This window comes from Homo sapiens, chromosome 14, assembly GCF_000001405.40.
Source record: "Homo sapiens chromosome 14, GRCh38.p14 Primary Assembly".
Lineage (NCBI taxonomy): Eukaryota > Metazoa > Chordata > Mammalia > Primates > Hominidae > Homo > Homo sapiens.
Window position 1 is genome coordinate 38,369,426 of NC_000014.9, and position 72,089 is coordinate 38,441,514.

The 72,089-nt window shown below is 36.3% G+C and overlaps 1 long non-coding RNA gene across 1 annotated transcript; it reads left to right on the plus strand.

The window, feature by feature from the left end:
- The first annotated feature begins 1,792 nt into the window (after window positions 1–1,792).
- On the plus strand, window positions 1,793–17,209 carry LOC124903304 (uncharacterized). The gene is made up of 3 exons (XR_007064118.1): window positions 1,793–1,993; window positions 2,344–2,539; window positions 15,936–17,209. It is a non-coding gene; the product is annotated as an uncharacterized LOC124903304 (long non-coding RNA).
- Window positions 17,210–72,089: the final 54,880 nt, after the last annotated feature.

Consider the following 72,089-nt stretch of genomic DNA (forward strand, 5'->3'; position numbering starts at 1 on the left):
ACTCTATATAAAATGATGCTTGCTAATCACTCATCATTTTTTTATTATGTAAACTGCCAGACAACTGATTTGACAAAAATCTTATGAATTAGTTTAAATGCATTCCTGACGTGTAATCAATATCTCCAGCAGACTTCAAGAATGCATTGCAGTGTGTTACATCCTTATTAGACATATCAAAATGAGCCTTACCTGAAGCTAATATCATTAAATCACTCAAGAACTTAATTTTAGTTCAGTAATCGACTTCCATAAAATTGTCACTGGAAATGCTGAAGGGACAGCCCATTAGAGTATAAAATTGTAGGTTTGCTTTCTTCATCTTTCTTAAAATGCACTAAAGCAAATCTAGTTAGAAACATGAAAAATACCATGAGTATTACATACCTTCTCTAATAAATTTCATATTCTGAAATCAGAAAGTGTTGAGAGATGGTTAAGATGAGAAATTATGTAATATTTGACCCACTTTTCTTGAAATCCTTCAGTTTGTAGCTTGTTGGTATTTGCCCCTGGCTCCCTATGATGATGTTTTTTGTTTGTTTCAGCTCTCATACTACTAAAGTGTCATAATTTTCCAACACTTTAACACTTTGGTAGTCCATTTACTGCCATATTCTTTGCATTTTTGCATAGGATTTTTTGTCGATAATTTTGCTATTTAAAATGGCCCCAAACTGTAGTGTTGGAAGTGCTATCTAGTGTTCTGAAACACAAGAAAGCTGTCATGGCCTTATGGAAAATATATATTAGCTAAGCTTTGTTCAGGCATGAGTTACAGACCTATTCTCCATAAGTTCAATGTTAATGAATCAACAACATGTTAAATAAGGTGTCTTTATATCACAACACACATAAAACAAGGTTACACGGTTTTGTTTGGGGGGTTTTATGGCTTTAAATAGTGGAAGGGAGAAATGGGGAGAAGTTGGTCAAAGTGTACAAAATTTCAATTATGCAAAAATGAATTAAGCTCTAGAGATCTAATGTATAGCATGATGATCATAGTTAACAATACTATAATGCATACTTGAAACTTGCTAAGAGGTAGATCTTAAGTTTTCTCACCTAAAGAATAAAAGAAAGAAAATGGTAACAGGGTTATATATTGATTGATTAATAAAAATTTTGTGACCAGAGGGCTCGCAGGAACCTAGCTCCATATTTCCTCTAAGACCAATTATCCAGTATTTGCTAAATCAGTGTTCAAAGAAACATTATAGAACATAAGTATCACAAATAAAAATTATGTCTAGAGAATATATATATACATACACAAATATATGTATACAGAAAATATATATACACATATGTATGTATACAGTTTTAAATGTTACTATTTGGTTAAAAAAAAGTCAATAATGGGCCAGGCGTAGTGGTTCAAGTCTGTAATCCCAGCATTTTGGGAGGCCGAGGTGAGTGGATCACCTGAGGTCAGGAGTTTGAGACCAGCCTGGCAAAAATGGCAAAACCCCATCTCTATTAAAAATACAAAAATATCCAGGTGTGGTGCCATGTGTCTGTAATTCCAGCTACTAGGGAGGCTGAGGCAGGAAAATAGCTTGAACCTGGGAGGCAGAGGTTGCAGTGAGCTGAGATCATGCCACTGCACTTGAGCCTAGGCGACAGAGTGGGACTCTGTCTCAAAAAAAAAAAAAAAAGTCAATAATGTTATGAACATCCTAACAAATTTCTGTCTTAAATATCACATCCATGAAAATGTCAAAGTTTGAGAACTCACCTTTATTCATTCAAAAATTATATGTTGATTATCTTTTATTCTCTACTAGGTTTTGCTGTGGGAATAATAGTGAAGAAGATGGTAACAGTACCTATTTTTTTTGGAACACATATTTTATGGGAAGACACAGTACCCATCCCCCAAAAAAAGACAAATAAATATATGCATAAAATGACTTTACATGGAATTTTGTTACAAAAAGACCAAAGAAGACACTAAGATGAAGAATGAGAATGGGGGAACATAATCTAGGTAGTTTTGTCAAGATTAGATCTCTATAGGGAGGTGACATTTAAGATTGACACCCAAAAGGATAGAAGGAATTAGTCACATGACATGTAGGGAGAACATTCCATTTAGAGGGGGAGCTTAGGCCGCGACCATGAGGTGGCAATGTGCTTGGCTCATTTAAAGGACTGAAAAATGAGCAGTGTGACTACAAGATGGTGGGTTAGGAACAAAGTAGAAGTGGAGACATAAATCGGGGCCAAAGGATGCAGAAATTATACTCTGCTCTAGTGTATGGATTTTATTTCATTGCTATGAGAAGCCACAGAAGGATTTTAAGCAAAGCGTTGACATGATTCCATTTGAATTTTAAGGTCACTTTTGCTCCTTGTGGAGAGTGGATTGAAGAGGAGCATTGAACTGACGAGACCCAGTGAAAATTCTGTTCCAATAATGTGGATGTATGATCATGATGATTTAATAAACGTGAAGCAAAGAGGTCAAAGCCAAGAAATCACTGGAGTTAAAACCACCAGGGATGCTACCAAATTGGATGTAGGGTGAGGAAAAGTAAGTTTTCAAGGGTGGCCCTATATTTCTGCCTTGAGTAACTGAATAAATAGTGGTATCATTTACTGAGATAGGGAAATCTTGGCAGGTACCTCTGTAAGTTTCAGTTTTCTCACCTATAAAATGGAAAGAATAATGTCCATTTCACAGGGTTGTTCTGAGGATTAAGTAAGGTGTTCCATGTAAAACATTTATAGTGTTTAACACATTAGCTATTACTATTAGATATGGTGTAGAAAAGATGCTGCCATGTTTTCATAAGCAATATTTCTCAAGTAGTTAAACATCCACCTCGATCTGTTATTATAGGGAATGATGGTGAGCTTAAGGTGACTATAATGCTATTTGGCCAAGGGATATTGAAATCTTGACTTGGTTGCATAATACTGCCTTCCTATGAAGTCAACAAATTAAAATAACAAAAATAATACCTTGTTTACATCTGGAATTTTGGCCCCAAAGCCCAATATAATGTAAACTTGACCATGATTATAGACTTTTTACTTTCCCAAGTAAGCCTAGACTATTATACCTTCTAACTAAAGCAGACTCTCATTGATATAACCTGTGACACCTCCCCTTGAATGAAGTTTGTATCAAAGTTTGGGTTATGTGATTAGTAGCCACAATGAATCTCTTTGAAAACTCCACCTGCTGTAGTGAAGCACAATTAGGGCCTTGGACTCCTCTTAGGGATATCAAAGGGGCTGGAGCAAGGTGGTACAGAAAGGAAGATTCCTTCAGTTCCCCTGAGAGGACAAGAGGTACACTTTAAGTTGACTTAGAAAATGCTTCTTCTCGTAGTTCAAGCTAAAATGGGCTTATCTTATTCCCTGATCAAATGAACATACATCCTAAAATTATTAGGGAGAGATATGACATACCATTTAAGTTGGCTGCAGTAAAAACCACTTCCCTTAGAGAACATAAGTAAGTTGAGGGCATTGTGAGTTTGGCACCTTTAAGAAACCCCTAGCAATGGCTCAATAAGCCTGGAGGCTACTACAGTTGTGCTCATTCTTCCAACAAGCATTTATTGAGCACTTGTTTATTAGGTTCTTCCCATGATAATCATTACTTTGAGTCTTCATAATTTTCATCATAAAGATAAAACTAGACAATATTACTCCTTCCTGGTAAGGGTGGGTGTGTCTTTTTTTTTAAATCAAGCAAGTTTGTTTTAATAAAATACAGCTAAATCTATGAAATTTTGAGAAAAGTGTAACAGAAGAGACAGTCCTTTTTCCCCCCTCTCTAAAAAACGTTTTTGTTTGTCTAATCAAGTCAGCATAAAATTATTTGCCACTGGCCGGGCGCGGTGGCTCACGCCTGTAATCCCAGCACTTTGGGAGGCCGAGGCAGGTGGATCATGAGGTCAGGAGATCGAGACCATCCTGGCTAACAAGGTGAAACCCCGTCTCTACTAAAAATACAAAAAATTAGCCGGGCGCGGTGGTGGGCGCCTGTAGTCCCAGCTACTCGGGAGGCTGAGGCAGGAGAATGGCGTGAACCCGGGAAGCGGAGCTTGCAGTGAGCCGAGATTGCGCCACTGCAGTCCGCAGTCCGGCCTGGGCGACAGAGCGAGACTCCGTCTCAAAAAAAAAAAAAAAAAATTATTTGCCACTGAGGCTAAAGCTTTTGAATGAATAAATTTTTTGCTGCCTGCATCTGGTTAACATGTCACTTCCTGATAAGGAAGCCACTTTTTTACTGCAGTTGCACACTATTTTATTGTTTATTCATTAGATATTTTTGAAATTATTCCTGTTTTAAGACAGATTTCATAATACAAATAATATATTTGTAAAAGCCTCTTGTCATATTAAGGCACCACCTCAAATACACACAGGCACACTTACATACATACACACACACACATGCATGCACACACATATGTACATACACATATATTTAAACTTGGACTGTCATCTTGTCACTCCAGAATGGTAGCTAGTCAACAGAAGAAACGTACTGAAAATAGAAAAGAAGTCTGAAAATATAGGCCTCTCCTATGTAGCTAGCTGATTTCAGCTGCTTATGACTGCAGAGTATAAGTTAATCGAATCAATGCTCACAATACAAGTTAGTCATCAGAAAGGACCAGAAACTGATTATGTATGAATAAGAGTACAGAAAACAATGTATCTGGACATACACTATAACTCTGGGATATTTCTATTCTAAGAACCAATTATTGCAAAGTCAATGAGTCCCCTACTATTTTAATGAGTTCAGTTGATATTCATCAGAACTTAAAATACATAGTAATAGTAATGATTAATTGTTACGGTTATTGAGGCATAAGTGTATAATAAACCAGAACTCACTTAGGTGCCATCTGCGATAGTACAAACTTCAGTAGAACATTTAGTACAACATAGACTAATTTTAGACTCATTTAGATTACAGACATATTCATTATAGCAAACTAATTTGTCCCAAGTGACTGAAAAATAATCAACATCATTTAAGAATTAATATATAGAATATACTGTTACACATGTATTTATCAATCTAAAGTATGATTCTAAGAATTTGAATGTAATAAAACATAACTATTTAAAATTTCATGCAAATTAATTGAGTCTTTGCTATTTCCTAGAACTTTCTAATTGTTTCAAGGTTATTCTTTCAAACATCAATTATCTATATACCATACAGCCACAAAGGTCTACACTAGTTTTGTGATTATCAGATAAATGGTTCTTTTTTTTGTATTCTGGGACAACCCAATCCCACAACCTAGACCTTGAATACTCTTCTGTTAGCCCTATGGTATGGCACTGCTATTTCCAATCTCCCTGAAATTTTACAAGTTCATTTACCAGCTGTCTCAGAGTTCTAGAACAGCTTTTTCCTCATGGTAGAACAGCTTAGATCTAGTATTTTTACCCACACAAAAAGGGACAAAATGAAAACATTACAAGTTACATTAAAATGTATACGCTACACTGTAAAATAACCAGGAATACAATTTCCACCCAATTAAGTAGCACAGAATACATTCTAATGACTGCATTTATGGAAGATACCAGCAACACTTAGTAAACAAACTGCATGTTAATTCACCAGGTGACTGGGAACACCAGGGTGATAAAGTTTCTTTAAGTGCACTGAATATGAAAACAAACAAAAAACAAAAGTGGGCAGCAAACAAAGCCTGTATTCTTTGTAATGAACCTTATAATTACCAAAAAGGCTAATTGTTAATGGAGTTTAAACAGTCTGCTATCTAAAATCCTTATGGAGTGAAATCCAGTTAAGTTTTGTTAAGACAATAATGCTATGTAAATCAAGCAGAAATAAAAAAGAATAACATTATAACATTTTCTACCTCCTGGGAGGAAAACACAATGTGCTGACAGTGGGCAAAGAGGTGGTTTAATTGAGTGGGGGAAGAAAGCAACAAACAGTAATTGAGTCAACCATCCAGCATTCTGATTGTTTGAAACCAGTTCCATCTAGTCTAATTAAAGGAGTAATGATAATTAAAAAATGTATTTTGAAATGGTCCCTCCATCTCCCCTGCTGTAATAAAATGTCATGGTATTTATTTAAAAAGGCAAACCTAGGCATATAACTTCATATTGAGGGACATTTTCTTGTCAAAGTGTTCTCATGTAATAGCTTCATCCCATAAAATAATTAAACAAAAATGAGCATCAGGCAAGGTAGTCAGCTGGTCACATAGGTGCTTATTTCAGCATTCGTGCAGAAATAATGATGCCAGCAGCATGCCTAACAACGTAGCCTTCCCTGAAATGGACCCCTCTCAGTGATAGTGAGCTACATATGAGTTGAATGTGCCATAAAAAACTTCTTAAACATATAGTTAGGTGTGTTTATCATTAGATCAGCAATCTGTTGGTTGAACTGGATGTTACTTTTGTGTATAGTGCATTTAGAATACTAGGTATCTTCACATAGTGAACAAATACATTATGATAGCCAAGATGCACTTACTCTGTCTTCCACCAAAGATGAAATATGAAAGGGAAAATAACACTGTGGTTGATTCAGGGCTACCACTGCAACAACAATCTGAAAAAAAAGGACCCCGCAAACTCAAATCTAGTTTCCCTTCTCTCAATCTCCTTCCCTAAAGAAGAAGAGATCTCACTAAGAGGGTAGGAGGCCAGACTGGTCTCATTATAAAGAGATCAAGAAGAAGGTTATGGGACTGGAGGAGCAGGAGAGAAATACTCCTGGGGGTTGGGGTTTTCACCTGCACGGAGCTCTAAGACTCCTCCTGTGCTCAAGAAAATTGAGGAATGGAAGGATCTAGGATGAAAAGTGCTAGTATAGGTTTTGACTTGGCTCTTTCTTAATTGCCAGTAAGAAATGAGATACTTTTATAATTATCTGTTGATCTGAGTCTCTTCAAACAAAATTCCACCTAGAATTGCCTTGATAATTCATTTGGATTATTTATGTCATGGCTCCATTATCTGAGGCCATGATCTATAGAACTAATTCTAAAAATAAGAAAAGGCTATATACCTTTTGAAGTATGTGATAGACTATAAAGTCAAGTAGACAAGATGGCAACATTTGAAAAAAATCACTAACATTACCAAACAGGATGAAAAAAGCTTAAAATGTTATGCTATCTTTTAAAAAATGATTCAATAACACAATTGAGTGAAGAATAAGTGGGATTGTATTGTTTTCTGATTGTAGTGGTAATATTCTTAAGAACGTAATTAAGAGGCATATAATTATTTGGTTTAAGTCCCAAATAAACCAAATTATTTGGTTTAAGCTTTGGAGCTACATGTAATCAAATATGCAAAAGCATCTTCCAGATTAAGAGAACTGTGTGTTCCTATTTATTTTTACCATTGTTTAGGAATGGCCATGAGTGGTACCTTTATGTTGATGATTTGAATTTTAAATTTGTTTAGAAAGTCAATTCAAAGATTTTTGGAAACACGCAGAGATCTTATACATTTTGTGCTTTCTCAACAGAACGATGACAATCAATTTTTTCACTCTCCTATGGCATTGATCATGAATTGCAATTTCCTTTTATCAGATTTTTATATTCATATGAAGATTCAAAGGAAATTCCTTAGATATTTTAGATATGGCTGAATATTTCTCATTTTTTAATCTTCTCAAGGGGACCATGACAATTCATTTATCTCACAAAATGAATCATCTGAATGAATCTGTCACTGTTAAAGTACCATTTCCTTTTAACAAAAAAGAAGTACCTACTTATGTTTAAAAGTATCACTATTTAGCTAGGAGTTACCTGTACTAAAAGATGTTTAAGTATTTGGATAGAAGTAGACAAAGAAAGATGCGATGTCTTCAGACACCAACTGGCCAGAGTTGGGCCAAACTTCACAGGTTAAGGGCACAGTCCACCTCAAGGCCACTCTCACTTCAGATTTCAGCTGCAAATTAAGAGAATCCCAGGCTATTCTCATCTCACTTCTGACCAGCTGGTTCAAATTTGGGGGTTCCCATTGCCCTCTCAGTTTTGATAATTTACTAGAATGACCTATAGACCACAGGGAAGTGCTATGCTTATTACAGTTTTATTATAGCAAAAGGATACAAATAAGAGGCAGGCAAAGGAAGAGAAGCATCGAGTACAGTGGGAAGGTTCCAAACATGCAGTTCACATTGTTTTTTCCCCACGAGAGGTCCTGTTATCCTCCTGCCACAGGAATGTGCAGCCATACCCAGAGTATGGCCAACAATGGAAACCCACCTGAACTTTGGTGTCCAGGGTTTTTATTGGGGTTTCATTATGTACGCATGACTGATTGAATCATTGACTTTGAGGTTGAACTCTTTTTTTTTTTTTTTTTTTTTTAGATGGAGTTTCGCTCTTGTTGCCCAGGCTGGAGTGCAATGGTGCAATCTCGGCTCACCACAACCTCCGCCTCCCAGGTTCAAGCAATTCTCCTGCCTCAGCCTCCTGAGTAGCTGGAATTACAGGCATGAACCACCACACCCGGCTAACTTTTTTGTATTTTTAGCAGAGACAGGGTTTCTCCATGTTGGTCAGGCTGGTCTCGAACTTCCAACCTCAAGTGATCCGCCCACCTTGGCCTCCCAAAGTGCTGGGATTACAGGCATGAGCCACTGTGCCCAGCCAGAGGTTGAACTCAATCTCTAGCTTCCCTTGCCTCCCTGGAGACCAGGCTAATATCATGTGGCTGAATACTCTAACTCTCTAATCACATAACTGGCCTTTCTGGCACAGCCAGGCCCCAACCTGATCATCTTGTTAACATAAACTATCAAGGGTCTCACATTGAATAACAAAGAAATATCTATTACTCAGGAAATTCCACAGGTTTAGAAGTTACCTCTTGGGAATGAGGGACAAAGGCCAGCCAAACTCCCCATTACACAAAAGCCTTGTGAGATCCCATGTCTTACTAAATTATTTCACAATAAATTTTGGACATTTGGGGGAAGTAGTAATGTAGTATTAAAGCAAACCTATAATTGGCCCTCATCTATTGGCTTGAACTCAAATTAGGCAAGAAACAGTTAATAGTTTTCAGAAATAAGTACAAACCTTTCTATTAACTCTCACTATAAAATTATTACTTCCTAGGAATTTCATTTCAAATAATGATTAACATATTATATATTTACTAAGGGAATATCTATATCACCAACTAGATGGTACATCACAGTAATGATAAGAACCAGGTTTTAAATTTAGTTCTAGATATAGATTCCAAACCTGTACATAGATCCCAGATCTGTCATTCATTTCCAAAATAAACAGTTTTGCATGATCAGATAAAATAGTGAAATCCTTAAATATATTATATTTAGTAAACAAATTCTATTATTATTATTGGTATTTATACATGTGAGGTGAAATCTACCCCTTAACCCTTTTTAGTATATGTACATTGTGGTTTGTTTTATTGGTATTAGACATCAAAAGGAGGCATTTTATCTAAGATAATGTTTCTATTCATTTATTCAACATATTTATTGAACACATATCACATGCCAGTTATTGGGGATGTTCCAAACACAAGCAATGTGTTAGTTAACACAAGGTACAAAAGTCCTTTCCCTCAATGAACTTATATTCAAGTGAGAAAAGATAGGTAATTAGCAAGAGTTTTTAAAACTATAATATTTGTAATGACAAATATATGAAAAAACAATCTAAGAAGATGAAGTTAAAGACAGTTTTGTAAAAGTTGTAAATTCAAATAGGGTTCCCAAAGAAACTGAAATTTGAGAGTGGTGAAAGGGAGAAACATGGAGTTTTCTAGTAGAAAAACATTCCAGGCAGAGGAAACAGCAAGTGAATGGCTCTGAGGCAGGAGCCTGCCTGGTGTGTTCAAAAAGCAGCTAACAAGGTCGATGTTGCCCAAGTGAAGTGATTTGAAAGGGAGAAGAAGTAGGAAATGAGGTCAGATAAGTAATGTAGGGTATGAGGGTGTGCAAATGACATGGTACCTAGTAGGTCATTGTAAGTTTGGTTGGTTCATACTTTGAGAAACTATTAAAGATTTTGGGCAGAGGAGTGACATATATTTTAAAAGGATTCTGGTTGTCATGTTCAGAACAAACCGAAGGGGAGAAAGCAAAGAACGAGGACGACTATTTAAGATGCTATTGAAATAAGCCAAGTGAGAGAAGAGAGTAGTTTGGACTGTGGTGGTTTTGGGGGTTGGGGGGGATAAAAGGTGGTTGTTTTCCAGATATATTTTGAAGGCAGACGTATCAGGATTGAAAAAGAACACTCAAGGATAATATCAAGACTTTCAGACTGAGGAACAGAAAGGATGGAGTTGCAATTAACTGAGATGGAAAGACTGTGAGAGCAGCAGGCTTTGGGGAAAGGGAGAGAAGGAGGAAGGTAAAGCAGCCCAAACTCTAATCTAGACTTCCTAAATCCAAACCTTGTGTTCTTTACTACAGCAAGTCAGCACACTATTTTTAGTTTATTGAACACCTGTACTCTTGCAAGGACTATGCTTTACATAATTTGCCTTATTAAATTCTTTTAAGAAGCCTATGATGATGAAAAAAACAAAAAGGTAAACACTTACACAATACTTATCATGTGTCCTGAGTGTTATATCTCTCTCTCTCACACACACACACACACACACACTCATATAATCTTCACAAGAATCATAGGTACTATTATTATCCATATTTTACCAACGGGAAAAGAGAGGTGGAGTAACTTGCCATTGGTTACACAGCAAGTAAATGGGCAGAGGAGAGATTTGAACCTAGGTAAGACAGCTCCTACATCTGTTATGTTGTCATCTGAGAGAGATGTAGGGAGAAGACTAAGGATCAGAGGGCTTGTCACCTCCTGGGGATTACATGGTAAGAACAGGCATTTTAACTTTTGTTTTTACTGCAGACCTTTGACCAATGGATTATAGAGAATAGCACCTTTCAATTTCAGGTGGGGGAGCCAGAGAAGTAATAATAGAGTTAGGGACAGTGGTCTATTTCTGGGAACTCTGCTGTGGTCACTAAAGTAATCTGAGACAGAGAGAGAGAGAGAGTGTGTGTGTGTTTAGTTTTACTGTATCAGTTTTCCAGGGCTTCTATAACAGAGTACCACAGACTAGGTAACTTAAACCACAAAAAAAGAATATTTTATCACAGTTCCACAGGCTAGAAATCCAAGATTAAAGTGTCAGCAGGGTTGGCTTCTCCTAAGGATTCTTTCCTTAGACTATAGTTGGCCACCTTCTCCCTGTGTCTTCACATGATCTTCCTTCTGTCCCTGTGTCTGAATCTCTTCTTCTTATAAGGGTACCAGTCATTTTGGGTTAGGAACCATTGTAATGACCTCATTTTACTTTATTATTTCTTTTAAAACCCTGTCTCTAAATGCAGTCACATTTTGGAGAACTCAGGGGTAAAACTTCAATACATGAATAGTGGGTGACACAATTTAGCTTGTAACAGTTACCTAGAATTGTTATTTAAAATCTCCTTTCCAACTTAAAATTCATATGGAACCAAAAAAAAGCCTGTATAGCCCAGACAATCCTAAGCAAAAAGAACAAAGCTGGAAGCATCACGCTACCTAACTTCAAACCATACTACAAGGCTACAGTAACCAAAACAGCATGGTAATGGTATGAAAACAGACACATAGACCAATGGAACAGAACAGAGATCTTGGAAATAAGACCACACATCTACAACCATCTGATCTTCAACAAACCTGACAAAAACAAGCAATGGGGAAAGGATTCTCTGTTTAATAAATGGTGCTGGGAAAACTGGCTAGCCATATGCAGAATATTGAAACTGGATCACTTCCTTACATCTTTTACGAAAATTAACTCAAGATGAATTAAAGACTTAAATGTAAAACCCAAAACTATAAAAACCCTAGAAGAAAATCTAGGCAATACCATTCAGGACATAGGCATGGGTAAAGGTTTCATGACAAAAACAGCAATAGCATTTGCAACAAAAGCAAAAATCGACAATTGGGATCTAATTAAACTAAAGAGCTTCTGCACAGCAAAAGAAACTATCATCAGAGTGAACAGACAACCTACAGAATGGGGGAAAATGTTTGCAATCTATCCATCTGACAAAGGGCTAATATCCAGAATCTACAAGGTACTTAAACAAATTTATAAGAAGAAAAACAAACAACCCCATTAAAAAGTGGTCAAAGGACATGAACAGATACTTCTTAAAAGAAGACACTTATGCAGCCAACAAACATATGAAAAAAAGCTTAACATCACTGATCATTAGAGAAATGCAAATCAAAACCGCAATGAGATACCATCTCATGCCAGTCAGAATGGCGATTATTAAAAAGTCAAGAAACAACAGATGCTGGTGAGGCTGTGGAGAAACAGGAATGCTTTTACACTGTTGGTGGGAAAGTAAATTAGTTAAACCATTGTGTAAGACAGTGTGGTGATTCCTCAAGGATCTAGAACCAAAAATACCATTTGACCCAGCAATCCCATTACTGGGTATATACCCAAAGGAATGTAAATTATTCTATTATAATAATTTACATGGGCACACATATGTTCATTGCAGCACTATTTGCAATAGCAAAGACATGGAATCAACCCAAATGCCCATCAATGATAGAGTAGATAAAGAAAATGTGGCACTTATACACCATGGAATACTATGCAGCCATACAAAGGAAAGAGATCATGTCCTTTGCAGGGACATGGATGGAGCTGTAAGTCATTATCCTCAGCAAACTAACACAGGAATAGAAAACCAAACACTGCCTGTCCTCGCTTATAAGTGGAAGCTGAGCAATGAGAAGACGTGGACACAGGGAGGGGAACAATACACACTGCGGCCTGTCAGAGAACAGGGGGAGGGAGGGCATCAGGATAAATAGCTAATGCATACAGGGTTTAATACCTAGGTGATGGGTTGATAGGTGCAGCAAACCACCATGGCACACATTTCCCTATGTAACAAACCTGCACATCCTGTGTATCCTAGAACTTAAAATAAAATTAAATTTAAAAATAAATAAAAATAAAAATCTCCTTTCTGTAAAAGTTGGAAAACCTTGTTCCCATTGAACATCACAGGTAGATTCTAAACTTATATATGATGACACTTGGCTGTCTTTTACTCTGATGACTTGCATTCCTCCACTTATACTCTGTGTCTCAGACATAAGAAGAGAAAAAGCAGGAAGCAACAGCCCCTGTTTTGCTCTTGGACATTGCAATGGGTGTGAGGGTGGAAAAAGTTTAGTCAGAAGATAGCGAAATAGTTCAGTCAGCAAGTCAGGAAAACTTCCATCATCCACCCTCTATAACATGATGGAAGAGGGGAAAAAAGTGCTTTTAAAACCATAGAGGTAGCTCCTTTTATGTTTTTGAAGCTAAGACTAATTTGATAGACATCTATCAATGTTGAGCTTTTATGTCTTTAGGTTGGTTTCATAAGTTTTTTGAAATTGAATACTTCAATTTTGTCTGTAAAAATATATTGAGAATTATTTGGAGTGCCTATTGATGGAAAGATACCAGATATTTTTATTAAGTATCTATACATTAATGTATTCCCCTGAGATTGTATTTTATCTTGTGAAATGCAAAGCTGGTTAAACCCCCACAAAAATAATCTAGATTTTTTCCATAAATGAAATGAGTACACTTTTAGCTAAAGGGGAAACAGACATTGTATAATTTCCAGGAATTCTATAGAAAGAGTAGACTTACAATAGTTTACTAAAACAACAATGTGAAAGAGACATGCAAATTGCACTCAAATCCTTTCATGCTGAATAGTAACTGGTGACAGTAACCCTGGAGATAGAGACACTGGGTCAATCTGAATAGTGGAAGGGCTATGAATGTGTAGGAAGATGTGTCTAACACATAGCTGAAAGTAGTACAATAGGGGAGTGGCATCATAATTGTAAGGTCATATTTATTGTAATAATAAAAATTGTAAGGTCCTTAAATTCCATTCTGAGTAGGAGGCATTAGATGAAGGCACCTTGTGATCCACATGATTCCAGTATCTAATTCTGTATTTGCAACCAAAGTTTATAATGGGTTATATGGGTTTTCTGTTTGCAAAGCTTTTAGCTGATTCCTATCAGCGACCTAGTCCTGGGTAACCCGCTGCCTCAAGACATTTAGAAGGCCTTGAAGACTGTGTCTCTTCTAACCCTCACCTAATTTCACAGACCTAGAGGAAATGCAGATCCTTAGTTTACAATAAGAACCAAGATTAAGGTCGTCTGAGAAGAGCTCAACCTTCTGGAGATTTTGGTAGTAGAATTAAATGCTTTGGTTTTAACTATAAAAGATAAACTTTTGAGTTCTAGAATTTATTAGATTGTCTACTCCAAGATAAGAACAATCACAATAGCTACTTATATTTTCACAACATTTTATGGCTTAAGAAGCTTTTTTAAATTCATTATTTTATTTAATCAAATTTTTACAACATAGAGGGGAAAGCCCAGGATTCAGGGTTGTTCACATGTGTGAGCCTCGTTTCCTCACCCGTGCTAGGGGTAATCACAGGAAGTCTACTTATCTCAAGGGTCAGTTGTGAATGTCAAAGAATACAGTGTTATATAAAAACAATTTTAATTCCATTGTTAGATGTTATTTTATAATAGATTCTATTAAACCACAACCTCTGAATTAATTATCTTGCACTTTTTGATGGTGGTTGATGCTGAGAATGGCTTCTTCGCTCTTACATTGCAACTGTCAAAGCCTTTAAAAACAATGACTTAATTATTTTATTACATTGACAGAATAAAATTCGTACAGTCATTTTATCTATGAAGACTGAGAATTTATTTAATGATTACCTTGGAATATATCTATTCATTAGTGGTGGAAAAAGATGAAACGTTGCCAGCAGACAAAGATAGTTATTTCTTCTTTCTAGAGATGTGAAAATAACAATTACTACTTACTGAGTCCCTACTTAGTGCCAAACACTGCTCTAGGTGTTTTGTATATTTCATCTTTTGATCCTTACACAATGGCATGTGTGTTACTGCTCATTGCCACTTAGCAGAGATTTACTCAATTAGGACATGATGAAGCTGGGATTTGAGCCCAGAGATGTTCAACTTTAAAGACACTTGCTCTTTCTAATCAATATTTTATTACATAAACATTAACTTGCTCAATTATAAAGTGTTCTTGTATCTGAATGAATGGAGGTCTGGTAGGACTAAATGGAATATATATATATCTAGGCATGTTGGAATGGCTGTTAGAAAGCAATGTTAGAACGGACACCTCTGCATGGGCTGCAATTATATTTGACTTTCTCTCAACTTCTTTATTCAGTCCTTCCCCTCTCATGTGCTTCCTAAGAGCTCTCTCATACTAATATATCAAGAAGAGGACTAAAGAGACTATTCATCAAAATACGTCTTAGGGAAACCATTATTTGTGTTAGGAAGAAATACTTTGAGAAGTTATTAGAGGATAAAGCTCCAAGGGTGGGAAACTGTTGCAAACATGGATTGCTAACATACCATGCATAAGTCAAAAAGAGGAAATTTGCCAACTTCCACATTATGTAGTCCTCTGACATTCATAGTACTCAGTAATAAGAAGAAATGAAGTAGCAGTATATGCTACAACATTGGTGTTTCTTAAAAACATTAGGCTAAGTGAAAGAAGCCAGTCACAACAGACCCCAGAAAGCCAATCTATAAAGATGGAAAATACATTAGTGGTTTCCTGGGGCTGGAGTGAGAACAGGGAATGATTGCAAATGGTCACCAGGGATCTTTTTGGAATAGTATAAATGTTTTAAAATTGGACTTTGGAAATGGTCACATGACTCTGTAAGCTTACACAACCATTGGATATTCACTTAAAAATGGGTGAATTGTATAGTGTGCAAATTATGCCTCAATAAATATGTTTTTTTTTTTAAAAAGGTGCTGCACAGTAGTCGTGTTTGCAATGCTACCACTCATGGAAAACAGCAGAGTACCTCTCGAAGCACACCCAAGAAATCGACAGCAGAGGTTGCCTCTGAGGAGGGAAATGGGGCACAGGAGCTGAGAAGAGGAGGAGAGTTCCTCTGAATGTATAATGTTTGGTGCTCTTTGAATTTTACACTATGTGCATGTAACCACTATTCAAAAATAACATTAAACCCTTTACATATTTTAGTTACTAGGAGATACTTGGCTGCTGTTCATAGTGAGGAGGTCATTAATGGTAATGGGGTCAGAAGAAACGACGGTCTAAGGGGAAAATGCTGCATTATCTATTTTCAGAAATGATCATTTTGATCTATTATTCAGAATAATATTGATTTGAACAGCAATACCCTATAACCAAGGGACCTGAAGGGAACAGTATGCAGAGCCTAAGATAAAGAAACCTGTATATTTTGTTGTGGTGAGAGTGCTGAAAGTGGAGAGTGGAAAGTCTGAGCCTTTACGTTTTTGATGCCAGAGTAATCATTCAGAAGGCTTTTGAAGAGTAACGTATTGACTACACTCTGTTACATTTCAGTCATTTTGCTATCATCCTTTTTTCCAGTACATGCCATAGAATGTAGCAATTCAAGAGCAAACTGTTGGAAAACATGCTCAACTCATCTTCCTCAGCTTGTTATTTCTTCAAATTATCTAATTCACTGTGCTTTTTGGATTTCTTTTTGCTATAGATGGTTTTCCATACAAGTGAAATTGCTAAATAATTGTCAAGCTTCTGCTCCACTTAGAAAATATTCACCAGTTATAACAGATTACATCCTAGTACTCTTAATTCCATAATAATGTATATCTTTGGAATCTTGACGATTTTCAACTCTTAATCCATAGCTCAAGTCTTCTGTCTGATGTTGAATGCAGTGATCTTCCAAGCAAATGACAGTATTTGAACCTTCCCTTAAAATGGTAGTAATAAAATTCCAAAGTACTTGTTAAGTGAAGGCATATTATAAATTACTGATATTTGGAAATTTCTAAGAGTATGTCACTTAGAAATGAATATGTAGTGGTTAATGTGACTGTCTTCTATTACTGAGAATATGTGAATCAAAGCAGGATGCTAAGATTTCCTTTCTTTGTTATGAATACCTGTTTATACTAATGTTCCATTATGACAAACTCTCCTCACTGGCTTGGAAGAGTATGATATCATAATCTGAGAAAATGTTAAATGATGCTTTCTAAATTAAATGCTTCATTAAACCTCAGAGATCCACTCTAAATTTTATTTCCCACATGATAATTTTTAGTTAAGGCTAAAGATGAAAGGTAAAGTGGACAGATAATGTTTGCATAGGTAACCGAGGGGAAGCAATATGAGCATAGCTAGGCTTAGCCCCTAAAAACATTGTGATGCACAGTGAGTTAGTTAAGAGTATGGTCTCTGACTTAGACAACCTGAGTTTAAATTCAGTTAGGTTGGCCACTAACTATTAGGTTGGTGCAAAAGTAATTGTGGTTTTTGCCATTGAAAGTAACAGTAAAAGCCATGATTACTTTTGCACCAACCAAATAGTTTGTGTAATTAGATTGGGCAGCTTACTAAAACGCTTTAAAATTGAATTTCTTATATGTTTAATGGGTATAATAGTATCTACTGCAAAGGGTTATTATCTATATGCAGTATATAGTAAACCACTCATTATTGTTCAAAGTCATGGTTTTGCTGGAAGCTTTGAAATTTATAGCAAGAGGATAATAAATTTACCCACAATCCAGGCTGCTTTCATTCAAACATGATCAAGACTTCAAATGCTATCCAGAAAGCCAAAGAGATGCTAGAGAGATGGCTCAAGATTCAGCTGAATGATGATAAAAGAACCCAGAATTACAGGGGAAGTTAAGAAAAAATGACTTTGGAATTTTAAAATTAACTTGAAAGTTAGTTAACCTTCTGAGCCTGTTTTCCATTATAAAATGGATACAATAACACAGCATGTTGTGAGGCTTCAGTAAGTCTATGAATATGATGTAGATAGCACAGCACTCAGCACAGTCTGGGTGCTCAATAAATGAGAGGAACGTTTACTAGGAAGACTATCATAATGATTGTTTATGTGCTTTACAGTATGGAAGACAAGAACATAAGTGTCACATAAAGTAAATTGTGTATAAGCTGTTTCTTTTTTTTTTTTTTTAAAGGTGGTGTTTCTGAAACTTTAAAAAGTAAATTAAGAGAGAGTGAGGCAAAGGTGCACAGGGGCCAGGTCACCATGAGGAAAGGGGATGTCAAGCAATAGAACAGCAATTGAACGTCTGCCCACATGGATTCACCGAGCCCCCTTGGGGTGCCAAGAAAAGAGAAAGAAGGAGAGAATAAATACACTGATTTCCAGATGGTAGAGTGGGTGGTAAAGAGAAGGAAAATAGAGGAGTTAGAGATAAACAACAGCTGTAGTAAAAGAAAAAAGAAAAAGCAGCATGACGATGCTAGGTGAGCTTAGTCAGAAGACAGTATTCTGTCTGGGACTAAAATCCTCTGATTAGGAACAAGTAAAGGGGAGTATTTACAGAATTTGTGCTGGTAAAGAGATTAGCGACAGTGAATGGAGACAGAAACAGCCTCCTAATGTGGCACAGCTTAGGCATTTGACTGAGGCTTGAGAATAGTGGAAGAGATTAGTCAAAAGGCAAGTCAATTGAGTCCAGGGAAGCTTTGAAGCACTAATTAAAAACATACACAGAGTAAGTACCATTATCAGGAAGAAAACAACACAAATAAGAACACACAAAAAAAACTGGAGATGTGGCCTAAGGAACTCTCAGAGAAGAGAAATTGGATGTATTCTTAGGGAAAAAAAAACAAAGGCTGATGGGGCAGAAGAGACAAATTTTTATGATAAAAGAATACTAAATAACTATGTAGATACTCTCCATTCCAGGAGGAGGATCACTATTCCTAGCCCTTCTTCTACAAGAGTGAGCTGTAATTAGTGACTTGCTTCCATAGAATAGGGTAAGAGAAATCTGACAAACGCTATCCTAACCAAGTAATGAAGGTTAACATCACCAGTGACTTCACATGGATATCACGTACCCCTTGACATAATGTGGTGAGATAGGCACTTTGGCTCTATGGGATACTTTCCAAGAACTCATAACCTAATTCTAATTATGAGAAAAACATCAGACACATCCAGAGTTGGGGAAATTCTACAAGATACCTAGTCAATACTCTTCAAGACTGTTAAGGTCACGAAAAACACAGAAAGACTAAGAAATGGTCACAGACCAGAAGAGACTGGAGGGGCATGAAAATTAAAAGTAATGTGATACATTAGACTGGATCCTGAAACAGAGAGAAGAGATTGGTGGAGTAACTGGTGAAATCCAAAAGTGTGGAGTTAGTTAACAGTACTGTGCCAAAGTTGATTTCTTAGTTTTGATGACTGTACCATGGTAATGTAAGATGCTAACAATAGGGAAAAGGAGCAAAGGGTGTCTATTAGGGGACTTGCTGTACTATCTCTACATTGTTTCTATAAATCTAAAATTATTCAAATTTAAAGCAGCTTTTCAAAAAAGATGATAGCATGTTAAAAGGACACAGGAGCCAACTGAAATAGCTCCTCGTGGATCAATGGTGATAGAATTGGATTATAACCCAAGGAATAAAATAAATATCCATGATTTTATATTAATATGAGTAAATAAATAAATTAATTATTGGGGAAGAGGACAACTGTTTCTTACAGAAGAATTCCAATTAATAAATGCAGAAGAAATGAAGGAGATAGAAAACACCATTAGAACACTAGAGTAGTAATCACTACAGCCATGATCAACCAATAAATGCTAAAATTAGTGAGAGAAAGTTTATGGAGCAACAAGATAGCTTCCAATTACCTTACTGAAAATATTTATTAATTACAAAAGGGAAAGCAGTAACTTTTCATGGAGAAGCCTGGCAGACACCATCTTAAACAAGAGATCAAGGTTAACATCACTTCATTTTATAAGATATGAGCAAACATAAGACAAATCCAAAATGCAAGACATTTTACAAACCCCTGAACATTAGTTTTCAAAAGTGTCAAGGTCGAAAGACAAGGAAAGACAGAGAAACTGTCACAGATCAAAAGCAGCTAAGGAGACATGACAACTAAATACAATATAGGATCCTGGATTGATTACTGGAACAGAATAAGGACCCAAGTGAACTAAGTTGATAGTTTAGTTAATAGTATTGTACCAATGTTAGTTTCTAGGTTTTATGAGTATATCACTGTATGGCAATATGTTAACATTAAGCGAAATTGGAGAAATGAAACATTGCAAGTCTTTGTACTGTCTCTGCAACTTTTCTGTAAGTCTAAAATTATTTCAAAATTTAGAATTAGAAAACATATGAAACACACACACACACACACACACACACATACACATAAACAAAGGCCAAACAAAGAAAGCTCACTTGAGGTTTTGTGCCAAAGTACTACCAGATGCTCCACTTCCACTTCAGAATTCTGACTAATAGCATATGTTCACAAACAACGGAGATAACTGGTTGATCCATATGCTTTACTCCAAGACAACTTTGTTAGTATGTCTAGAGAACACAGGGGGTCTCCCATGACCCTCACTAAACCTAGGCTCTGGGAATCACATCTCCCACACTTCAGTGCCCAATCCCATCAGACAAGCTAGAGAATGACACGCCTCCCACCACACTGGGGAAAATCTGTCCTCTTTTGTTCACCAAGAGGGAAAAGGTAAAGAAGCAGCAGTAACATATGATTTGAAAGCAACAAGTCCAAGGAGATGTTTAAAAGGTGAACTGAGACATAATAACATTCTTTAAGAGTTTATTTGCACAAACAGCAATTCAGGCATCTGGCAGCTCCAAACCAGAAGTAGCTTGGGAGCTCCATAAAGGAAACATATAGATGAATAGGAAAGTAAAGCAAAGGAAATATTTGATGGGTTACCTACACACAGTTGGCTTATTTGGTCTATCCCATTGGAAAGTCTCTAGTTGTATCATTATAAGTTAGTTGGCTACTTTTGATTGGTTGAGACTAAGTTCTGTTGTTCTTCAAGATAGACATTTACAAGAAATAGCTCAAGTTAAGTTTTGCTTATGTTTGGAAATCAAGCAAGGTTAAGGTCATGTATGAAGCTTAACTGACTTTGTCTGCTCAGTGATTCGTCAAGCCTGGTCTCTATTTTCATTTACTTTAACAAGCATGAGAGGAACAAGCTGAGGCCCCTGCTTTCAGTGTTGTCACAGCCCCCTGTTACCAGGGCCAGTGGATGCCAAGCTCTCCCTCATTCCTTGTCTCATCAATCAGATGGATTGCTCCTTTACCCAGGGTGAGACTGCATGAAATAAGTATCCATAGGTGTTTTTCCAATATGATCGTCTCTTGATGTGTGCATTGAAAATCCTTTCATAGAAACATAAGAATGAAGGGAATAAGGGTTTTGTCTAAAATTTAATAAAACAAAAACTTTCTCAAAGGATGAATCATGAAAATATTTATTTTTTGCTTTACTCTCCATGGTATGGTTAAAAGATATGCTATATTTTTCAGAAAATACAGGATCGAGGATAAAAAGGAGATTAGGGAAAATGAAACTTATAAAACTTTATACTTCCCAAAGGAAATATATAAAGGGAAACTTGTTTAAGAATATGGCAACATCTCTGCATTTAATAAGATCGCTAATGTTGATTGGGGAATTCCAGCCTATTTATAGAAATAAATGATAGGTTGGTAAGTAATTTAAAAAACTGCTCTATAAATACAAATATGTAGAACCTGGCCATACTAATACAATACTAACTGACAACACTGAGTGTAGAATATCCCCTTAGAAATGAGCAACATTTAAAATATGAGAGATAATGAAGGATGGGTGAGTTTTCATCTACTTTCAAGATGTCAGAGGCCTCTGGGGTAGCTTATAAAAGCTGGAGCTTTATAAAGGTATAAAAAGCAAAATAGATGTTCCCAATGTAGATATAATTAATGTATAATTAAGAGAAAAAGTTGAGAAGTTAAAGCAGAGAGTAAAGATGCATCAGCAAATGGGTGGCACCAAATATAGACATGATCAGAATCACAAACACAGGAAAATAAAACAGAAAGAGAAACAGATGTGTCATAGTCTTGGCAAGGAGACAAGATACAAAGGTGAATGTTGGTTGGGCAGCAAAACTGACCATAATAAGCAACTATGGGAAAATGAGGTGTTTTTTACAGCAATTTAAAGAAAGGCTTAGAGGGGAGTGTTAGCAATATTAAGTCTGAAAAAGGGAAAAAAAAAGGATTTAACTGCAGACATTACAGTGAACACAATTAATTTGCTGATCTGAAGAATAAACATTTGAGTGGGTTGAATGATCTCAGAATTGATTTCAGCAAAGCTTCTGAGTATAGCCTGGGCAAACACTTGGTGGTCCTTAGTCTACCTAGAAGAAAGAGTGACCAGTGCTGTGAAACGAAGCTTGCCACCCATGATGTGCTAAAGAGGAGAAACGGAGGATACTAGGAAGTAGAGGAAATGCTCTACTGCACAGGCTGAGGAACAAGGGCCCAAAGACAAGACACAGAGAGGAAGGAATTAGCTAAGACACGGAGGAAGTGGAGGAAGGGTTCTTATAATTTGAGAATAAAAGGTTTCAATGGACAATGACCCTTTCCACAAAAATATACAAAGATATTCCAGATGAGCTTTGAGAACATTATATACCAAGGTGACCAGCAGAGACAGAAAAACATTAAAGTGCATGGGGCTATTTAATATATGTGGCTTGAAGATCTGTCAGGGAAAGCCCATCTCCAATTTAAGGGGAAGTTCAGTGTAGAGGTGAAAGCAAAAATGGTGACACAGAACCAGAGGTAGCTCTAAATGAGGGAGATTCTGGTGAAAATTACACGAGGAAAGGTGAATTTTTCTAAAGTCACCTGTTTTTATCATTTTGCAAAACCTGACTCACATATTTTGCCTTTTTTACCTTCTTTTCCACTCATTTTTGTAAGGTTGTAGTCTTATTAATTTATTAGTAATTAACAATAATTACTTCTTAACCATGGGTAAATTGTCTTTTTAATTGATTAATGTGCATATAAAGTGCCTCATAAATTATTACTACAGCATATTTGGAGTTTCCATAGTTATCAAGGACAATCAAGCTGTGTTTACATATACTTAGATTGACCTAAACTTTGCAGAATTCCTATTGGTTGAATTTTCTCGACTTAATTATCCCAAATGTGACTCAAGGACTCTCAATCACAAGAATACAAGTCACAGTGAATAATTTTGTAGTGAATTAATATTAATAGCTAATGATTTTTGAGTACTTACCAGGTGCCACAAACTCTGCTAAGTGCAAAAATGTATCATCTGAATGTCTCTTCAATGAGAATCCATGACATAGTACAGTACTAATTTTACAATTAAGAAATAAGGTTCAGAAAAGTTAAACAATCCACTGAAGGTCACAATGTTAGCCTACTCGGGCTGCCATACAAGATACCACAGACTGGGTGGCTTAATCAACAGAAACGTATTTTCTCACAGCTCTGGAGGCTAAAAGGGGCCAGGAGGGTTGGTTTCTGGTGAGATCTTTCTTCTTGGCTTGCCAACAACTACCTTCTTGCTGTGGCCTTTCCTCTGTGTCAGTATGGAGAGGGAGAGAGCTCAGTGTCTCTTCCTCTTCTTACAAGGACACCAGTCCTATCAGATTAGGATCCTACCCTTATGACATCATTTAACCTTAATTACTTCCTTAAAGGCCCTATCTCCAATATATAGTCACATTGGGGGTGAGGACTTTAAAATATGAATTTTGGGGGAAACCAATTCAGTTCATAATAGTTAATAAAGGAAGGAGTGAGGATTGAAACCCAGAAGTTCAATTCCAGATCCTGTCCTATTGTACTTTTCTGCCTTCATATGCCATATAGATGAAAGTACGTACGCAGCACGTAACTGTTTTTATATAATTTTAAGTAAAATACCTAGCCATTTATTTTCCTATCACAGATCAAACATGTATAACCTGTCTCTCATGAAAAAAAATGGGTAAATTCATAGTTTATAGTTTGTGGAAGTTAAACTCTTGAATTAATGGTAGTATGACTGTTATCTGCACGTAGAGTTTTCTGCTTCAGAAAATTAGGCTAGATGACATTCACTGAGGCTGAGTATACCATGATTGGGGTAGAAAGTATTAGGTGTTTGTCTGAATTAACTTAAGGTAAATTTGAATCTATATGCAAGCCAAGCCCAGTTGAGGATAAGAACATTTATCTATCTATTTACTAAGCCTACATTATAATCAGGTGCTAGACACTGTGCCCTCAGGTAGTCATGAGTATAGGAAAGTCAATGAGAATGATGCTTACTCCCATAGGAAAGCATAATAGGTTCTGGGGGTCTGTGCTGTGTGAAATGGGAATATAAAAGAGGGTGTGGCAATTCATACATAACATGTATGAATATCGACCAAGGGGCAAGTGCAGGCTAGGGAAGCAGATGAAAGGCAATCAAATAAGTGCAAATTCAGGAAAGGGAGAAACCAAGAGAAGTTCAATTGTATTGATAATTTTAAAATAGGAGATAAAGTGATCAGATGTCTTTGGTATCCTTTAATAGGGAAGAAGATAAAATTAGAATGGGAAATTAAGCCCCCCCAAATTATGTAAAATAAACCAAGCTGGTAGTGTTTTCTACCAGTTTTTCTTATATATCTCAATTATGAGTATATAATCAGGGATCAAGGCAAAGACTCCTATGCATGCACACACACACACACACACACACACACACAGATGCAAAGTTGAAACATCAAAGGAGTTCCTCTCAGTAGAATGTGCCTAAGAAGACAGAAGAATGTGGAGAATACGCCTCTAAAAGAAATGCACAGAGGCAGGATATAGCACGCTTGAGGAGAAAGATTTTTTTTTAAGTTCTTAAGAGGTCATCAAAATATAAGAATCAGGGAAAAGCAGAGTCACTGCATGTGTACTTTACTTAACAAAGGGCCAGCTACAATGAATATAAACTCCAGGTTCAAGAATGCCTGGTGACACTAACACCAGAGGACAGTGGAGAGAAGAGGTGGCAGGGCTACAATGGGTCTGTGACCTGCTGTTGAGATGGCAAAGGTACATAAAAATTATTCCCTGCAGATTCATGGAAAGCCTCCCTGGAAAAGGATAGGTTGTTCACATCTGACTCTCTTATTTGTGAGCTGATTACAGAAAGAGAGCTTCAATTTCAAAGCTTAAGTATTTTTGTCTATACTCTTCTTCTAACAGGTGTTCAGTCAGGAGAAAAAAGACCTAACACTGGTCCAGGATGTTTGCCCACTTTCTTGAGATTTAAAATTCAGAGAGGGAGATGAAACATCCATATCCACACACAAGATTTTAAAAAATACCATTAGAAAAACTAAGTCATTGTAAATGCCAAGTATACAACAGTTATTAAGAGGAGAGTGAAATTGCAGGAAATCTCTGAAGGAGATATGCACCCTTGGGAAGAATCAAATATGCAAAGAAGGTAATAAATTTCTGAAGCCTTCTTTGAATTTCCATATTTCATTTGAATAAAACTTTTGGGCACTCCCTTAGGTTATGTGGCAGTGGAAGCCAGATTCATTCTAAATCTCCTGAAGTGGTTAAATTATCATCTAATTCATTTTGGTTTTACTTGATTGCCACAAAACCTGGAAAATGTTAATAAATCAAGATGTCTTGGTGATGACTTATTTTTGGAAATACATAGTACTTAAAGAATTTAGTATAATAGTCCATGTTGAAAATTGTTCCAAGTTTTCTTTGTTATGCTTCCTTCTAAAGATTTTCCCATCATTCATTATTTAAAAAATTAACTGGGTTTAACAGAGAACTGGCTAGCCTATAATCTTGTCAGCTGAGCACAATGGCCTATAGAAAAGACACTTGGGGAATTTATTTTTACCTTGGGGTGGATTTGTTGCCGTAATGGACCTAGTTCTTGTTGTTACCTAATTTTAAATGTGTAAGCCTTCTTAGAGGCAGGACTTAGGTGTTGTTTAAGATTGATACTTTGACATCCTTCCAGATGATTCTCCGTTTTTGACAGGTAAGTTCACTCTCCTCTACTACCTGAAATGTTTCCCTTGCAGTTTTGTATTTTTAGACTTTGTAGTTGGAAGTCATTTTTCTTTTCCTTGTTTTTCCACTTCTCTTCATTATCTTTTCCTTCTCCCCTCCCTTATTGACCTGCACAACAGCACCAAGCATGAGTAAATAACATAGTTCTTTGGCTGGAGGACCGTGTCTAACTCACAAAGGGGCTGACTGATGTGAATCTGGAGTGAGTTCTCCATAGCAGTTTGCTGGGTGCCCTCCATCCAAAAACCTGCCCAGCATCATTCTCACTATTTCTTCCTTATATCCCACATTATATGATAGCCCTATTGAACTAATTCACAATTCCTTACATTTCATCCTCCTCCCTGCTCTCTTCACTGTGTACAGGCTGCTCCTCTGCCTGGAGCACTCCTTCCCCAACTTCTACGTGCATCTCAAGATGGAGCCAATAAGTCTTCCCTCATTCGTCCCATCTCCATTCCCCAGCCTCTGTCGGTCACCACCTTCTCTGTGCATCTTTTCATCATGGCCTGGACCATGAAGCTCTGTGCTTTTTCATTAACTGATCTGAGAGTCCCTCCCCTACCTGCCTTGGCATGGCACCTGGCCCAGAGCAAATGCTTAATAGATTCCTTTGGATGAATGAGGACAAAGAGGGTGTGCAGATAGCATTTACAGAAGACACAGGTTGTACTTGAGAGTCATCATGCTGGATGATAAAAGCAGGTTCCGAAAAAACAGCAAACCACATTTGACAGGAAGGAATTTCATAAGAGAAAAATGTCAAGTTTTGTGCTTAGCTTCTAAACAACCAACTGAAGATGTGTAGAGTTGTGGAATATTAGTTTAGGTAAATAATACTTCATGGTTTATTTGACTCTAGCTCAAGCTCATAGAATCCAAAAGTTCAAAAGCACACTACAGGCCACTTCGTTTAACCCTCTCCTTGGTTTATGATCATTGAGTTCCCTCAACAATGTGCCTTCTAAGGAACATTTTTTTTTCTTCTGTGTGAACACTTCCACAACTTTGTCAGCCATGTGCTAGTTGACAAAATGAAATAACATAAAATAAAAATTTTTAGGTGTGTCAGTGAAAATAGCATGCCCAAAGGGGTAATTGTGTGGTTGTTCTCACTTCTATTATGACAGTTATCATACTGCATTATTGACAAGCATTTGTGTCCTTATGTAACTTCTCTATTGTAATGTGAGTTCTTTGAAAACAGAATCTCTGCCCTGTCAGCCTTCCTATTCCTAGTATCCAGTATGAGGTACTCAATAAACAAATGCCGACTGCAAGAATAAATGACGACTCCATGACTGTGACATGCACGGGTTAGCACAGTGGACTGGGAGTGCAGGGCTCTGATGTCAGCCTTGAGTTAGAACAGCAGCCCTACCATGTACTAGCTTTGTGACCTGTGGCATCTCATCTCACCTCTCTAAGCCTCAGGGGCTTTTTTTGGCTAAAATAATAATAAATGTTTTGAGGGTTAAATGAGAAAATAAATGTAAGCATCCAGCATTGTCATCCTTCTTGAAATCACATTAATAGAAATACTGACAAAGAAAATCCAGAATGATGAAGAAACCTAAATCCATATCATATAGTGAATAGTTCGGGGTACTTAGAATGTTTTCCCCTAAAGAAGGGAAGGCTTGGAGGGAACCATGACAGTTGAATTATTAATGCAAATAATAATAACCTATGTGCTTGATGTTTTATTTAAGAAAGAGCTTCTACTTGTTATGTTTATTGGGTTTTCACAATAGCTGCATAACATAGGGAAGGAGAGCAGGCATGCATCACTATTCTTAGGCATTAAATGAAGAAACTAAGGCACACAGTTGCTGCATGCCTAATACCACACAGCTGAGCATAATGAAATTTGGGCTGACCCCAGGTGTGCTGGTTTGTGGACCATTTCTCTTTCTTCCACAGCACCTATCCTCTAGATGCGCATGGAAGGTGAATCTTACTTACGTGGAAGTCAAAGTACAGATTAATGGATAAAAAATCATAAATAAGTGGATAATGCCTCATTATAGAGAGGAGTTTTTGAAATAATGACAGTGATCCCAAATCACAACTGAATGAAGAGCCTTATGAAGTAGTAAACTCCCTGATTCTTTGTATTTAAGCAGAGAATGAATGCCCACCCATTGGAGATGTTGGGAAATAGTGGACACGAAGATGTCTAAGCTTCTTTTGAACACTAGCTATGACTCTAAGTCACTTATTCACAAAATATAGAATTCTACTCATTAAAAAATTCCCTGTTTACTCCTCACAAAAATATTACGAAGTGACAACAATGGGGACTCTGAGGTCTTGAAAAGAAAATTGTTTTAATTCAAAGAGGTTTTACATTTATCAGTGAAAAAAGGGGGAAAAAAGTCTTTCACATCAGTGTATCTAACAGGTGATTCTTTGCTAATGATTCAGGAAAATTTCTTGACTCTTACATTGTTTGTGGAAATTCTAATATATGTCCTCTCCAAACAAGGCTAGTTTGTAAACATGGTCTATGTAACAAGAACTATCATAGCCTAAACTTTTTGAAATTATGGATATTACTTTAAATCTGTAACTCTATCCCAGTTGAGATCATCTCAACAGTGTTTATAGGCAACATACAAATTAGACATAATTAAAGATGATGCATTCACATGTTTTAATTACTGCTCTCCTATGCAGTAGTTTGACTAAATGTAAAAATTATCTCAGGGCACAATATTCCAAGGGATGCACAGAAATAAAAAAGTTTTGCAATTTTAATTTGCTCTACCACTCCACTCTGAATTTTTTTCTGAATAATTTTAAGTATGATTAGATTTTTCCCAAATCCATTTCACACAGTTATCAGAAGGAAAATCCATAAAGTATATGGATAAACTAGATGAGAGTTTGACTCCTAATAGAGTAAAATCTTAATTAACCCACAATGGAGAAGTTTATCATTTTTTTCTATAGAATTTTAGAAATCATCCATTAATTTTCCTTCAATTACATTTTTAAACTAAGAAAAAGACTCTAATAAGAAAATATTACATTAACTTAATTAAAATATAATAGTATAAGCACATAAGAGAGTAGTAGATTTTCTAATATTTTATATGTATTTTAACAGAAGGGTTGCAGAACTAATAAGAGATTATTTAAATTACTTCCTAAAATTAATCTAAAATTGTTCCCAAAAGGATATTTAAAAATTCAATTTAATTTTTTTAAAAGACATATTTCCATATATTTAGAAATATGGAAAAACTTGGTTACTGGTGGAAATTGATCACTAAATATTTAAATAGTGAAAGCCAAGTCATTTGAATTCAAGATAAGTTAAATAAAGTTGAAGATCAACTTTTATTTAACCTTTAATAGGTGAGTGTTCTCATAAAAGGAAATAGATCTTTTCATTTCAAACTATATTTCATTCAATTATGTGCTGAATATAGAATGAAAAGCTGAGATGATGACACATTCTGACAAATGAAACAAAAAAGGTAGCAGTATCCTTTGTCAGTTTTCACTGATTATCTGGCAAAACTCAATCACAGATTTTGTGCTTTTGAGATGGAACAGCTATTTAAATGGTAATTATTATATTTATGGATTTTCATAATGCTTTGAAAGCATGAAAGCAAATAATAAAGACTTTTCTCCTGAATTATATTAGCTCAAATATAAGATCAAGAGCCGATTTTTTGGTATTTTATTGATTGTATAACTTAATGTATTCTGTAATTGCCTTTTGTAAAGTTTAAGATACTTTAGGTTACTGTTGGATGATATGGAGCATCATTGAGAAAGAAAGTAATTGAACACATTTTTAAAATAACAATGACTTGAAAATTCTGCAATCTGATGAAATAAGAGATTCGTAGAAGCCATGGGAAATTTCAGGAGGTGAGGAGGGAACATAGCTGTCTGTTAAGAACATCTTAGAGGCAAAGATGAGAAATTACTACCTTGGCAGTGGTTGAAACAGACACATTTGAGGAAGCAGTTTTGATTTTTAAAAATCAGCTGAAATATAGCCATGAGAATCAGAACCTGTGCCACATTCAGCGAGGCAGTACTGTGAGGCATTCTAAGTTCTGGGAGTTGTTAGAAAATGTTGTTCTGTTTGCGACATTGTGATAGCTGTGGGATATCTAGCCCTATTCACTGCATATTTCACAGTCTATTTCACATTTACTACATTTTCACTAACAAAGTTTCACCAACTGTGTTTCCATAAAACGTTTTTAAAAGACTTGAAAGTTTCTTATCACTGAGAGCATCTTTTTTTCAGTAAGATTATTTCTAATGATGCAGGACGAAAAATATGCTGAGTTAACATTTAAGAGTTGACTAGAATAGTCATCTGTGGAATTTCCAAAAAAATATTTAGTCAGAGCAGTGCATTTTGGTGCATTTTATTTCTATTATGCATATAAAAGAATAATTATAATTTTAGCATTTCTAAACATCTTCATAGTCATTATGTAATTTGACCCTTTCTAAGGAAAACACTAATTGTAGTTATTTGTTACGCACATTCTCTGTTCTGAGCTGAAAACGAGGTTGGCATAGTGTCATGGGCAATAATTAATAGGTAAGTATGGGGGATACCTGTTGTGTCTTTTAGAGATTTAATATCACTTTTTTAAAAACAACATTGCATTGTAAAATTAATATTTTATAATTATTATGTACTTTTATATATCATATAAAATTTTATTTCTGCTTTAAATATAGATGGGATCATTTGATCAGTTGTGAAGCACTGAGAAAAATATAAACATAAAATGTTTTACAAGAAAATGGAGAAAGGAGACACAATTTTATTTTGCTTAAGAAGAATGAGTCAGACAAATTGGAAACCTTGACATTGCACAAAGTAGGTAGCATCATAAGAATCAACTGAATTGAGAAGCAGAACAATTTACTATGAAATATAACACAGGCTCTCTTGTGCGCTCACTTTCTCTCTCTTTCTTTTCAAATTTTCTTTTTTTCTTTACATAAGTTTTTAAGGAAGTTCTTTCCTAGCTCTATACTGGGACTGTTTTGCTAGTCATTTAATATTTAAAAACAACTTAAGTCCAAGAAATTAGAAATAGTGATGGCTTTAAATGCAAGTATCTGTAAATCTTACAAAGTACATGTGGATGCAGCAGGCACAAACCAAAGAAGCTATGGATTTGTTTGTACTTATACGCATGATTGTAAATGTGTTGCAGGAAGTAACAAAACATTCTTTTTTAAATTATATACCCCATTTAACAGCCTCGATCTTGCTTTGATTATGAAATATCTTAACTCCCTGGGTAATACAGGGATGAAATCTTACCTGCAGCGTTCCCACATTAGCAAATAGACCACCTGGAAAGTGGACTCAGTTTGTGTTAAGGTCAGTAGAGGAGCCAAGCCAATAACCATGCTGACATTCCAGGGGACAGAGCAGGGAGGGGAGTTAGACCACGGGAAAGGGGCTGGTTAAGAAATGTGAAAATATTGAATTAACTCTTGGATTTTATTCTTCTCTGATAAGTTTAACAAGAAAAGCAAGTTTTAGAATGTAACCAACTCAACTTGATAGAGAAATCCTAGAACTTGGTAAAAATCTCATTGGGAACATGTTGCACAGAAAAGTAATGTGAAAATCTAAGACAAAGGCTATGTGTGAGAGGGAGTCAGAGAGAAGGGAAAAGAGTACAGCACACTGGTAGATACATAATTCTTGTCACATTCTGGTACTTAGGTCTGGGTGGTGTACCTTTGGATATTCATTTTATTAGTGTACTTCATAATTCACATATCAGTGATATGCATGTGTAGACACACAAATTCTTTTGCTTGTGACAATTATTGCATTTTAAAAGATAATGTGAAAAAAAACCAAAGTCAATTATCACTTGGAGAGAGTATCATATATGTTCCCTAAAGATCTAATAACTTAACTTATTTCTAGGGGAAAAAAGATCAAACTTGCCACAATTGTTAATATTTTATTGTTTCTATTAATAACAAAGTTCTGTGTTGTGTTTTTGCTTTTTGCCTTTTTCATTCATATTTATTCTGCATTCTTACTAGCTTTGAATAGCTATTTGCATCTTGCTGCTTTCTTCCATCACTCCTCACCTCAGTCCACTAAGCCCTTTGCTCTTTTTTCCTGGCCTGCAGAACTGTATGGTCTTCCCTGCCTTTGTAAACACTGCTTTATAAACACTACTGTCTGTCCTTGTTGCTAAACGGAGAACACAACTTACATCCTGTCTTTCCCTCCCTCCCCATCAATGTACCTTCTTTGTGGTTCTCTAAGTCTTTGTCTCTGTAATGCTCCATCCTGTTCTTTTTTCACTTATTCTCTAAATGACCATAGAGCACATTTTGACCTTTTTTATGTTTTCCTTCTGCACAGATAAGTTGTTTTGCCTTCGGTCTTGAGAGAATGAAAGCTCATGGGCTGTCTCTACCCTGGCCTGGAAGTCAGATACTTTTCTTTCTTTTTTGTCTACATATTATTGATTGTCAATGGTTGCTTTTCAATTTGTTCTATATTCCTTTTTGCCTCTGCCACCAGCATTCTCCAGGACTGTTCCTTAAACTGTGCTAAATATTGTGTACATCCTCTTGTTAAAAGTCAGCCTATCTATACCCTTCCTTTCTCTCTCTCATACACATATTATCCTAGAGTGTCCAAATGATAGGAAAGTCCTTTCAGGTATTATTTGTTGCACTTACATGTGTCTTCTTTGAAGATTGTGTCTGCCCTGCAACTGGAATGGTCAGATGACTCATGAGGATTTCTCTGAGCCTGGGACATGCTTTTGTAGTCTACAAAGGTGGACCATGTGGCTTTTTATCTTCATTGGGAGATACAATAGAATGCATATATCTTAAACACGAGCACAGATGCTTTTTCAATGTTTTCAAATGTACTAAACAACTAGGAGATCTCAGAAGGTGTCAAGTAACCACTTGCTCTTTAATGAAAATGAATACTTAACACGATGGCAGTGTGAAAATGCCTTTATCACCTACTAAAAATCTCTTCATCTGCTTGATCTGTGAACTATACCTGAGAAGGATTTCTGTTATCATCTTCAGGAAGACAGTCTTATTTTCTGTGTCCTTGCCTGAATAAGTCGGTTATTGTCATAAAACACTGTTCCCACGACTTCAGTGGGATGGGGATATATCCCCCACCCCTCATTGAAGGAATCTCCAAGTCATGGGGCAAAGGGCAAGAATATGGGAAGGAATGAAGGATTGGAAACAAACATGCAATTATTTTACTGTTATTGTCTTCAATCCAAGTAGGGCTTAACACTAATTATTTCAGACATGAAATTCTATATTCTTACTTAAATATTTCCCAGAAAGGTACTTATAATATTTTCTTTATTTTGAGAAAAATCTTTAAGAAAGGGGTTAATTAAAGTTTATGTTTACAGGAAACACAGTAGTTAGCAGGAAATGTCGGTTAACCAAGTAATTAATGGCTACCTGTGGTATACAAGCCACTGGGTAGGATCTATAGGAAATGCCGAGTATAAGATAAGGTCTCCATCCATAGGAAACAGCCACCTGTTACAGGACATCCAGCAGGTGCGGATGAAATTTCACATGAGTATAGTAAGTCACCCCTAGCTGTAGCCAAAGCTGCAGAGCAGATGCCCAAATGTCACAGCGTGTACTTTTGTTAGACAAAAAGGCTCCCACCAAAAGGCTTTTGAATATTTTGTAAAGGATTTAGAGATCAGCTCTGAAAAATTAGTCCACTCCAGGAATGGAGAACTCTGATACTCTCATTTTACCTCACAATTGCCTTCACTGGGAATAAAGAGGACCCTCCTATAACCCTTAAACAGGTCCTAGACAGGTTAATAAACAATGCCCTCATGATCAGAGTTAAAATCATTTATAAACTTCTCTGTTGGACTAGCTTGAGATTTGGGATGGTGATTTCTATTTCTTGCCTTATGTGAGGTTTAGTTTCTAGAGTCTGACAAACATAGAATGTTGGGATTGCTGTTGTCTAACTAGCAGTGAAAAAAAAAAAACAAAATTCAACTATATATCTAAGTTTTTTAGAGAATGGCAGCAGCACTAAAATCTAGGATTTTTTAGACCAACTAGACTACACTGGAATACTATTGGAATCAAACAAATGTACTTTTCTAAGTAGCCGTAAATTATACCTAAATTAGAGCTTTAAATAGTACTTTTTTAAGGCCTAGAAATAATTAAAATTGTTAGGGATAGTTGCTACTCTCTTTTCTTTCCTTGAAGAGCTACATCTTTCGTGAGTCCCAATTTTGTTTATGAACAGAGACCTCACTGGAGAAAAGAAAACCTCAGCAAGTGGAGAAAACATATTAATCAGAAGTTACTTTAAGTTAATTTTTAAAGAGAGAATGAAACCTTTCAATTTGTTTTATTGTATTAAGGAAAGAAAAACACCCAAACATAATAGTCAATTCCCTAACCAATAATAAAACAAATTTATGGACCTGCATACAGTTCTAAGATAGACATTCAATACATACTTGATGAATTAATAAGAAAAACTTGACCATTAGTAGAGAAGAGGAAATGATATATAAGCAATGAGTAATGAAATAGATTAGTAAATCTGATATAACTTGATCTTATTCACTCAGGCCTGCATTCTTCATTTTTAGGGTATGTAGCAATTCCTCACAATGTTTTAGAAACCATTGTGTTAAAACTGGAAGGTTATTAGAGATTACAACTCATACACTTTAAGGGATGGAACGCTTGATTAATGTTCTTTTATGTGAATTTCAAAGTTCTTAGCTGTGTTACTGCAGACTATAAATGACTAATGTCTCTGGATTTTAGAACCCTAAGAAAGCTGGAAATAATTTCATCTAAACTTCTCCTTTTTTAGATGCAAAGTCAAAGCCTAGAAAGGCTTGAGTTTCACAAGTTACATTTCTAGCTGGTTACACACTAGGGCTTAGTGCAGTATTCTTCCTGCAGGAAAATATCAAAACCTATGTTTGACCACTGTTATATCTGCCTTCTCTTGCTCCATATGCTGTCTACAAAATTCATTCATGTTGACATGTGTGTCAGTGGTTTCTTTTAATTGCTCAGTAATATTCTATTGTATAAATACACCATGACCTATTCATCCATTTTCCTTCTGATATGAATTTGAATTATCACCAGCCTTTGGCTGTTGTGAATATAGCTTTTATGAACACTCATATTCAAATATTTCTATGGGAATATGTTGGTATTTTTCCTGGCCAAATATCTAGGGGTGGAATTTCTGGGTCAATTGCTGGATAAGTGTATCCTGATACTTAAAAGAATTTGCTAACAGTTCCCAAAATAGCAAAGCAATGACTATAAAGTTTTCAAAGAATGAGTGTAAACTGAGATTTACGTACCCAGCCACAAAATACAGATCATGTATAAAATCCGAAGACAAACTTTTAAAAACATGCAATGAATATACATTTCCTCAGTTCCTTAAAAAGTGGAAGAGAACAAGCTTTAGCTTTCCAAGGTAAAAGGCATGGGTGTGATCATTAAATCCATTTAACTTTAGGATTTGAAATAAAAATAGTAATTTTTTATTGTAGACCAGAATGTAAATGTCTTCATCCCCCACCATATAGAAATGATTATAATCATAATTTTTGGCAAAGAAGGGAGCGGTAAGGGCAGATTTTGTAAACAGGCTGATCTCTCGTAGCCAAGGGATCCAAAGACATTTAAAATGGAAAAGCAAGAAATAAAGCTGTGAAATGTAAAGATAAACACTAAAAAAGCATAATTAACTTAAATTTAGGTAGTAGAGGCGAAGGAGTGAGGAGGGTTAAAATGGACATGTCTTAAATTCACCTCTAGCTCATAATAGGGAGTCAGTATACGTACTTTAAAAAAGAGAGGATTCAGTTTATTGGACAAAGTTAATCATTAGGAAAAAATACACACTAAAATATTTTTGACATAACAAAAACAGAAGTCATAACATAAAATATGGTGATGGAACTAAAAGCAAACATTTCTGTCATGTCAATAAAGGTCTGAATTTTCCTATGAAAAGAAACAGACTCCTATTGAGCCACAAAGCCAATTCTAACTACACACTGTCGTCAAGAGAAACACACTTAGAACAAAACACCTATACCCAGAGAGAACCATACTCAGTAATGAGGTGCCAAATGAATTCAGTTTATTTCCCATACCTTCCCAATCTGAATGAAGTGAGGGAAGGGGCAAAGCTAGACTATAATTAGCTGGGTAGAGGAGACTTAATGAGCTGTACTCTGTAAGTAAATCTACTGATGCTTGTGTTCTATTTGTTTTCTGCTAAAGATCTTTTTGGAAATTTAGACCTCCCTTTTGCTGACAATAGGGCCAGCCTGTCTGTGTGCCAAGCCCTGTCTGCCCTGCATTCTCCCTCCCCAGGCCTCTGAGCTGCCTCTAGATTAAAGAGACACAGGATGCTTATGGCTGACTGAGAAAAATAAGACTAGTGGTGATCTGATACAACAACAGTCAATTTCCCCCTTCTCCAGAGCAGCAGCTGTGCTCCATTTGTCTTAGCCCTTTCCCAGGGGGCTGCCTGTGTTCTTGTTTATAAGAGGAGGGTTGGGCAGGGTGAGTGGAGTAGACTAGAAACAGAAGTGGTTCAACTTGGCCTTTCATGGAAGGGCATGATTAAAAGAACAGTTGCATGAATATGAATAAAATATATGGCGTTTAATTTGTCTGATTGCATCTTTCATTAAACACATGATAAGCTCCAGCAGAAAGTTCTACCTCCAGGGCAGTATTACTGATATGACTCTGCATTTATCTTAGTATTACTATGGGGAACACTTATGTTTTACAGCCTCATGGTGGTTAGATTTATTCTCAGCTACTGATATTAGAAGAGTGATGACACATTCAGTGGTATTCAAGGACACTGCAAGCAGGAAGGGGTGCTTTACTGCAAACACATTTTAGATATTTGGATTATCCTTGAAATGCAGAGCATAAGGCAATAAAATGCAAAACACTCATCCCTCCTCTGCGCTCATTTTAAATATTCCATGGCCAGGAAAAGAGCCGCACAAGATTCAGTGTGGAGTCTCTACTTTCCCAAGGTGAACATTTTTTCTAAGGAGACTTATGGGCTTTGAAAAGAATGAACCATCTGAAATAAAAAATGCCCTAGGGAAATAATGAAGAATGAATGTTAAAATAAAAATGGTCTCAGTTTCTTCCTCCTATTGCATAGAGATAGAATTCTATGAGACTTGGTGTCTGCACATTATAAATTATTACACAAAGACACATGCATATGCACATGCAGATTAGAATTATTTTTTTCAGATTCCTGGTCTGTCTCATCTCCTAACACAGACATATATGTGAAATCAAGTAACCATTTAATTTTTAAAATTCAAGAATTACCTATTACTTTTGTGGATGGCAATAATTAAATTTTCGCAGAATTCTTGCCATCCACTTTTCTGAGTTTCACTTTTATCTCCTTCCTGTTCTATTAACAGAGTATGCTTTAAAAATTTACATGTGTGGAATAACGTCAGGGAACAACAGAATGAAAATTTATGAATCTCTCCCAACCCTCTTGAGGGAGCTATGACTACCTTTCAGATAGACTACATTTCAGGACCAGATCTCAGGCAAACACTGAACTTCACTCTGCTGACAATTCGAAATCTTATTGTGGGTGACTTATGGCCCAGGATCTTATTATATTCAGAAGATGTCACAGGCAAGAGTGTCAGTCCTGCTACAGGCAGATTATCTGCCAGGTACCAATCCCTACAGAAGGCCAATCCCATGACCCTGAGGCCCATCGGAAGCAAGATTCATTGTAGGTGTTGAGTAATGGGCAAATTGGCACCCTTTCTTGATAGTGGCTAGGGCAGGCTCCTAAGCTATAGGACACTTGCCTTAATTCCACTGCCTGCTGGGGCCCAAGGAAGCCCACAGATCAAGAATGGTCTCTTTCCTATTTACTCTGGCCTAATTCTCATGTCTTCTGTTCACATTCTTTTTTTTTTTTTGAGACAGAATCTCTCTCTGTTGCCCAGGCTGGAGTGCAGTAGCACAATTTCGGCTTGCCACAACCTCCACCACCTGGGTTCAAGAGATTCTCATGCCTCAGTCTCCCGAGTAGCTGGGACTACAGGCGTGTGCCACCGCACTCGGCTATTTTTTTATATTTTTAGTAGAGACAGGGTTTCACCACGTTGTCCAGGCTGGTCTCGAACTCCTGACCTCAAGTGATCTGCCCGTCTCAGCCTCCCAAAATGCTGGGATTACAGGCATGAGCCACCGCACCCGGCCTGTTCGCATTCTTAATTTCAGCGTATTGTCAGTCTCTGAGTCTCTGTCTGAGCCATGGAAACCTCAATGCCTGATTTCAGTATGCCTCCTGCCTAGTCCCTCACCAAATGCTGCAAGCCCCAGCCTCACTGCAACCTCTACTCCCAGTAGCAGAGGTCCAGACACCAACCCTAGGCAACACACAAGCATCCAGGACTGCTTGGTTCTGGAAGCAATGGCCCCAAAGTGTCTCAAATGTTTACAAAGAGAAAATCTAGCCAGGAAGATTCACACCCAATGCTTTGTGCTCATTGCACAGAACACAGAAGAGGAGCTCCTCTTCTCCATGTCCACACAATGACAGCACTTTGTTATGGAGCTATTATTTGTGAAATAAGTGACAAAGGAGAAAAAAAGGCAGGAAAGAAATCATTTAGAGGAAGAAGGAAGAATGTAAGGATTAAAGATGAAAGAGCTAGACAGGCTATAAGAGGAACCATGATGGTGATGACTAAAATGCAGATGAGGAAAAAAAATCGCTCTAAGTGGAAGTCAACTCTATATATAGAAGTGTGGAAAGCCAATGATCAGCTAAAGAGAAAATGGACATCTATGCAACTGGATAGGGCTGGTCATGGGAAAGTTTTAGCAGATAATCACAATGTTCTTCCCTGATACAAAATATCAGGAAGCAGGATGGGTGATATTGAAACATGTAATGTATTTCTAGTCTTTCAAAGTATGGATGGAGCAGTGCCCCATGATGCACTTGCATAAATAAATTAGGGAAACTATATGGTGTTCTCAGTGACTGCTTCTCAGTGAAAAGACAGAAAGGCGTCCTTGTCTTCGACCCTGTGCTCTTTAAAAAGGCAAAAGAGTTTTATGAGGAAATGCAAATGACTGATTCATGTGTATTTTTGGAGGGGTATCTTTGGCATTTTAAAGAGAGTCCTGGTATTAAGAAGGCCAGACACAATGTGAAAAATAGTCAGCAAATGACCATGCTGCAGTAGAATGTGGTGACATTTTCAGAGAGTACATTTCTTAGAACAATTTCTCTCTGTGCACTTCTATGGAGCTGCTGGTACTGCTGAAATCAAGCTCCTCTGGGATACAGTAGGACTATTTTTACATGTGCAAATTGTACAGGCTCTCTGAAATAAAACTACTGAGCTAGAAACTCCATTATCCTGCAACTTCCAAAACTGAAAAACACCTTTACTTACTACTCACATTTCACCAGCCATTGTGAGGATGAATAAATACGTTTATATTGCTTTAATTTTCAGAGTAGTCCATACATACATTTATAGCTCTAAGAAGAAAAGCATTTCCAAATGGTTGGTTGTCCAGGATTGTGAAGTTATTCTACCCACTCAGAGGCAGCAGGATCAGTGTGGAGAATATTTTTAGTACATTCCTTTTCAAAATATACCTCATTGGTTTGACTCATTGTTTTGGAAATCATTCAGAATATCAAATTAATTCTAAGAACAGCTAACATTTACTCCATGCCAGGCCCAGTTTTAAGTGTTTTACATGTGCTCACTCATTTATTCCTCAGTAGGGTAATTCTGCATGGCACCATCGAGATGAGTTCTTCAACTTTGACAACCAATTAGGATTTTGACAGAGCTTCCTGCTATTATGATCAGAAACAGTGAGAAATTAAGCTCATCTCTCAAGTCAGGAGGTCAGAGCATATCCAGCATTAAGCCTTGGAGAACTCATGAGGCTGAGTAATTAAGATGCTTGAAACTGCCAAGTGGCTCCTACTGAGCTTGGGAAGAGTGATATGGACTGTAAGAGCTGTAATATTTCTCTCAACACAGGGGTAAAATATGATCCACACATGAAGAAATTGAAACTGTAGATATTTTAGTAACTAAATACATATCCATGTTTTATTCCAACGTATTAAGAATCTTTTATCAAATGTGCTATGATAATTTTATAGGTAAGTTCTGCCCCAGGGTCAGTCATTTGTGAAGGCAGTCATTGGCCTCACCCTACTAAGTATTATTTACAGTAAATATTACAATAAATAAATTAATTTTTCATCACACTGGGGGTCTAATAAACAGATCAATGAATTTGTAACTAGTTTGCATTTCGGAGGGTGTGGGTGACATCCAGAACCTTATTTTTTAGTTCTCAACAAACTATTTTTGAAATTTTAATAAATTGTGTTGTGTATATTTAAGGCACACAACATGAGGTTCTGAGATACATCTATAGTAAAATGTTTACTATAGTGTAGGAAACTAACATATCCATCATCTCACAAAGTTGCTCATTTTTCCCCTATGACAAGAGAAGCTATAATCTATTCATTTAGCAAAAATACTAAATATGATACACATTATTAACTACGCTATTATCATCAGATTTTTAGGCTTGGTCATATCCGCTACTTTGCATCCTTTGACCTGTCTCTTCCTATTTCCTCCTCCCTCCCCAGCCCTAGTAACCACTTTATTCTCGTTCTTTTTCTAGATTCTACATGGAAGTTAGATCATATAAAGTTTTTATTTTGTGACTGGCTTATTTCACGTAGCATAATGTCCTCCACATCCATGTTGTGGTCAATGGCAGAATCTTTCTTTTTTAAAGGCTGAAAAATATTTATATCTGTATGTGTGTGTGTGTGTGTGGTGTGTGTGGGTGTGTGTGTGTGTATGTGTGTTGCAGTTTTTTAATCCATCAGTCCATTGATAGACACTTAAGTTGTTTCCATATCTTGGCTATTATGAATAATGCTGCAATGAACATGAGAGTGCAGATATCTTGATGAGGTGGTGATTTTATATCCTTTGGGCATATACCCACAAGAGGGATTGTTGAGTCATATGGTAATTCTATTTTTAATTTCTTTAGGGACCTTTACACAGAACATTTTTAAAGATCCCTTACGCCCTAGGTATACTCTAGGAAACAACAGATGTAATCCCCAAGAGGGTCTTCTTTCCTATAATTACTAAAATCTAAAACCACAGTTAATTCAGTAGTTACAGTTACTCAAGGACAGAGGAAAATGCCCATTGGTGCCTCTGTATCAGGGGACTCACCAGTCCCCCTCCTTCCTTCCTCATGGGGTATGTTTTGAGCCACAGGACTTCTTAGCCCATCTGGGTTATATACACCACAGCTTAAAGAATATCTTTCCATATGGTAGAAGTAATTGCCTTTAATTAAAAGTTTGTCTTTAAAAAATTATGTTTCCAGATTGGATTCCAATCATCAATGCCTTTCTACTGTTTACATAATGAGGATAAATTCTGGAATGTGCTCCTCTTCCCACTCTCCTTAAAAATATATCCTGAATTTCAGTGAACAAGATAGAGTGTATCTAGCAGATTCACAGGATAATGAAAGGTGGTTAGAATTTAACTTGAAGTCGAATGGTGAGCCAGTTACTTCCTTTAAACATTTCCCATATTATCCACTAAGAGGCCAGATTTCTGGGGAGAAATATTCATTAAGGCTAACTCTCGAAACTTTTGGCAGCTGCACTTCATTCACAGCTTTCACAATGGCCAGAGGCTAGCAGGAAAAAACAGCCACAGTCCACTGACCTCCCAGGACCATGCTTTCATGGGGCCTAGATAACTGGGTACAGAGCTGTCCTTTCTGCAAATCAGAGGCATCACTTCTCATACCATTACCAGCTAGCCAGTGTGATGGTCATTTGGAATGCATTTGTAATGCTCTAATGTATGAGAATGTAGTTGGATTCAATATATTTTAAATGTATCCAATGAAAATTTGTTTAGTTAGGTTAATTCTTGTTTTTATTAGTGATGTCAACAATAATCAAATGGTATAAAATCACCTCAAGTTAACTTGCTTTTCCATATCCTTTAAATGAGCTTCACTAAGAAATAGCTTTTTCTCTTTCAAGTAAATTATGTAACTCCTTTGCTTTTTCACAGACCTTAATGGGCACAAATTGTACTGGTGCAATATATTGAAAAATCACACAACCAAAATAGAAAAATAGAAAAATGTTTCCTTCTCTCCAATGCTAAAAGTCAAAAAGTAAGCAAAATAGAGGATACATACATAAAAATACAGAATACCTAAAGTAGTGGACTTAACTTAGTAGGAAATATCTTCCTGCAGTGCTATAAAGCGTTACATTTTAGAAGATGCATTTTTTATGGTTATCATTCTAACCAGTTAGAAGAGCAGGATAGCACTTAATTGAAAAATGGATGGCCCTCATCTCAAATGGACAAAGTTTATTATGAACATAACTAAGATACACAAGGAATGAAATTCAAATAGGAGATTCAAGCAGAAACAGGTGTGCAGGTAATTGTGTTGAATGATTCTCCTGTCGATAGCACAGTCTCTTTAAGTGAAGTCTCCTATCCCTGATATTCTGAATTTCTCTAAACCAGACTTGAGCAAAGCTGTTCAGAGAAGTACCAAAAAGTAAAATAAAATAAAATAAATATAACCCACGTATAAGGGGATGGATACACTAGAGTTTATTCACACCTTGGAATACTATATGGTAGTTAAAAATATGTCAGCATGGATAAATTTCAAAAACATAATGTTGGAAGCAGTGGTGATTGAAGGCTCCCATCAAAAAGATCCAAAATAGCGTGCAAATCCTGCACTGGCAACCGAGGTATCCAGATTCTGTCGTTAGGACTGACTAGGCAGCTGGCATGACCCATGGAGAGAAAAGAAGTACAGTGTGGTGCGGTGGCCCACCTGAGAGCCACATGGGGCAGGAGAGCCCCTACCCCCAACCAAGGGAGGCAGCGAGTGAGCATGTTAACCAGTCTGGGAAACCGAGCTTTTTCCAAGGAACTGTGCAACCCATGGTTTGGAAGATCCCACGCAGAAGCCCATGCCACCGAGGTCTTAGCTCTCAACCATGGAGCCGTGCAGATTCTCAACAGCCACTGGGCTAGAATCAGCCTAAGCCTACCGAGTTCCCAGGGAGAAGGGCGGCAATCACTACTGCGGCAGCTGCCTGTGGTCTAAGCCATCTGAGGTCCTTGGGGGAGTGCAGGCAGCCAACACTGCAGCTGCAGGGCCTCCCGGCAAAAATTTCAACGCCAGCCAGGGCTCAGGGACAGAACTATGATCTCCCTGGGCCTGAGCCCCTAGCCAGAGGGGTGGCCATAGCCTCCATGGATGAGCAGGCTTAGTCTTTCCTCCTTCTAGCTCTGAGGAATCTAGGCAGCCCAGGTGACTGGGTTTCCCCCCAGCACAGCACACCCCCTCCACCAAGGGACAGCCAAAGTGCCTTGTTAAATGGGTCTTGCTTCCCGTGCCACCCAAAGGGGTGAGATCCCCCCCAACAGGGGCTGTCAGATATCCTATACAGAAATGTTCCTACTGGCATCAGGCTGCTGCCCCTCGAGGTCAGAGATCCCAGAGGAAGGAGCAGGCACCCATCTTTGCTGTTCTCCAGCCTTTTCAAGTGACATCTCTAGGCACAGGTGTGAACCAGATGAAAAGGGCCTGAAGTGAACTCCCAGCCCTATAGTGAACTGCAACAGCCCTACAGAACAGGGACCTGATTATTGGAAGAAAAACAAACAGAAAGCAAAAACAACATCATCATCAACAACAACAACAAAAAATCCCCACAAAGACCTCATCCAAAGGTCTGCATCCTCAAAGACTGAAACTAGACAAACTCATGAAGATGAGAAAGAATCAATGAAAAAATGCTGAAAACCCAAAAGGCCAGAGTGCCTCTTCTCCTCCAAATGATTGCAATGCCTCTCCAGCAAGGGTGCAGAACTGGATGGAGGATGAGATGGACGAATTGACAGAAGTAGGCTTCAGAAAGTGGTTAAAAACAAACATTACTGAGGTAAAGGAGCATGTTCTAATGCAATGCAAAGAAGCTAAGAACCCGATAAAAGGTTAGAGGAGCTGCTAACTAGAATAACCAGTTTAGAGAGAAACACAAATGACCTGATGGAGCTGAAAAATGTGGCACAAGAACTTTGTGAAGCATACACAAGTATCAATAGCCAAATCAATCAAGTGAAAGAAAGGATATCAGAGATGGAAGACTATCTTGCTGAAATAAGGCAGGTAGACAAGTTTAGAAAAGAAAGAATGAGAAAAAAACAAAAAAAAAAAACCCTGAGAAATATGGGACTATGTCAAAAGACCGAACCTGTGACTGATTGGAGTACCTGTAAGAGATGAGGAGAATGGAAACAAATTGGAAAACACACTTCAGGATATTATCTAGGAGAACTTCCCCAACCTAGCAAGAGAGGCCAATATTCAAATTCAGGAAATACAGAGGACACCACTAAAATACTCCATGAGAAGATCAACTCTAAGACACATAATTATCAGATTCTCTAAGATTGAAATCAAGGAAAAAACGTTAAGCACAGCTGGAGAAAAAGGCCAGGTCACCCACAAAGGGAAGCCCATTGGACTAAGAGTGGATCTCTCAGCAGAAACATTTCAAGCCAGAAGAAAGTGGAAGCCAATATTCAGTATTCTTAAAGAAAAGAATTTTCAACCGAGAATTTCATATCTGGCCAAACTAAGTTTCATAAATGAAGAAATAAAATCCTTTTCAGACAAGCAAATGTTGAGGAAATTCATCACCATCAGGCCTGCCTTGCAAGAGCTCCTGAAGGAAGCACTAAATAGGGAAAGGAAAAACTGGTACCAGCCACAGCAAAACACATGAAAATGTAAAGACCAATGACACTATGAAGAAAAGGCATGAACTAGTGTGCAAAATAACCAGCTAGCATCATAATGACAGGATCAAATTCACATATAAAAATACTAACCTTAAATGTAGATGTGCTAAATGCCTCAATTAAAATACACAGACTGGCAAATTGGATAAAGCATCAAGACCCATCCATGTGCTATATTCAAGAGGCTCATCACACATGCAAAGACATACATAGGCTCAAAATAAAGGGATGAAGGAAAATTTACCAAGCAAATGATAAGCAGAAAAAAGCAGGGGTTGCAATCCTATTTTCTGACAAAACAGACTTTAAACCAACAAACATCAGAAAAGATAAAGAAGGGTGTTACATAATGGTAAAGGGATCAATTCAACAAGGTGTGCTAACTATCCTAAATATATATGCACCAAATACAGGAGGACCCATGTTCATAAAACAAGTTCATAGAGACCTACAAAGGGACATAGACTCCCATACAATAATAGCAGGAGACTTTAACAGCCTACTGGTCAATATTAGACAGATCAGTAACACAGAAAATTACAAGGATTATTCAGGACTTGAATTCAGCTCTGGATCAAGTGGACTTGATAGATATCTGCAGAACAACCCCCCACACCAAAAACAATAGAATATACATTCTTCTCAGTGCCACCTGGCACTTATTCTAAAATTGACCACATAATTGGAAGTAAAACACTCCTCAGTAAATGCAAAAGAACTGAAGTCATAACAAATAGTCTCTCAGATCACAGTGCAATCAAATTAGAACTCAGGATTATGAAACTCACCCAAAACCACACAACATGGAAATCAAACAACCTACTCCTGAATGACTACTGGGTAAATAATGAAATTAAGGCAGATATCAAGAAGTTCTTTGAAACCAATGAGAACGAGGAGACAACACAAGAATTTCTGGGATGGAGCTAAAGCAGTGTTAAGAATGAAATTTAAAGCACTAAATGCCCACATTAGAAAGGTAGAAAGATCTCAAATTGACACATTGACATCACAATTAAAAGAATGAGAGAAGCAACAGCAAACAAATTAAAAAGCAAGCAGAAGACAAGCAATAACTCAAATCAGAATGGAACTGAAGAAGATAGACACACACACACACACACAAAAACCCTTCAAAAATCAATGAATCCAGGAGGTGGTTTTTTGAAAAAAATTAATAAAATAGATACACAACTAGCTAGACTAATAAAAAAGAAAAGAGAGAAGAATCAAACAGACACAATAAGAAATGATAAAGGGGATATCACCACTGACCCCACAGAAATACAAACTACACTCAGAGAATATTATAAACACCCCTACACAAATAAACTAGAAACTCTAGAAGAAATTGATAAATTCCTGGACACATACACTCTCCCAAAACTAAACCAGGAAGAAGTATAATCTCTGAATAACAAGTTCTGAAATTGAGGCAGTAATAAATAGCCTGCCAACCAAAAAAAGCCCAGGACCAGATGGATTCACAGCAGAATTCTACCAGAGGTACAAAGAGAAGCTGGTACCATTCCTTCACAGAAACCATTCCAAACAACTGAAATGGAAGGACTCCTCCCTAATTCATTTTATGAGGCCAGCATCATCCTGCTACCAAAACCTGGCAGAGACATAACAAAAAAAGAAAACTTCAGGCCAATATCTCTGATGAACATCAATGCAAAAATCCTCAATAAAATACTGGCAAACAAAATCCAGCAGCACATCAAAAAGTTTATCCACCACAATAAAGTTGGTTTCATCCCTGGGATTCAAGGCTGGTTCAACATATGCAAATCAATAAACATAATTCATCACATAAACAGAATCAATGACAAAAACCACATGATTATCTCAATAGATGCAGAAAAGGCCTTCAAGAAAATTCAACATCCCTTCATGTTAAAAACTGTCAATAAACTAGGTATCGATGGAACATATCTCAAAATAATAAAAGCTATTTATGACAAACCCACAGCCAATATCATACTGAATGGGCAAAAGCTGGAAGCATACCCTTTGAAAACCAGCAAAAGACAAAGATGTCCTCTCTCACCACTCCTATTCAACATAGTATTGGAAGTTCTGACCAGGGCAATCAGGTAAGAGAAAGAAATAAAGAGTATTCAAATGGGAAAAGAGGACATCAAATTGTCTGTTTGCAGATGACATAATCCTATATTTGGAAAACTCCATGATCTCAGCCCAAAAACTTCTTAAGCTGAAAAGCAACTTCAGCAGTCTTGAGATGCAAAATCAATGTGCAAAAATCACAAGCATTTTAATACACCAATGGACAAGCAGAGAGCCAAATCGTGAATGAACTCCCATTCACAATTGCTATAAAGAGAATAAAATACCTAGGAATACAGCTAACAAGGGATGTGAAGGACCTCTTCAAGGAGAACTACAAGCCACTGCTCAAGGAAATAAGAGAGGACAGAAACAAATGGAAAAACATTCCATGCTCATGAATAGGAAGAATCAATATTGTGAAAATGGCCATACTGGCCAAAGTAACTTATAGATTCAATGCTATTTTCATCAAACTACCATTAACATTCTTCACAGAATTAGAAAAAACTACTTTAACATTCATACGGAACCAAAAGAGCCAGCATAGCCAAGACAATTCTAAACAAAAAGAACAAAGCTGGAGGCATCACACTATCCAACTTCAAACTATACTACAAGGCCACAGTAACCAAAACAGCATGGTACTGGTACCAAAACAGACATATAGACCAATGGAACAGAATAGAGACCTCAGAAATAAGACCACACATCTACAACCATCTGATTTTCAACAAACCTGACAAAAACAAGCAATGGGAAAAGGTTTCCCTATTTAATAAATGGTGCTGGGAAAGCTGTCTAGCCATATGCACAAAACTGAAACTGGACCCCTTCCTTACACCTTATACAAAAATTAACTCAAGATGGATTAAAGACTTAACTGTAAAACTCAAAACCAAACAAACCCTAGAAGAAAACCTAGGCAATACCATTCAAGACATAGGCATGGACAAAGATTTTATGATGAAATCTCCAAAAGCAATTGCAACAAAAGCTAAAATTGACAAGTGGCATCTAATTAAACTAAAAAGCCTCTGCACAGCAAAATAAACTATCATCAGAGCAAACAGTCAACCTACAGAATGGGAGAAAATTTTTGCAATCTACCCATCTGACAAAGGTCTAATATCCAGTATTTACAAGGAACTTAAACAAATTTACAAGAAGAAAACAAACCACCCCATTAAAAAGTGGGCAAAGGATATGACAGACACTTATCAAAAGAAGACATTTATGAAGCCAACAAACATACGAATAAAAGCTCAACATCACTGATCATTAGAGAAATGCAAATCAAAACCACAATGAGATACCATCTCACATCAGTCAGAATGGCTATTATTAAAAAGTCAAGAAACAACGGATGCTGGTGAGGCTATGGAGAAATAGGAATATAAACTGTGTGGCAATTACTCAAGGATCTAGAACCAGGAATACCATTTGACCCAGCAATCCCATTACTGGGTATACACCCAAAGGAATATAAATCATTCTAAAAAAGATTAAAGTTTTAAATATTGATTGGGAACTTCAGACATTTGTAAATGAAATGGTCCATGAACTATTATATCACTATTATTTCTGTCTAGTAAAATAACCATTTGAAAATAAAAAAACATAATGTTGAGTAAAAAAAATTGATAAGCAAAAAGATAAATATATAATAATATATACATAACACATAGATATACACTCACATTTAAAACACACTGCAATAGTATATAGTCCTTATGGATACAACCATCAATAGAAGAAATATTTACAAATATATGGGGATAACCCACTGCAACTCCAGAATAGTGATTATCTTTGGAGAGGAATAAAAAGGATGAAAGGGTTAGAATCTAGATGTCACTATAAAATTTTATTTTGACAGAAAAAGATAAGTTACAAGCATGACAAAATGTTAAAATTTGTTAAATCTGGAAATCAGATAAATGGATGGATATTATTTTATGTTTTGCCAGATTGAAAGATTCTATTAAAAATTAAATCAAATACTCTACATATGTTTTACTATAGTCATCTGAGTATATTAGCCTATTATGACTAGAACTGAACTGTATCTTGTTTTCACACATTAACTACATAGTTAGAACATTATAAACACATATGTTCTCTCATTTTCCCACCCAAACCAAGGTAGGATAAAGTTCTCAGCTTTCCTTTACCATGACACGCCCCCAACCAAAACACTACTCTCAAACATTGCTACTTTAGCTTAGGCTATTTGTGAAATTCTCAGCCCCATCTAAAAAAGTAAGGAGCAATCTCCTATTGAATATCAGATTTTCCCAGTGTCTTAATGACAGCACAAGTGTCATGAGTTATATCCTCACGGTCTAAAATAAATTTTAAAAGATGTTTAACATTCAGCTGGAAGGAAACTTAAACATCACTAAAACATAGCTCATAATTATAGCAATTTAACATAGGAAAATTCATAATTAAATGCGTCCTAAGCAAAATTGTTTTTAAAATGAATTAACCGTATACTAGTATAATACATTTATATGAGGTTGTAGCTTACCCAACAGAATGATCAATTTTAAAAGTAGTTGAAAATTATATTAATGTATAGAAGTGGAAAAATGGTTATTATTACACTAAGAAAAACTATATTTTTGATACTATATGGTACAATGTTAAAATTTACACATCCAAAGAACAGAAGTTTTATTTGCCATTGTTTCATAGGATTTAACAAACCCTAGAGAGACCATAATTCTGGAAATAATATGAAATCATGATTTACTTATTCTAAAAACCAAATCTTTGATTTCAAACAAATAGAGTAGAAGTGAGTGTCATGACTTATGAGAAAGATTCTGTGATGTTTAGAATTCAAACATTCCTGGACAATCGATAAGGAACAAATAAATTAGAGGGAAGTGTAGGATGGGTTATGGTTTCGATTCTTATTTCTGGGTAAGAAAGATAATAAAAAATTTGACATGAGCTCATAAGCACCTCATTATGTTATTTGAACCTATTGGACATACTGAATGTTTAAAAGGTACAGATACATTGTCTGCTTTCCACTTATTTGTGCCATGTTTCAAAACATAATGAAACAAAGAAAGCTTTGTGCGAGCTGTTTAAATAGATTCAGCCTTGTGGAGGTGTTAAACAGCGAAATTCCTCAGGAAACTCAACCATGCGTTTTGTGCCTTATCAGCTCTGCATAAATAATGCAGTGAGTCTGCCAAATTAAGAATCTCATAATAGGTTGTTCAGATGGTGTTATTAGTAAGAGACTGGGATTGGACTGTGCTCTGCTGCGGGAAATGGGTAGATGACATTGGTGCGTAGGGAAACTGCACATTAGTGGCAAGAACACAAAATTTAAAATGACAGAATAAGTGTGAGATGGAAAAACAGACAATGAAAGGATTTGAAAGAAACAAAAAAGATTCTCTTAATTAAATGTGATTATGCTTCTGTTACTTAAAAAAAGGAAATAAGAGTGGTATTGGGACTTATTTTTCTGATGGTTACAATTAAGCAGTGGGATTTTACCCCCACCTCCCATCTTCATTTCTTTTAAACTTTCATTTTTGGTGGATGAATGCTAAAGTAGGTCTCAGACATGACTAATTTTAGCCTGGAAGCTATAAGAAATAAAAAGAATTTTGGAATGAAGGTTGTGAAATCAATCACTGGAATTTCTGCAAGTAATAACAGCATGCAGCTCTATTAAACATTGATAGATTCCTCTCCTAGATTTTTTAAAACACCATATGTAATACTTACAGAGACAGGGTACTTGCAGTATAAAAAATTCTAAGTAGCCATTTTATTAAGGTCAAAATTGCAGAATAATATTTCAGTTCCTAGGGCATCTTTAGAGTTTTGTTTTTGTTGTAGTTGTTGTTTTTATTAAAGCACTTCTCAAAATTACATTGTCATTTTAAAAATAGCAACTACACTTGAATACTATCAATGTTGTAATTCATTAGATTCCTCTTAAAGGTGTTGCTTTAAATTGATGGCTCAGATTTTCTATAGCTATTGTCACCGTCAAATAATTCAGAAAATGATTATTGAACAATTAGTGTATATGAGAAAATGTGATAGATGCAGGGGTTGGAAATGAAAAGAATCTTGTAGCTTAACCCTTGTATTTAGGGAGCTTAATGTCTAATAGATATTTGGGGAATGAATGACTAGGGAAGGCTTTATGGAGAAAGTGGAGGTCAGACTGGGCTTTGAAGGATTCTTCAGATTTTAAAAGCCATGTCCAAAAGAAAAGAAGGACATAGGTTCTGAAAACTTAAGAGTTCTAAGTAAGAAGAGACAGCTTTGTTTCAGGCCCAGCAAAGGTGCTTGACATCATTGATCACCAGAGAAATGCAAATCAAAATTGCAACGAGATACCATGTAACCCCAGTTAAAATGGCTTTTATCTAAAAGTCCTGCCCACCTGCATAAAAAGAGGAAACAATGCTAGAAATCAATTTATATCTAAAATACAGGTATGAATAAATTAAACCAGAGTATTTGAAATAAGAACATGCAGAAAGTTCTAAAATAAATTAGCCATTCAAAACTCAGAACCTCAGACACCTAGAGGGATCACTGAATTATTGCAATCAGTCCATGAATGGAATCTGAGCCCAGGCACAGACTTAATAAATATTATCAATTGCAAATTTGCACCACTGTCTTTTGAAGCCTTTGTGAATGATAACAAATGTATTCACTTAATAGCAATGCTGCATTTTCTCAATGTAGTTACACTGAAAGAATAATGACTGGAATTTTGTATTATTTCATGGCTTTGTTCAAATTAAATAAACCATATATAAGTATTATACTATAATTATAGTTTTTTAAATAATACATTAAGTTTTTGTGTGTGGGTACAAGTATGCTTTATTTATGGGGTACATATTTTGATATAGGCATATAATGCATAATAATCACTTCAGGGTAAATGAGGTATTCATCACCTCAAGCATTTATCCTTTCTTTGTTTTACAAACAATCCAATTGTACTCTTTTAGTTATTTTAGAATATACAGTAAATTATTGTTGACTGTAGTCAACCTGCTGTGCTATAAAATACTAGACCTTATTCATTCTACCTATATATTTTTTCAATTTTTTAAATATTTATTTTTGGAGTATACGGTAGGTGTATATATTTATGTGTTACATGAGTTATTTTGATAAAGACATGCAATATGTAACAATTATGAGAGTAAACCCATCACCACAAGTATTTATCCTTTGTGTTTCAAACAATCCAATTATACTATTTTAGTAATTTAAAAATATACAATAAAATTATTTTTCTACTGCAGTCACCCTGTTGTGCTATCAAATACTAGGTATTATTCATTCTTTCTATTTTTTGTACTCATTAACCATCCCCACTTCCCTCCTCCTCCCACTATGCTTCCAACCCCCAGTAAACATCCTTCTATTCTCTGTCTCCATGAGTTTAATTGTTTTAATTTTTAGCTCCCACAAATAAGTGAAAACATGTGATGTTTGCCTTTCTGTGCCTGGTTTATTTCATTTAACATTATTAACTTCTGATCCATTCATGATGCTGCAAATGACAGGATCTCATTCTTTTTATGGGTGAATAGTACTCCATTATGTATGTGTACCACATTTTCTTTATGCATTTATCTGTTGAAGGATACTTAGGTTGCTTCCAAACCTTAGCTATTGTGAATAGCACTGCAATAAACATGGCAGTGTAGATATTTCTTCAATATATTGATCCCCTTTCGTTTGGGTATATACCTAGGAACGGGATTGCTAGGTCATATGGCAGCTATATTATTAGTTTTTTGAGGAACCTCCAAACTGTTCTCCATGATGGTTGTACTAATTTACATTCCCACCAACAGTTTACAGAAGTTACCTTCTCTCCAAATACTCACCAGCATTTGTTATTGCCTGTCTTTTGAATATAAGCCATTTTAACTGGGCTGAGATGATATCTCATTGTAGTTTTGATTTGCATTTCTCCAGTGATCAATAATGTTGAGAACCTTTTCATACATCTGTTTGCCACTTACATGTCTTCTTTCGAGAAATTCTAGTCAGATCTTTTGCCTGTTTATAATGAGATTATTAGATGTTTTTCCTATTGAATTGTTTGAGCTTATTATATATTCTGGTAATTAATCCCTTTTCAGATGGGTAGTTTGCAAATATTTTATTCAATTCTGTGGTTGTCTCATCAATTTGTTGACTGTTTCCTTTGCTGTGCAGTTTTTTGACTTGATATGCTCCCACTTCTCTGTTTTTGCTTTGGTTGCCTCTGCTTGTGGGTTATTACTCAAGAAATCTTTCCCCAGTCCAATGTTTTCTAAGTTTCATAATTTCATGTCCTAGATAAAAGTCTTTAATCTGTTTCATTTTATTTTTGTATATAGTGACAGATAGGGGTCTAGTTTCATTCTTCTGTATATGGATATCCAGTTTTCCCAGCACCATTTATCAAAGAGATCATCCTTTCCCCAGTGTATGCTCTTGACAACTTTGTCCAAAAGAGTTTGCTTTAGATGTATGGATTTATTTCTAGGTTCTCTATTCCGTTCCATTGGTATATGTGTCTGTTTTTATGTCTCTACCATGCTGTTTTTGTTACTATACCTCTACAGTATAATTTGAAGTCAGGTAATATGATTCCTCCAGTTTTGTTCTTTTTGCTTAGGATAGCTTGGATTATTCTTGGTCTTTTGTGGTTTCATACAAACTTGTTTTTTCTATTTCTGTGAAGAATGTACTTAGGGATTGCATTGAATCTGTAGATTGTTTTGGGTAGTGTGAACATTTTAACAATATTGACTCTTCTAATCCATGAACATGGAATATCTTTCCTTTTTGTGTGTGTTTCCCCTTTAATTTCTTGATTCAATGTTTTACAGTATTTCTTGTGGAGATCTTCCACGTCTTTGGTTAAGTTTATTCTGAGATATTTTATTTGTAGTTATTGTAAATGACAATACTGTCTTGATATCTTTTTCAGATTTCTTACTGATACCATATAGAAATGTTCCTGATTTTTGTATGTGGAGTTTGTATCCTACAACTTTATTGAATATATTTATCAATTCTAATAGATTTCTTATGGAGTCTTTATCATTTCCAAATATAAGGTCATATAATCTGCAAACAAGGATAATTGGACTCCTTCCTTTCCAGTTTGGATGCCTTTTATTTCTTTCTCTTCTCTGTAGCTAGGGCTTTCCAGTACTACACCGAATAACGCTGGTGAAAGTGGGCATCCTTGTTGTGTTCCAGACCTTAGAGAAAAGGTTTTCAGTTTTCCCCATTCAGTATGATACTAGCTGTGGGTCTGTCATATATGACTTTTATTTTGTTGACTTATGTTCCTTCTTTACCCATTTTTTAAAAGATTTTTTCATGAAGGGATGTTGAATTTTATCAAATGCTTTTTCAGCATCAATTAAAATCATTTTTTCTCATTTCACTTTTCAAATGAAATTTTTTTCTTTCATTCTATTGATATGATGTAATACACTGATTGATTTGTGTATATTGAACCATCCTTGCATTATGGGGTAATTTCCAGTTGGTCATAATGAATGGCCCTTTTATTGAGTTGTGGAATTTGGTTTGCTTGTATTTTGTTGAGGATTTTTGCATTATTGTTCATCAGGGATACTGGCCTGTAATTTTCTTCTCTCTTTTCCTTTCTTCCTTTTTCTTCTCTCTCTCTCTTCTTTTCTTTTCTCCTCCCCTTCCTTCCTTTCTTTCTTTTTCTTTCTTTCTTTCCTTTCATGTGTCTTTGTGTGCTTTTGGTGTCAAGTAATACTGGCCTTGTAGAATAAGTTTACAAGTTTACCACTTCCTTCATTTTTAAAAATTAAGCAGAACTGGTATTAGTTCTTGTTTAAATGTTTTGTAGAATTCACCAATGAAGCAACCCAGTCCCAGGCTCTTCTTTGTTGATAGACTTTTTATTGCAGCTTTCATCTCATTACTTGTTATTGGTCTGTTCAGGTTTGGAATTTCCTTCGTGTTTTAATCTTGATAGGTTGTATATGTCTAACAATTGATCCACTTATTCTAGGTTTTCTAATTTATTGGCATATGGTTGCTCATATCAGCCTCTAATAATACTTACTGAAGTATCAATTATCTCCTTTATCATATCTCATTTTATTTATTTTGGTCTTCTCTCTTTTATTCTTAGTCTGGCTAAATGTCTGTCAATCTTATTTATCTTTTTAAAATACCAATTTTTGTTTAATTGCTCTTTTGTATTTTTTCAATTCATTTATTTCTGTTCTGATCTTTATTATTTCTTTTTTCTACTAATTTTGGGTTTGGTTTGCCTTTGCTTTTGCAGTTGTTTATTACGCATCACTGGAAACTATACAGGCCAGTGTAATTCTTTGAGACTAGTCTGCTGCTAGACCTGTTGGAGCTCCTTTGTATGTTATTTGTTTATTTTCTCTTGCAGAAGGGATATCTCTCTACAGCTATCACAGCTGGGGATATGCTGGGTCACAACTTAAGCCAGCACTGCTCTGAGTCTCACCCAAGCCTTTCAGCAAGTACTTCCTGGGTACCACGGCTGATTATTCAAGACCCAAGGGCTTTTTAGTCAGCAGATGATGAATTCTGCCAGGACTGGGTTCTTCCCTTCAAGGCTGCAAGTCCCTTCTGGCCCATGGCGTGTTTAGAAAAGTCATCCAGAAGTTAGGGCCTAGAATGGTGGTCTCGCAGTTCTGCCCCATGTCCTAACCTACTGTAGCTGAGCTAGTATCCGAGTTACAAGACATCGCCCTCCTTATTCTTCCTTCATCCCTCCTCAAGCAGAGAAAAGGAGTCTCCCAGAGCTGTGGGCTGCACTGCCTGGGGTTGGGGGAGGTGCAACACAAAGACTCTTGGCCACCCTGGCTGGTATCTCATTAGATTGTGTGCACCCCAAGTCCACTGGCTCCAAGCTAAGCACAGCACCGGGATCTGCCCAGGAATTGCAGTCTTTGTGGCCTAGGCTGCCTTTCAAGTTTATTTAGAACCCCAGAGCATTTTAGGTTATGGTGGAGGGACTTGCCAGAACTCAGATTCCAACTGCTGGGATGGACAATTTGCCTCTGGCCAGGTCTGGTCTAAATGCTTCCTCTGTGAGCCCTGGCTGAGTTCTGTCCCATGTTGCATTCTGCTGTGACAAGGCAGTACTGAGTTCCAATACAAAGTCCACAATCACTGTGCTCTTCCTCCCCCAAGCACACACTCTTCCACTGTCCCACACAGCTGCTGCTGGGGGATGTCAGTGATTCAAGACTGTCTTTTCAATCCTCTTCAGTGCCTCATTCCTTAATATGTTAAAACCAGATACTGTGATTGTTCACCGGATTTTTGGCTCTTATAAAGGTGCTTTTACGTGTGGATAGTTGTTCAATTTGGTCTTCCTGTAGAGTGGGGAACTATTTCTAGAGGCCTCTATTCAGCCATTTTGCTCTGCTTCCTCTAATTATAGTTTTTAATTAATATATTATGAATATATGTATATATGAACAAATATCCAGCTTATAAATCATTTTAAAATGTTGACCAATATTTTGTTGTATTCTGTACTTTAAATATTCCCCTATTATTGAAGATTTAAGTTGTTCTAATATTTCACTATAATAAACAATGCTGTTACAAACATTCTTGCCAGAGCTAAATATGATTTACATCCTTAATTACTTATTTAGGATAAATTCCTAAATGTGAAATTGCTAAATCAAAACATGTATGTTTTTAAGGATTTTAATATATAGTGCTAAATTGACTTCTCAAGCATTCTATTATTATATACTCCTTCCATAAAACTATGAGACCACTAGTTTCCCTGCTAATGTGAAACAATATTATATCTTAAAAAGGAGCACTTTAGAAGTCTCCAAGCTGCAGCTGAATGTTAGGTAAAGTACACAGAGAATCACAACATATTCAAATGTCTTTTGCATGAGTCTCAGATCAGCAGGCAGATTTACTATGAATGTCAAGAACTGCATATAGTATTTATCATCGTCCACTCACACATATTTCTAAGAGATACTCAATTTGTTGAAAGCCCTTTTCTTCTGCTTAGTCTCAAAGAATTACAACCCAAGGTGCACTGAAAAAGAAATCAATACAGTATAAAATTCCTATTCTCTCAATATGCGCAAACGTGAGAAAATCAACGTTGCCTTGAAGAGAGTCTTGTTACTTCAACAGGAGCTGTATCTACAAAGAAGAGAAAGAGATGAGCAAAGATATTGGCTCTAAAATGTGGTAGCATTCTTCCAATTCATCCACAAAGAAGAGAGCCATAGAATTGAAATTTTCATCAGTTTGAGGAACCTAGAAAAAGTGCCTTCTGAATATACATTCACTTTTTTCTGTACATAACAAAAACATTGATTTATTGGATCTGGTTATAGTGATTAAAAATCCAAAAATTTTTGCTTCCATTTGATTTATTTAAGTGATACCTATTCCATTTCAGATAACTGGAAACTATCCTTTGAAAGAAAGTGTAGGGCTCAGAAGCTTGTAGGAGTAATTTGTATTAATTACACTTTGAGATATCTAACTACTCACACATTTTAATGACATTCACATAAAGCTATAAAATGAAAACAATAAATATTTCTTCCGAGAGAGAGAGATAAAGATAATGTAAACAGGTATGAGAGAAACTGAGATTTTAAAAAATTGAAGTTCTTTATGACTTAGATTCTATATTTAATTCTATACCTAGGTCCTTTCTACTGATTTGGTAACCTATCCTGCTTTCCCTCAGAAATGTCAGGTCATCCTGTCCTGATGCTGCTCTGTTTATTAGGCTCCAGTTTCCCCTATAAATTCACAAGGTGTAATAAATGAACCTCCCCCAGTATCTGTTTTTGTGTGTGTGTGTGTGTGTGTGTGTGTGTGTGTGTGTGTGTGTTTTCCCTAGAGAGAGGAACTCTAAAAACCCCAGGCAAGAATTCAAAATCACTTTGTTCAAATAAACTGACCATGGAAGAAGGTTTGCCTTTCTGGACTATTATTGAAATCCTTCAAGGATATAGACAAGTCTGCAGAGCAAGGGGAATAGGACTGAGCCTTAAGGAAGAAGAGGTGAAATAGTTCAAGTTCAGCAGATGTTATTAAGGCTTGAAAGTTACAGAGCAGCTAAAAGGATTTATAGAAGTTCAAAACAGGCTGGGATGTAAGAAAGAGAAATATCAATACAACATCTTAAAATGAAATAATCTAGACAGATAATAGAAGTCGCTGCCCTAAAATACAAGTTACCAAATTTGACCTAAATCATAAACACTTATCAATCAAGTTTTCCTCAAGAATGAATGTGATGCCAACGTCTTGCATTATGATGATATTGACAACTGAGATTTATTGGGAAATTGTTGGAAAAATCAGAATTTACAGAAAAGTTACAAACATAGTACAGAGAATTATCTTATGCCGTTTATCCTATTGTTAACATCTTTACAGTCCCATAGTACCTTTGTCAATTACAAGAAACCAACCTTAGGCTGGGCACGGTGGCTTAAGCTGGTAATCTCAGCACTTTGGGAGGCCGAGGAGGGCAGATCACAAGGCCAGGAGATCGAGACCATCCTGGCTAACACGGTGAAACCCCGTCTCTACTAAAAATACAAAAAATTAGCTGGGTGCGGTGGCAGGTGCCTGTAGTCCCAGCTACTAGGGAGGCTGAGGCAGGAGAATGGCATGAACCTGGAAGGCGGAGCTTGCAGTGGGCCGAGATCGCACCACTGCACTCCAGCCTGGGCGACAGAGTGAGACTGTCTCAAAAAAAAAAAAAAAAAAGGAGAAAAAAAAAAGAAACTAGCCTTTGTATATTGTAACTTTACTCAGGTTTCACCAATTTTTTCCCAACCTACTTTTACTATTTCAGGAGTCCATTGAGGTTTCCACTTCGTATTTAATCATCATGTCTCCTCAGGCTCCTCTTGGCTGTGACAGTTTATTAGAATTTCCTTGTCCTTTCTAATTATGACAGTTTTGAGAAGCACTGATGAGGTTTTTAATTTTTGTTTTTTGTTTTCCTGAATATATCTCAATTTTGATTTTTCTGATATTTCTCTTTTTTCTTTTCGTTACTTTTCTTTTTGAGACAGGGTTTTGCTCTGTCACCCAGGCTGGAGTGGTGCCATAGCACAATCTTGCCCCACTGCAACCTCTGTCCCTCCCAGCTGAAGAGATCCTCCGACCTCAGCCTCCCAAGTAGCTGGGACCACAGGCATGCACCACTATGCCCAGCTAATTTTTTTGTATTTTTAGCAAAGACAGGGTCTCCCCATGCTGCCCAGGCTGGTCTTCAACTCCTGACCTCAAGCAACCTGTCTGCCTCGGGCTCCCAAAGTTCTGGGATTACAGTTATGAGCCACTGAGCCCAGCCTGACTGATGTTTTTCAAATGGTTAGACCAGGGTAATGGGTTTTACTGAACAAACCCCAGAGAGGTAAAGTGCCATTCCCGGAACACCCACTTATTTTTTTAAAGATAGAATTAGATTTTCCCAAAGCTTTTGAAACATTTTTTCTGTGATTTCACTTCCTAATTAAAATTCAAAGTCTATTATAACACATTGATATCAACAAGGCTGCCATGACCTTTTTCATCAAGAACTTTTTGAATCTGGAGTTGTGACTCTTTACCTCAGCAGTGATATTATTTCTCTCCGATGGAGAAACTTAACTGCTGCAGTGCTGTGTGTAAGTCCTAATTCAACTATGAGAAGATGACTGAAGGAAATACAAATTCAAAATGACTGAATGATACAGACGCTACCCTGGGTGACCATCTGACATTCACTCTCAATTTTTGTTCACTGTGCCTACCTCCCACTTTCAGGGTGTAAAGGTCAGCTCCTCACTTTCCCAGCCACTTTTGCATTTGATTCACTGCTGGCCTACAAGGCGAAAGCTATCTCTTGGGGTATTCTAGGAAATAAACAGTTTCTCCTAGATAAGAGGCAAGAGGCATGGCAGAAAAGCCCTACTCTCACCCATTCTGATGTGGATGTGTGAAGATGAGTGAATTGAAACTGTTTCAGCTATGAGGCAACAGCCTAATATGAAAACCCAAATGCTGAGAATGAGAAAACAGAAGATGGAAAGAGAAAGAGCCCAGATTCTAGAAGATCTCATGGAGCCAGAAAATTAATCTTAGGACCACTACATGAACTCTTGATATCCCTGCTAGTCATCAGATTTGCAGCCCAAAGCATCCTTACATGGATCAATATTTGGCATTTCTCATGTTAACTTAGAGAAGATAAATTGGTAAAACACAGACATGTTTTGTTTTGCCTACACAATTTTAAAAAGAAAGCTGGTCTTCTCTTTAAAATCAGTCAGTTTTACAGAAAAATAAATTCTCCCTCCCTTTGAAAGATCAGCAAATCTGGCAACACGTGGATCACAGGTATAACTGCCAACAATTACCTGGAACTAGGTAGCAACTGCCACTTTCAGATGTGACCTGTGCTCTGCTCTTCAGCTCTTGTAGGCATCTGTGAAAAACCCTTAATATCAGGCTTTAAGACAAATTTCTATGGATGCCCCTTTTGACTTTCTTTTCAATTTTGCATAAGAAGAATGATCTTTAATTTTGGAAGAATACACCCAATGAAAATAATAGAAACATCACTCTGACAAATTTTCAACCCCTTTGTGATACTATATCTCCTTCTTTTCTCTTCCTCTTTTCCCTGCCTTCTGGCCTCCCACAGAGCTACTGAGGAAAAACGAGTTAAGATTAGCTTTCCAACTAACATTTCTAAGGTGTTTTACTTAAGCAAGAAGCTCCTGTAGTCAGTCAGGAAAAAATTTAAACTCTTCATAAATCTATTTACCCGCTCTAGAAATGCACCCAACTCATTATTTTAAATGGATCCTAACAAGAATTTACAGTTTAAGTTTCCTAACTAAAGAAGTGCAATGCATACTTATAAAACATGTTCCAGTGGTGGATGCACAAACGTGACCCTTGGATTATAGCTTTTTTTAATGGGGCATTTTCCATATCACCAAAAAGAATGAGAGTGGGGAGACTGTCCAGCAAAATGTGCTGAGCCATCAATGAAATTTCTATGATTGGGAAGATAAATATGATGTCATTATTGATAAAGCTATTTGATAGGAGGAAGGCTAGGTTTGTTATTGCTTCCACAAAGAGTAAGCACGACACTTTTTTTAAGTGAAATTCTTGAGACTTGCCTCAATATAGAAGCATCATCTTCAACATCATTTCCTGACCTCAGCAGAGGCCTCCTTGCAGCAAACCCTCCAGTGCATCAGCTACAGAGGTCAGAAACACACAACACAGGAAATGTGAAAAAATGGGACGGCGCAGTGGCTCATACCTGTAATCCCAGCACTTTGGGAGGCCAAGGCCGGTGAACCACCTGAGGTGAGAAGTTTGAGATCAGCCTGGCCAACATGGTGAAACCCCATCTCTACCAAAAATACAAAAAAAAAAAAAAAAGAAGAAGAAAAAAAGAAAATCAGCCGGGCGCCATGGCATGCACCTGTAATGTCAGCTACTCAGGAGGCTGAGGTGGGAGAACTGCTTGAACCCGGGAGGTTGAGGCTACAGTGAGCTAAGATTGTGCCACTGCACTCCAGCCTGTGCGAGAGAGCAAGGCTCTGTCTCGAAACAAACAAACAAAACACACACACACACACACACACACACACACACACATACACACACAAAACAAGTGGGGCAGGCCAGAAGTTAGTGCCTAAGCAAACACCCTGTGGTTGGTGGAACTTGAGGAAAGGGAACACAGCCTGTTCAAAGGGGATTTTGCCAGTGAGCTGTAGCTGCATGTTACAGGCAGGTTTGTGAGACAGGTTGTAGTTTCACACACCTATAACATGTCTCTAGTCTTATTTAATTTTCCGATGAGAATATTTTTTGACATTTGTAATAATCTAACCTGATGTTTAGTACACTATAAGAAATAGGGATGGCTATGAGCAGGACTTTTACACAAAGTGGTCTCTGTTATTCCAATAATGATTCCCATGAAACAAGTTGGTTAGTTTTGGTTTGCTTTTTACTTTGTCTCAAAGATCAGCATTTATTATTTTCAAAAGCTATTTCTTACTTAATTTCTAATCTCTCTCAAACTACCACTTTTTAAAAGAAAGTTTTCCCACTTTAATTACAAATACTCTTTAGGAGGGTCCCATACATTCATTACAGTTTTCTCTAAAATCATAATATAAAGCAAGTTGTCCTGAATGGGATCATATGTTTCCATAAAAATCATGTTATAATGGGGAGGAGGATAAACCATCTAATAAATCAGTCATAACAAAAAAAATCATAATAATAAATATAACAAAAACCTGCTATACATTCATTTCCATGGTAAAATTATGCTTCTAATCATATAAAATGAGCATAAATGTATTACAATAATCTATATCTATATATAGATATATGTATTGATTATACAAAAGGCCTCAATATATCTATAAGTCTGTCTCTCTCTATATATATTTGGCTGAACACATAAAACTATATCGTAAAATTGACCTAAAACTCATGTAAGACCTGCAATAAATATTAATTGATAATTCAATAATTCTGTTTGATTTCATAGCATTTAGAAGTGCTTTGGGACAGATACAATTTGGATACTTATAAATTGTCTCAAGAAATATGTCACAAAGGTTTGATTGGTATAGTGCTTTCCCTTTGAAAGTTTTTCTTTTAATAAGCAGAAACATTCTCTCTGTGACGTTGCTTCCCTCAAGGACTGCAAAGGTCTCCAGTTCTTATTTATTGTCCTTGTTATATTTGTTCTTGTGTTTGCTGCTGCTGATGATGACGATAAAAAAAAATTGTTTTTTTCTGTCTCTTTGGTTCAAGTTTTCAGATTTCCAGAGAAAAAATTTTTAATAAAATCCTATAGGTAATCCCATTATTTAAAAATACACACCAAATGTATTTATTAGAAATGTATTTTTATAAGCTCAAGTTAAAAAATGTTACTTATTACAAATTCAATCAGTGAGAATACTAGGTATATGAAGCTGAACACAAAAATGTGAAAACAGAAACAGTGAATAACACTTGCAGTGTTACAGCAACTTTGGCATCCAATTTGTTTCCAGGCTATTTATCTGGCAGCACATTATTAGAAAAATACAAATATACAGAGATGAAAATGCCAATAGTTCAATAAAATAATAGCTTATAATCTCAGGATTTTAAATTAAACTTATTCACAATCTTAAAGGAAGATGAGTATCTTTTTGTTAAAAAATGAATAACAAATTTAAACTATAAAAACCACTTACATTCCACTAGTCTATACATTATATAGAATACTACACACACATATACCCCTATAAACAGTTACCTCAAAATTAAAAAGGAGTCTGGGCCTGAGAAATTCCTGAACAAACAAAACCAACTAGGCCTGAAAAAACAGCCTTAACCCTGCTTAAACTGCAAACATAAGCGAAACAACTCAGGTCACTTCTGGTACATGCCCATGTTAGACAAAAAGAAAATATAACCTCAGCCCATCATAAGAGGCCAGTTAACTTATAGTTCTGTAACTAGAAATTTTCTGACAAAGTAAACCAAAAAGGACAATTGTATAATTGCGACCAATCATATAGTTTATTCATCTTGCTTCTATATCCACCCCATATATACTTGCCTCTGACACTGTCGTTGGAACACTAAATTTAGTTTGCTGTTTCTCAGTTCATGAATGGCTGCTTACTCAAATAAACTCTTTAAAATTTGTTCCTCAGATGTTTCTTTTACAGTATATTAAGATGTTATTACTACACCATACACGTGCTTGCATCCTATGAAGATCCTCCAGGTAGAGGCTTAAAAATATTTAAGGCTTTGTTGAACACTCTCAAGCATTTCATAAATTATTGATAACCCACTATACCAACCACCAAGTCATTATTTGTAAAGACAAATAAAATAATATGTGTGGCAAAATTGCACAATATAGACATGACTGCTTATATTTTGTTGTCTTTATTTTATGCTTGTGCAAATCCCACAATGTTGGTACTCTTGAAGAAATGGATATAAGTGGTAAAATTGGCCATTAACTGTATCAAATGATTCAAGTTACAATGCGTAAAGGAGCAAATGAAAGGAATTCCTAGCGTTTCACTTACATTATGGGTTAAATAGAATTTTGTGATCTAATCTGAGACATGAGACACAAACACAAAATATACATTCAAAAATGTTGCTGATGGTTCTGTTGATTAATAATATTGTTTATTTGTGAAAATGTGATTTAAGAGCCAAATAATGCTTCTGCACATGAACTTTTGTGTAAAGCCTAATTATAATTTTAGAACCTCTCTTATTATCCTAGTTGTTATATCTACTTTAAAACATTGCTTCCTAAAACTAAAGTATTTGACATTAAAACTTTTTTTAAAATTTTATCATTAATTTTTGGTATGTTAATGGTAGAAAAAGATAATGAATGGTAATAAATGTTCATAAATTTAAAATATTTGTTAAATGCCAGGAACTGTATCAAATAAATAAATGTTGTCTCACCTTACTATAATTGTCATTTAAAAAATAAGAAGACAGGGCTCCAAGGAAGTGTAGCTATTTGTCCAAAGTCACAATACCATTCAGTGGCTAAGCTGTGACTTGGACCCGAGTCTGATTACTCTAAGGTCTACCTTCTTTACATTACAGTCTATCTTCTCCATGGGTAAAAAACAGATCATAAAATGAGAACACTGTGGTACTTAGACTTCATGATTCCTTCTAGATGGACTCCCTGGTGAGTCTTGAAAATGATTTGGAACTGATAGACACTGCAGTAAGTTAGACCTCTGCACCAAGGGATTTTCCATGTTCTTTCATCCTCCAGTCTAGAAATGATCCTCTCTTATATGTTACTCAAATTCCCTAAATTTACATTACTTTAATTAATCAATTTTTTCTGAGACGAGGTCTTGTTCTGTTGCCCAGCCTGGAGTGCAGTGGCACTAATGTAGCTCACTGCAGACTCAAACTCCTGGGCTCAAGCAGTCCTCCCACTTTGGCATCTCACAGTGCTGGGATTACAGACGTGAACCACAGTGCCTGGCCCTGAATTTACTTTTAATATGATACACTATAATTGTCTATCTATACACTTTTCTCTTTTGCCATAAGACTGTGAATAATTTGAGGGCAAAAATGTTTGGTCTTTTATCTTTATATCACCAATGCTTAGTTAAGTGTTTGTCTTACTACATAGCAGAAAGCCTGCTTGATGGTCAATAAATGTTTGAAATGAATGAATGAACAAAAACTCTGGAACTGTTACCTTAATTCTAGACCAGTCTCTGACTAAATAAACAAGATAAAGTGTCAAAAATCAATTTTACTTACTATTTAGTTTATTAAGAGACATCAAATTTTTCTTGCTACTTCTACTTTCTCCTTGTAGATTACTGATTCCCTTTGCTCAAGGATTTCATGAAGGTTAGTGCAATAATATTAAAAAATGTTCAGAGTTCCTTGAAAAAAGCCTTAAAACGAAAGTAAGTTATAATGGTTCTTATTTTATGCAAAGAGGTATAGAGGGTACATTTCTTATGTTTTATGCTTTTTAAAAAATATGGATAGCTTATTTCTTCTGGATTAAAAACAGGCAACAGTATCTAAAACAATTCAATTATTCAAGAAAGGAAACATATTTTCCTTTCTTCTCTTAAAATTTAAAATCATCACCATGTAATGCAATTAAGCAGATGGAAATGTTTCTAGTATTGTAAGAAGACATTCTTTCTTTTCATTTCTGTTACAAAATTGGAAACTTTTTTGCCAATATGTTGGTAATTAGTTTCTCAGTATATGTGCCAGCAAAATAAAAAAACAAAAATGGAAACACTTTTTGAACAATGAGACTATAAAAACACATTGCTATTTTAGATCACTAGTTTTCTGGGTCCTTCTTCTTCATATCGTTCATCCTTTTCCCACCTACTGAAATTTTACTCATAGCTTTTCTTATATTTTGCTAACCTCAAGTTAAACAATTCCTCAATTGAAAGTAACACCCTTCATTCTAGACTTAGTCCTCAAAGGTGCTATTTAACTGCAAAAAGATAGATGCTCAACCTAAACTTTTCACTGGTAGCCCCTGATAATGTGTGAACATTAGGATAAATGGAACCCAGCACCTGCAGCTGTTTACTTCTAGATCTGTGAAAAGAAATTTTAAAGAACAAAATTGCCGGGTACAGTTGCTCATACCGTAATCCCAGTACTTTGGGAGGCTGAGGTGGAAAGATTGCTTGAACCCAAGAGTTTGAGATCAGCCTGTGCAACACGGCAAAACAGACTCTACAAAAAATCAAAAAATTAGCCAGGTATGGTGGCATGCATCTGTGGTCACAGCTACTTGGAAGGCTGAGGTGGGAGGATCACTTGAGCCTGGGAGGTCAAGGCTGCAGTGAGCCATGATCATGCCACTGCACTACAGGCTGGGTGACAGAGTGAGACCTTGTCAAAAAAAAATAAGTATAAATAGTAAGAAAGTGATATTTAATTAAAATCAAATTCCTTAGACATTCACTTACGATTTTCATTACTTGTAGAATCTAGTATTAATCATATTAATGGTTCTACCACCCTGATAATCCAATTCCAGGACAGATAAGTCAGAATTTTCTAGGAAAATGATAAACCAACAGGTATCCTCTAAGTCTGTAGTGGAAGGTCTCATTTTCTGTAGAGCAAAATGGTCTGAGTGGGAAAAAAAATACTGATCTCAAAAGAAATCAGCACACTTGGACTTAAGCCTTGGGTCTTTTCTTAACTAGTTACATGCCCTTGAACAAGTCACTTGAGCACTCTTGACCTTGGCTTCCTGATCTGTGAAATTATAACATCAGGCCTGATAAGTTCTCAGATCTTATCCCAACGTAAAATTCAATTAAATTTTTTAAAATCAATATTCCTTGATGATTCATGAAAAGATAGGTAGATGTACAGTGAACGGATTATCCTTATGTATATCAGTTCTCATTCCACACAGGCAAGAACTTGAACAAGGAGGTCTGTTTAATAGGACTCCATTTTTAAAGTTTTAAAAACCTGGCAGGGCACAGTGGCTCATGCCTGTAGTCCCAGCACTTTGGGAGGCCGAGGTGAGCGGATCACTTGAGGTTAAGAGTTTGAGGCTAGCCTGGACAACATGGTGAAACCCCGTCTCTACTAAAAATACAAAAATTAGCGAGGCATGGTGGCAAGCACCTGTAATCCCAGCTACTCGAGAGGCTGAGGCAGGAGAATTGTTTGAACCTGGGAGGCGGGGATTGCAGTGAGCCAAGATCATGCCACTGCACTCCAGCCTGGGTGACAGAGCAAGACTCCACTCAAAAAAAAAAAAAATTGTAAATACTATTAAAATAAATTCATTTTATTATTTATTTTAAATATAAAACCATTCATCCACTTAAGAAACAACATGCTGGTGAATGGGTTTATAATAATCAAGACTTCTTTACCCAATGTTACAATATAGATCAAGTCTGTGATTTTGCTGTAACCTCTCGATATTGGCTGCTTGTAGAGAGGGAGACAAAAGAATAGGTCTGGAAAACAAAAATAAAGTGGATTTTAACTTCTTGCATATATACATACATGTGACAAATATGGCAAATATCAAACATTAATTTTTGTTAATTTGTTGATTCTGTGTGTTGAGTACACAAGCAAATTTATCTTTTCTATAATGGAGATAAATTGTTGATGCAAATCATGCAGTAAATTTGCAAAATTAACTGCAAATATCATTTTAAAAATTCAAAACTTGAATAATGACAGCAAGGAGGGCCTGGGGATTCATTAGGTACAGAACTAACTCCAAAGTTTGTAACTATTTATGGCCTTCTTACATAAAAACGTAAGAAATTCTAGTCTAGTCAGAGCAACCTCTGTTTATTTTAGTACAGGGATGTATCAAACTAAATGAAGATGCAAGTTCTTGAGGCACATTAAATTCAGCAAGTTAATGTGCTTTGGTCTATGAAGGAAATTGCCATTATCATTATCAACTATCCAGATCCTCCTGTATGTGGCTTTTACCTGTTGTCCACTGATTCTGGGATCCTGGGACAATGGGAAGCTATTAGCCTTTCAGTTTGTGGAGCCATTAATTAAATATAGACACTGTAGTGCCAGAATCTGTGGCAACAGACAAAACATTTAATCTATACCTCAGTTTCCTCATCTGTAAAATGAGGGTAATGACACTTAGGCATAAAGCTATAAAACCTAATGGGATAATAGACTTACAGCATTTGGCACATAAGAAACTCTAAATAAGTGTCCATTATTATTGAAGGAACACTCACAAGTCATCAACTGGGAACAAATATTTGCTACAGATATGTGAAGGATCAAGCTTTGACAATGTAAAGATTCATACTGAAAGAGATTCCCCTCCATTGTTTTTTATATAAAGTCAAGGAAATAGAGGATAATAAATGGCTAATAAACGGTCAATAAGTAGCTAATAGATGTGAAAAATATTCAACCTACTTACTAGATAACTAAAAAACTAAACTAAAAAATTAAAACTAAAACAAAGGCATGCAAATTATAAAAAAAAAACCCTAATACCATATTTAACCACTCGAATTGTTGGAAGATTTTACTTATTTAAGTCATCCTTACTTCTGATGTGATAAATCCAGTATTTTTCAGGAGATCGCAGGAGAAAAGTTTGTTCAGAAATTTTAGGAGAATATTTCAGAATATATATTAAAGATGTCAAAAATTTAATTGCATTAAGTAGTTCTACTTTAGAGTGCTGTACTAGGAAGATAATCAGAACTATGGGTCAAAATACACATACAGCACAGTGTTTCCAATTTTTCACTATTATGAATATTTCTATTGTTTAACAATAGAATATAATTAAATGAATTGTGGTTCACACAAATAAGCTTCATGCAGACATTTTAAATTATGTTTCTGAATAGTATAAATGACATAGAAAATGTAATATATGATTAAAATATTAACAGGAACAAAGCAGTATACAAACATGATATTTACCCAATTTGTTGGATAGATATAGATACAAAGTAGCAAAACAATACATCAAAATGTGACAATTTTTAAAAATATTTTATTGCACATCTAGTTCATATGTGTTGAATAATAATCAAAAAACATATATAAACAAAAAAAAATCACTTACAATTCTTTCAAGCAGAGATGAACAATATTAACAGCTTCTGGACATTTTCATATATATGTATTTTTAAAATAAAAATTGCATCATATTGCACACAATTTTAAACATTGTTTTTGCTATTTTCTTAATTTTTTATTGTAAACAGTGGTGTAATGCATTGTCAAGTAACTAAATATTTGCATTATTCTTAGTAATTTCCTTAAAATAAATTCTTACAAATAGATTTGGTAGCTCAAACGTTGCACACGTTTTTAGAATCCTTTCCCCTTCCCTTTCCCTTTTCCTTTCCCTTTCCTTCCTTTTTTCTTGAGATGGAGACTCACTCTCTTGCCCAGGCTGGAGTGCAGTGGTGCAGTCAGAGCTCACTGCATCCTCAAACTCTTAGGCTGGAGAGATCCTCCCACCTCAGCCTCTCAAGTAGCTGGGACTACACATATGTGCCACCAAGCCTGGCTAATTTTTTTTCTTTTTTGTAGAGACAGGGTCTCACTATGTTGCCTAGTCTGGTTTCCCACCCCTGAGCCCAAGTCATTCTCCTGTCTCCGCCTCCCAAAATGCTGGGATTACAGGCATAAGCCACCTGGCCCACCAACACATCTTTCTAAATACATATCCATCCTATTGGTTCTATTTCGCTGCGGAACCTTGACTTGTCCACGGGCATTAAAAAGGGCACATAAATTTATATTGCCACCAGCAGCATATCAAAGTCCCCATCTGTCTGCATCGAGGAAAGCCAAAGCTACTTGTTCTTAATTTTCTTTATTTACCAATTTGACACAAAATACTATCACATTGTTTTAATTTCTATATTTATTAGTTAAATATAGATATTGTCATATTCTTAATGATTATTTTTATTTTTTTCACTGAGTTGCCTTTTCATCCTTTTGTGTATTTATATGTATATACTTTGAGTTGTTGTTTGTTTTTTTTTTTTTGAGACGTAGTCTCGCTCTGTCGCCCAGGCTGGAGTGCAGTGGTGAGATCTTGGCTCACGGCAAGCTCCGCCTCCCGGGTTCACGCCATTCTCCTGCCTCAGCCTCCTGAGTAGCTGGGACTACAGGCGCCCGCCACCACGCCAGGCTAATTTTTTTGTATTTTTTTAGTAGAGACGGGGTTTCGCCGTGTTAGCCAGGATGGTCTCCATCTCCTGACCTCGTGATCCACCCGCCTCGGCCTCCCAAAGTGCTGAGATTACAGGCTATATTTATATACTTTTTAAAGAAGCTTTCTAAGTAACAGATATTAATTCCTTGTCATATATGCTGCAAATGTCCTGTTTATTTACTGTTTTTCTTTTAATTCTAGTCAGACTTTATTATTTTATAAGGAAATTTTAAATATTTATGTATACAAATCCAGAATTTCGCTCCTTTATGGCTTCTGGTGTAGTGTTATTCTAAAAAAGTCCCTCCTCAATGCAAGACTATAAATTTCTATGTACATAAACATTCATAACTTTTATTATTTTATTCTCATAGCTGATTCCTTGCTTCATTTGGAATTTATTTTGGTAGAATGTGAGGTAGAGATCTAACGTTTCCCCCTATTACATCATCCATTTTTATTTCATTAATCTGAGATGCTAGAGGCACCAAGCCTCACTGTTAGGCACCACTTATTTTTATTAGGTTTGACCATTAGCAAACATCAGGATATAGGAACAGTGGCCCCTTCCTTCAGCTGGTCTTATATGACCTTAATTTTTGCAGAACTTGTTTAAATCTATATTGATCTGTACTATTTAACCTGGTATAGGATTTAGGGTGAATGAGTCCATGGAGCCCCATTTTATCAAGCTAATCTTAAGTGTCAGAGGTTTAATTCTACTCTATTATTTACTAGGTCAAAATGTTTATGCCCACTATGGGACATTGGGCACGGAACACTGTGATTGTGGGGAATATACGCAACATTTTCAAGGCTAAGGTTGGGTATATTTATTTGTCCTCTATTTTATGGTCAGTAACTCCACTAAGAGTATAGGGGGTACCTGGTTTATATTTTGTGGCATTCCCAGGTACAACTGTAATTTGAGCCCCATTAATTAGGCCATAAATGTTTTCCAATTGGCACATCTCAGCAGACATTAATTTAGTACCTATTTTGTAGAAACACAATAATCAATAGTCATTTTTATCTTTCTTTTCCACAAATTATTTTAGTGAATTTTGATTTCCAGTTGGACCAAATCACAGATCCCTGTTTCAGTGCCTATTTCTTCCCATTGTATAAAGTGTTTTTGTTGTTGTTGTTTTATTTTATGTTTAAAGTTACTGGATATACTACATGGAGAGGGGGAAAGGGGAGTTTTCTCCATTCTGCTCATTTTTGTAAGTCTCATCCTTCAGAGAGTGCTAAATTAGTATCGTGGGGTAGGGACCTCCCACATGGTGAATGTTGTTATGATGGTTTAGGGACTCCGGAATTAAGCTGGGTATGAATTAACCACTTGATATGTTGATAAGCTGCAATACTCAATAGACCCCACAATCTTTGCCCGTTCCTTTTATGGTTATTTAATAGCGTAACAGTGCCCTCTGGACCTATAATGGGGTTGAGTGTAGAGCAGTTAGGGTTGCTTTTCATAAGAGTCTATGCCATAGGAGGTACCATGGGAGTTTTTTCTGTATAATCCTGAGGACCAGGGTCTTTGTAGCAACAGAGGCATGAGTGGCAACAG